The 72,089-nt window shown below is 40.8% G+C and overlaps 1 protein-coding gene across 1 annotated transcript; it reads right to left on the bottom strand.

The window, feature by feature from the left end:
- Positions 1–15,113: 15,113 nt before the first annotated feature.
- LOC136886493 (cuticle protein 10.9) lies at positions 15,114–65,264 on the bottom strand. Its single transcript, XM_068230998.1, has 3 exons — positions 65,134–65,264; positions 22,350–22,545; positions 15,114–16,368 (listed from the first exon to the last, which is right to left on the bottom strand). Exons 1-3 carry the CDS (start codon positions 65,146–65,148, stop codon positions 16,133–16,135), a joined length of 447 nt encoding a protein of 148 aa, XP_068087099.1. The 5' UTR covers positions 65,149–65,264; the 3' UTR covers positions 15,114–16,132.
- Positions 65,265–72,089: the final 6,825 nt, after the last annotated feature.

Here is a 72,089-nt window from a genome sequence, read left to right as displayed (position 1 = left end):
GAACAAGTACAGTCATTCAGATATTTGGGAAATTTGTTGACACGGAATGGAAGTTCTACAGATGAAATAAGAAGCAGAATATCTATGGAAAAAAAGCTTTCGGAAAGGTGAGAGGGCTTTTGACATCTAAGGCAATCCCTACTGATTTAAGGAAGAGGTTCGCAAAGTGTTTTGTGTGGAGTGGAGTGTCATATGGAGCTGAGACATGGACATTAAGAAAGAAAGAAACAAAATATTTGGAAAATTTTGAAATATGGTTGTGGAGAAGAATGGAAAAACTGAAGTGGACAGATAAAGTGAGAAACGATGAAGTGCTAAGAAAAGCAGGAGATAAGAGACACCTGATGAAAACGATGAGGAAGAGGAAAATGTCCTGGTTGGGTCACGTACTACGTAAGAATTGTCTTCAACAGTGGTCGATGGAGGGAAAGGCAGATGGAAGAAAAGGAAAACGAAGGTTTGGAATGTTATCAGATGTCAAACAAGGGAGAAACTATCAACAACTGAAGCAAGATGCTCAGGACAGAGAATCATGGAGGATGTCTAGTTAATACCTGTCTCGAGACAGATTCGCAGAAGAAGATGAAATTAGCATTGGCTGAGAGGAGACTACCAACGTAAGAAAATTCTGGATGTTCTGCAAGGTCTCGTGGTGGACTGTGATGAAAGGAGCAGTAACATTAGCTTTGGGTGCAGACTGATGTCTTTTGGATGTTGAGACTTAGACCGATGCTCTTGTATGCTTTTGTAAAAGCATTTAGGAAGGTCTGTAGATCTTCTTCTGAGTTGGTCAGAACAACATTGTCCTCTGTATAGTAACAACGCCGGAGATTCGAAACTGAGAAGAGAATTGCTCGGAAAGAGCGTGCGTGGACCTCAACGCTGACAATGTTTGCCACCGTTGTGGAAGAATTTATGGCTCAAGGATAGGCCTCCACAGTATTATAAGAACTCAAAGACTCACCAGTAACATCTGAGAAAGACAATCATACTCGTCAACGAATGACAGCCTATCATATCATCATCAGACTCCATCCACAGAGGAGATAAGGAATTTCGTTAAATCCAAAGAAAAATGAGTGATTCAACAAAAGAATGGTAAGACACATAAGTTGTGAGAAAAAGAAACACAGTTTGTTCCTCGTAAATAGTGTAATTCTTCTTCTTGTTGTTCATCGTCATCGTTAGGGCCACTAAGGACCGCGAGATTTCGTCTGTTTGTCTTCTTGCGGGCCCACCAGGTTTTCATCATTTCGGAGTGTGTTTTCTTCCATGAATCAGAATGGACATTATTCAGTCGAGTTGGAACTTCTCCTAAGATTGTATTTCAGTGGCGCTCGGAATTGACTGTCTGTATCTGAGATTCTATACTTTAAAAGATCCTTATCGATCTCATCAACCAAGCAGGAATCGTTTTGAGACTTCTGAAGTAGGATATCAAACGTTTACAGATTCCTTCAGCTGCAATCTAAAGAGATGAGCGTATAAAGTTATCCTTCTTTTCCGGATTTCGCTTGATATCTTTTCGGTGTAGGTGTATATTTATAAGTTGCTCCTAAATCGGTAAACATTATCTTTGTTGTTGTTTCTTGGTGATGTTACATTATCTTTGAGGTTGGGACCAAGAATTTTTCGGATAATCCTCTTATTCTCAATTAACAATTTTTCAAGCAGTGTTAAACAATCTCCATTATTATTCTTGATTTGTTATGCACAACTAAGGAGCACGTTTGAACTTATTAGCACAATTTTGGTTTTCCTTCTTCTCTTCCCAATATCTCTTCATCCTCTCGCTGTGTTCCTTTTTACGTTGTTCAGTCCATCCTGTATTTAGTCGGGTGGGTTTTACAGAAAATTTATGATTGTGAATTAAGGTTCTGAATTTTACTTTATGTTGAATGGTGTTTTCATTAACGCCAATTTCATTTAGGTCTTCACTGATTCTTTTTTTCCTATTATTGTGATTTTTCATTGATAAGGTTAGGTTTAAAATTTTCTTTGTGAGTCTGTTATTATCCATTCTATATAAGTGACCATAAAATAGTAATTGCTGTTTCCTGATTGTATCTGTGACCTTCTCTGTAACTTATTTAGATTTAATGTGATTTATTTTTCATCCAAATTCCATTTTCGCACTGTGGCCCTAAGATATTCTCCATTATAATAATATTATTATTTTCGGTTTGTTTTGGTCTGCTATGGACCGCGGGGCTGGTCTTGGCTCTTCGTTATATGATCTGTTTTTTCTTGGCGCAGTAAGCTTTCATTTTTTGGCTGTGTGCCTGCTTCCTTCTATCCGTCCACTTAGGTCTGGTGATCCCTGTACTCTTTTCGCTTTGAGGGACAGTGGAAAGACTCCCTGTAGGATGGCCTGTTGGTACTGAGATTGGATCTCTGTGGTCTGTAATGGGATCTGTAGTCCCTCGAGGTCTGGTTTTACTGAGGTGATCCACTTGTTCCCCTACTTGCCACTGTGAGGATTCTGTTGGTGAGCCTGCAGGGTTTCAGGCGCGTCATGTGCCATAGAAGGTCAATCACCTTCCCCTCATAAATGTGACTATGTCTTCCTGATGTTCATAGAGTTCGTTGTTGTACCTGATCTTGTAAGTGCGGTCCTCCTCTCTTATGGATCCTAGTATCCTCCTCAAGGTCATCCTCTCTATAAGTTATAGTTTCCTGAGTGGGCCCATTCTACTCATCACGAGGCACTCAGAGGTGTAGACTACAGAGGGTCTTACTACTGAGTTGTCGTGCTTCAGCTTAGAAGTACTTGGAGGTGTAGATGCTTTTACAGAAATGATACGCCCTCTCTAACTTGGTGCACCTGGTGTCTATGGCCGAAGTTTCGCTAATGCTTACTGAGATCCATTCTCCTAAGTACCTGACTGCAAGAACTTTACTTATGGTATTGTTTCCTTCTGGAATTGTATTATTACTATTATTTACCGCTTTGGTGTTTAGGTAGAGTGCCTGTGTCTTATTCCAAGGCCCTGGGTTCGTTTTCCTGCCAGATCAAGGATGTTATTTTACAGTCTGCATTAGGTCGTACCGACACAGGTAAGTCTTATGACGACGACGGGATACGAAAACCTAGAAGTGGAAAGAAATTGACTGTCGCCTTAATTAAGGAACAAACCCAGCATTGTGCTAGTGTGGAAATGGAAAAGCAGGGAAAACCATCTTCTGGGATGCCAACAGTGGGGTTCGAACCAACGATCTCCTAACACAAGCTGGCAGCTTCGTGACCCAAACCCGGCAGTCACTCGCTCGGTCAAGGAGTTTAACTAAGGACTGAGGAGTGGAACGAGGTTCATTTGATACGAGATGTTCTCAAGCTCTTAGTTACAGGAAGAAAGGGCACAGTGAGAAGATGGCACTACTGACCTAGTGTACATATACAATACTGGTAGCAGAACGTGTTTCACTTGATACGAGATGTTCTCAAGTTCTTAGTTACAGGAAGAAAGCGCACAGTGAGAAGATGACGCTACTGACCTAGTGTACATAGACAACACTGGTAGCAGAACGTAGTTCACTTCATACGAGATGTTCTCAAACTCTTAGTTACATGAAGAAAGCGCACAGTGAGAAGATGGCGCTACTGACCTAGTGTACATAGTCCAACACTGGTAGCAGAACGTGGTTCACTTGATACGAGATTTTCTCAAGCTTTTTGTTACATGAAGAAAGCGTACAGTGAGAAGATGACGCTACTGACCTAGTGTACATAGACAACACTGGTAGCAGAACGTGGTTCACTTGATACGAGATGTTCTCAATCTCTTAGTTACATGAAGAAAGCGCACGGGGAGAAGATGGCGTTATTGACCTAGTGTATATAGACGAACACTGTTGTCATGGTTACACTTACGTTGGGAAATTGATGAAAATAATTGCAGGTAGACCCCTGCATAGCTATGAGCTTAACTTAAAATTAAAAAATACCATGGAATAAAAGAAAATGTTGTACACAAGAGCCACTATAGTGGTGTTTCGAAGTTTGTAATGTAAGCGATCACTTTCCGCGTTTGTTGCGTAAATAACTGTTATGTTACAAGGTCCGAAAGCGATAATTTACGTAAGAGTAGAATTTCGAAAGGAATACGTGAAACACTTTCTCCATTCTAAGGTATAATATTCTATACTTTTTTCAATTTATTCAAATAAGATTAAGATGACATTGCGCTCAGGACATCATTCACACATTCAAAGCTATCCATAAATCGATATAATTCAAGTATCAATCGATCAATTGCCCACGTGACGAAGTGTAGCCTTCTGATAAGCAGTGTCATTGTACTCTTCGCGTTAGATTATAAAGTAAAAAGCATATATCGCCACCTTATTGTCTTTATGTAAGGGCTCATCACTGCTGTCAACTTGATTAGGTACAGATTGAAATCACATGACAAAACCCTCAACAAACTAACCTCAATGTAAGAATCAATAATGGAGGTTCCCATACCCAAGTAAATGATCAATCAAGGTATTAATAAATTAGTCGCTTTTCAAGCTCATTGAAGACACAAACATTCTCACTGAATTTAATCTTATATATTTCTGCCTTTATTTTGATATACGCATGACTGTTTGCCTGGTGTAAATAATTTAGCTCCCTTCTAGAAATTTGTATTACTTGTCGGACTGAAGAGAAACCAGGCTGTGATAATACACACATACGCCCTAATCCAATAATAATACACTAAGGTTAAGTCTGCAAATCGTACCGCAGTCGTGACAAGGTAAGGTTATGTTAGGTTGATAACAAAATTTCCTTCCATTTCAGAAAAGTGTTTCTGGATGCCATCTGTAGAGTGCAAGTGAAACTGTAAGGGAAGAAAAGTCTGACGTCGACAGCTTGCCCTGAGACCTTTGACAAGAACAAGGAAAATTCGATCATCTTTACAGTAAGCTGCTTCGAAAAATGAAACAAGCAAACACATCGGTGCCGCATATTTTCGGAATTTTTATATTTATACGAAAATGACCCCAACCTATTGTTAAGTCTACAAAAATTCTTGGTGGTAATACTCAACTAGAATATACAGTACATTACCGTATATTACTATTTATAAAATTGTTTCGGTGTGACTTTCCAACAGTTAAAAATTCATAACTTCTATAATACTTAGCCTAACTCAATGAATTCAGGTGAAATATATTTTATTAGATGTAAGAGCTCGGAAAGAAAATTACAAAGTTCTAGTGGCACAATTTTAGGCTCTAGATGACATTTCCTGATTTCTTTATGTGGTCCTAATCTTTGACCGGTACTATAATTTATTAGAAATGCCTGATAGCAACAAAGCCTACTACCGATCTTGATAGCTGCAGTCGCTTAAGTGCGGCCAGTATCCAGTATTCTGGAGATAGTGGGTTTGAACCCCACTGTCGGCAGCCCTGAAGATGGTTTTCCGTGGTTTCCCATTTTCAAACTAGGCAAATGCTGCGGCTGTACCTTAATTAAGGCCACGGTCGCTTCCTTCCTACTCCTTGCCCTCTCCTGTCCCATCGTCGCCATAAGACCTATCTGTGTCGGTGCGACGTAAAGCAACTAGCAAAAAAACAAAGCCTACTAAATTGTTCTTGGCAGACAGTCCTTTGAGATCGATACATCTGTCTATTGTTGATTCAATACCTTTCTTTTATCTGCGCGGGTTGGTAACGTTAAGTATTTCCGAGGGAACTGCCCGCTACACTATTCTCTGTGGCTATCGCTTGAAGCCAACGGCCACGCCCCCCTTGGTTAACAAAACATGGCAATTCTTATGTTGTGGATATACACAAACTAAGACGTTTTCCCGGAAGTAGGAAAACTTCGAATCGCTCAGTTAAGTACAATCGTTTTCAAATAACACGGCGATTAACTGTAACAAAATTTTCTGGCAAACAGACCTATTAATGCTATTTTACTAAGCTCTAAGAAAGCGTTTCTCATGACCCGCAGCCTTAAACCTACTCTCTCGCTAGTTGACTATCGGTACTAACAAACCGAGTATATTAAAAAGAGGAGATGCAAATCTTCACCAGATATCAGTAAAGATAAGGAGTAGGCTATTAATAATGGCATACAGCAATCTGGATGCTTCAGAGGAATGAGCAATAAATCACCAAACTGGGCTTAGCAACATTGCTTACTACATGTTTTTGAGTGATGCTGGTGGTCATTATTGTTTTGATAGGAAATAAAACCATCAAGTAAACCACCTCCTGAGACAAGTAGAAGCAATGCATGATTCAGCTAAGGGCCCCTTGGACGCTAACCCACACTCTGAAGTTAAGAGTCTCTTAGGTCCTTAATCGCCTTTTACGACATGTGGTGGTAATTATTGTTTTATGCGGGAGTACAACTAGGCAACCATCCTCTATTAACACTAATCAGACAGAAATGAAGATATCGACCAAAGAAACACAAGGGTCATGAAGGGCGAGAAAATAAAAGGCTCCCTAGCCCTCGAATCCTCTTATAGCCTCGGGGTCGGAAAGGACAAAGAGTTGATCATCAGAGGTCGGACATGATAGATTAAAATTAGCCTGGCACAAGTAAGTGGAAGCAATGCCAGGACTCAGCCAAGAGCCCCGTGGTTGCCAACCCATGCTCCCACATTGAGAGCTCCTGGGGCCCCTTTCAGTCGCCTCTTACGAAAAGCAGAGTATACCGTGAGTGTTCTTCTACTACCCCCAACTCCACAGGGACTTTTACGACAGGCAGGGAATACCGTGGGCCTTATTCTACCGTCCTCACCCATAGGGGGATGTATATTTGAGATGTGGTGGTGGTGATTATTGTTTTAAGAGGAAGTACAACTAGGTAACCATCCTCTATTAACACTAATTAGGAGGAAAAATGGAAAAATGGAAGGGATCCGACACTTCGAAAATGAAGGTATCGGCCAAAGGAAGACAAGGGCCACGAAGGGCGTGAAAATAAAAATCTCCCAAGGCCTCGAGTGCTCTAATTCTGTAGGTAGGAAGCGAATGCTTCAAAAATAGTAGGTACTGCATTCTCCTTCAAAACAAATTCCTTCATGGACCGATCAAATAATTCCTGTTTGAAATGTGCTGAAAATATTCTGGTGTAAGGAGAAGGTATCCATAGCCTTAATCCATTCTGCTCTCCTTTCTTCATGAACAGGAAGCCTCAGGAAAAATTGACGATAAACAACAAGTCTAACCTAAAAATTCTTACGAAAAGTGAACGGTGCTTCTGAGACTCCGAAATACTAGCACAATGACAATGGAGGTAATATACTGTACTACGTATTACAAGCCATACTTAGAATCTTACATGTGAAATGTTACATACATACATACATACATACATACATACATACATACATACATACATACACACATTATCATTATAGACTGTTATGCCTTTCAGCGTTCAGTCTGCAAGCCTCTGTGAATTTACTAAACGTCGCCACAATCCTCGATTTGCAACTAGTGTTGTGGCCTCATTTAGTTCTATACCTCTTATCTTTAAATCGTTAGAAACCGAGTCTAACCATCGTCGTCTTGGTCTATCTCTACTTCTCTTACCCTCCATAGCAGAGACAATTATTCTCCTAGGTAACCTATCCTCCTCCATTCGCCTCACATGACCCCACCACCGAAGCCGGTTTATGCGTACAGCTTCATCCATCGAGTTCATTCCTAAATTAGCCTTTATTTCCTCATTCCGAGTACCCTCCTGCCATTGTTCCCACGTGTTTGTACCAGCAATCATTCTTGCTTCTTTCATGTCTGTTACTTCTAACTTATGAATAAGATATCCTGAGTCCACCCAGCTTTCGCTCCCGTAAAGCAAAGTTGGTCTGAAAACAGACCGATGTAAAGATAGTTTCGTCTGGGAGCTGACTTCCTTCTTACAGAATACTGTCGATCGCAGCTGCGAGCTCACTGCATTAGCTTTACGGCACCTTGATTCAATCTCACTTACTATATTATCATCCTGGGAGAACACACAACCTAAATACTTGAAATTATCGACCTGTTCTAGCTTTGTATCACCAATCTGACATTCAATTCTGTTGAATTTCTTACCTACTGACATCAATTTCGTCTTCGAGAGGCTAATTTTCATACCATACTCATTGCACCTATTTTCAAGTTCCACTATATTAGACTGTAGGCTTTCGGCACAATTTGCCATTAAGACCAAGTCGTCAGCATAGGCCAGACTGCTTACTACATTTCCACCTAATTGAATCCCTAACGCCATTTTATACCTTTCAGTAGATGATCCATGTAAACTACAAACAGCAAAGGTGAAAGATTACAGCCTTGTCTAACCCCTGTAAGTACCCTCAACCAAGAACTCATTCTGATATCAATTCTCACTGAAGCCCAATTGTCAACATAAATGCCTTTGATTGATTTTAATAATCTGCCTTTAATTCCATAGTCCCCCAGTATGGCGAACATCTTTTCCCTCGGTACCCTGTCATATGCTTTCTCTAGATCTACGAAACATAAACACAACTGCCTATTCCTCCCGTAGCATTTTTCAATTACCTGGCGCATACTGAAAATCGGATCCTGACAGCCTCTCTGTGGTCTGAAACCACACTGGTTTTCATCCAACTTCCTCTCAACGACTGATCGCACCCTCCCTTCCAAGATGCCAGTGAATACTTTGCCTGGTATACTAATCAGTGAGATACCTCGATAGTTGTTGCAATCCTTCCTGTTCCCTTGCTTATAGATAGGGGAAATTACTGCTTTTGCCCAATCTGAAGGTACCTTACCAAGACTCCATGCTAATTTTTCTACTCTATGAAGCCATTTCATCACTGCCTTCCCACTATACTTCATCATTTCAGGTCTAATTTCATCTATTCCTGTTGCCTTATGACAATGGAGTTTATTTACCATCCTTTCCACTTCCTCAAGCATAATTTCACCAACATCATTTTCCTCCTCCCCTTGAGCTTCGCTGTTCACAACACCACCAGGATGATTTCCTTTTACATTGAGAAGATGTTCAAAATATTCCCTCCACCTCTCCAGTGATTCCCTGGGATCTATTATGAGTTCACCTGTATTACTCAAAACACTGTTCATTTCCTTTTTCCCTCCCTTCCTAAGATTCTTTATTACTGTCCAGAAAGGTTTCCCTGTTGCTTGACCTAGCCTTTCCAGGTTGTTACCAAAATCTTCCCATGACTTCTTTTTGGATTCAGCAATTATTTGTTTCGCTCTGTTTCTTTCATCTACATACAACTCCCTATCTGCCTCGGCCCTTGTTTGGAGCCATTTCTTATAAGCCTTCTTTTTACGTTTACAAGCTGCTCTCACTTCATCATTCCACCAAAATGTTCGCCTTTTCCCATCTTTACACACAGTTGTTCCAAGGCATTTCCTGGCTGTTTCTACTACAGCATCCCTGTATGCTGCCCATTCACTTTCTATATCCTGAACCTGCTGAATGTCTTCTGTTCGAAACTTCTCAATAATCATATCCATGTACTTCTGTCTAATTTCCTCGTCCTGGAGATTTTCTACCCTTATTCGTTTGCAGACAGATTTCACTTTCTCTACCTTAGGCCTAGATATACTTAGTTCACTACAGATCAGATAGTGGTCTGTATCATCGAAAAATCCGCGAAAAACTCGTACATTCCTAACAGATTTCCTGAATTCGAAGTCTGTTAAGATATAGTCTATTATGGATCTGGTACCCCTAGCCTCCCATGTGTAGCGGTGAATAGCCTTATGCTTGAAGAGTGTATTCGTAACAGCTAAACCCATACTAGCACAGAAGTCCAGCAAACGCTTCCCATTCCCATTAGCTTCCATATCTTCCCCACATTTACCAATCACCCTTTCGTATCCTTCAGTTCTATTCCCAACTCTCGCATTGAAATCGCCCATTAGCACTATTCTATCCTTGCTGTTTACCCTGACTACGATGTCACTCAATGCTTCATAAAACTTGTCAACTTCATCCTCATCTGCACCCTCACATGGTGAATACACGGACACAATTCTAGTCCTAATTCCTCCAACTGACAAATCTACCCACATCATTCGCTCATTTACGTGTCTAACAGAAACTATATTCCGTGCAATGGTATTCCTGATAAAGAGCCCTACCCCAGACTCTGCCCTTCCCTTTCTAACACCCGTCAAGTACACTTTATAATCTCCTATCTCTTCCTCGTTATCTCCCCTTACCCGAATATCACTTGCTCCTAGCACATCCAGATGCATCCTCTTTGCTGACTCAGCCAGTTCTACTTTCTTTCTTCCATAAGCCCCATTAATATTGATAGCTCCCCATCGAATTCCATTTCGTTCGCCAAGTTGTTTCCAAGGAGTCCCTCGCCTGTCAAATGGGAGTGGGACTCCGTTACTCCCATAGGTCCGAGGTTTGCTTAAAATGTTCTGAGCTGAAGCAGGATGCTGCCCTACTTGCACGTAGTCCAAGTGAGGATCTCTCCTCTAACGGGTTATGGACCACCGGTGGATTGTATAGTCCTAGCCGCCTGAGCACAAGGAGGGCCACGACTCAGAATATGTCCGAGATGCCCACTCCCATTCCATAGCAACTGGTATCCCGACTCTCAGGACCACTTACTAGGCCACTCAGCCGTTGCCCATGGTTCACGAACTAGGACGTGACTACAGTAACCCACAAACATGAACCATTGTTACTCCAGGAATATTTTTGGAATTCCGATTCGTGCAACCGTATGCACAACACGACATTGTATAAGCTACAACATCAACTGAATATTAGTATCTCCTTTACGTTTTAGCGTGTCGTACAGTGTTTGCATTTGAAAATTCCCGCAATTACAATTTGAGTTCAACGTATTCACTTCAGTGAGCTGTGCTGTATTTGACTATCAAAAAACAAAAAAAAAACAAAAAAAAACACAGCGTGCGTTTTCGTGCCTGATTACGACCACGCCACCTATGTAGACCAATGTCACTGGGTTATTCTTACTCCCTGGAATTTCCGATCACTCATGGACGTGAATTCATATCCGATTTTATTGTAGTCAATACCAATGCCAATAGCTAGTCCAGCGTCACTACTCTTCATTAGGTTATAAAAGTAAATTTGCAGTAGTTTTGGGTGCGGGCTGGTGTGTCCATGAACATGGAAATGAGCATATGTTTTATACTTATCTCCTTATAAATCTTGCGTGAACAGATCTGAAGTTTTACCATATACAGTGTATTTCTTGTCCGTTAATTTTAATTCCTTTGGTCTTTTGCTTAAATTTTGTTACGACCTCCTCAATGAACCTCTTGAACAAATAGTGCGCAACGTAAAAAGTAGAATTCGACATTATATGAAATAAAATTAATTTCACACTCATTACAGGAATGCAAATTTTGAGTGACAAATTTCTAGATGGAGACACCATCTTTTCACAGTTTCGCATAAAAATTTAATTTACATTTTTAAATTACTCAGTGTATTGCACTAACTAAATAATGCAAGCAGAACTCCAAGAAATTAGGTTCTCTACTCTTATTAATCGAAGAGAAGTTAATCAGCAAGTATTTCTGTTTAAAATAAGAAATGATACACTAAATGGTGTGATTTACTTGCTAGGGTGAACTTCAGTGTAAAGTTAATTAATTTCAAGGCATTACAACGACTGTACTGTGGACGCTCAATGTCCGTTAGTCAAAGAAATTCACCATTGGCTAGAATATGCGAATAACCTTACAATTTGTTTTACGTCGCACCGACACAGATAGGTTTTATGGCGACGATGGGATAGGAAGGGACTCGGAGTAGGAAAGAAGCGGCCGTGGCTTTAATTAGTGTATAGCCCCAGCATTTTCCTGGTTTGAAAATGGGAAAACACGGAAAACCATCTTCAGGGCTGCCGACAGTGGGGCTCGAGCCCACTATCTCCCGAATACTGTATAATGGTTGCACTTAAGCGAGCTTAAATGTTAATAATGTTGATTTTAAAATGCCAATTTGCGAAGTTATGTTTCACATTGGTTTACACATATCTAATGTGTAAAGTTTATTTATGATTAGTATTAGGCTGTGTTTACTAAATATTCCAATATATTGCGATATACATCACTTCATTATAAATTTTGTCTTATGAGTAGAGTATTTCCTATCACTGTAGTTTTTCACTGATAATGTTAATCAATGCACTTATTATAATTTTAATACAAATTATAGTTTTACATGAAGATGCTTTGGTTTATCTGCGAGAATGATTCATTTTGTTAATTTTTAAATCTGTCCTCTTTTTTTCAATATTTCTATGTACATTTAAAAATGTTCTATACATGAACTATGTAATTGGAGGCAACCTCTATAAAAGGCAGTGTTTAAATAAATATAACAGAAACATTAAGAAATTAGCTGCCTCTGTGGATCAGCGGTAGAGTGTCGTCCTCCGGATCCCAAGATAGCGGGTTCAAACCCGGCAGAGGTAGTCGGATTTTTGAAAGCGGAGAAAAGTCCATTGGACACTCCATGTCGCACGATGTCGGCATGTAAAAGATCTCTGATGATACATTTGGTGTTTACCCGACAAAATTCATTAAATCTCAGCCATAGACGCCCAAGAGAGTTTCGGTTTACTCTGTCTGCCATCTAGTGGGGGCCTAGAGTGAAACGGAACGTCGAAATTGACGAGCAGACAGCCAGATGGCGTCATATTGAAATGTCTGCATACGGTAGCTGAGGCCATACGATTATTATTATTATTATTATTAAGAAATTCTGCAGTTGATTAACTTTACCTCTCCCGGAGCCAACTATCCCCTTTCCTCTTTCAATACTTCAAAGACAGCTTTCCTACGTTTGATGCGTAGACATGTATTTATTGGCTTCTTCGGAGGTCAAACTTGAGTAATTTATAACTTATACCCAATGGAGTGGTATAAGAGAACATTTACTTTCATGACTGCTGCTAAGGATTAACAGCACGTTCACCTAAATCCCCTGCTACTTCCTCTTCATGTTGTCTTACATCTCAGATGCTTTCATTTCTTATGGTTAACATGTTACACAAAGAATAAATGAAAAGGCTGAAGGAAACACAATAGAAGAAGAGTGGACAGTCGGGAAGTATATTATCAGTAGGGATGCTGAAGAAAAGTTTTGAAGAAAGGTAAAACCAAGTAAGAATCAGTGGATAACTCGCGAGATATTAGACCTGACTGATGAACGGTGAAAATAAAGCATGTAAAAAACGAAGATGGCGGAAAAGAACACAGACGATTAAAGAATGAAGTAAATAGAAAGTGCAGGACAAGTAAGTAAGAATGGCTGAAAGAGAAGTGCAAGGATGATGAAGGTTGAATAATTGTAGAAAAGTTATATGTTAAGTACAGGAAAATAAAAATCAAGGAAGCCTTTGAAGGAAGGAAAATTAGGTGTATGTATATTAAGAGCTCAGATGGAAAACTACTTCTAGGGAGGGGATAAAAAGGCAGAAAGATGACAGGAACATACTGAACACTTGTTTCAAGGCAAAGAATTAGATGATCAGTTTCTGGAACAGGAAGAGGCTGTTGTGTTATTGAAATGGTAGTCCCAGTTTTGAGATCAGATTTCGATAGAGCTTTGAGAGACCTAAATAGGAGCAAGACATCTGGATTTGACTATATACCCTCAGAATTACCGACTGTTTTAGGATAAGCCTATATGGCGAGGTTATTCCATTAGTATGTAACAGGTATGATACAAGAGCAGCAGCATCTGATTTTAGACAGAATGTCGTTATACGTATTCCCAAAAAAGCAGATGCTGACAAGTGTGAAAACTACTGCACCATTAGTTTAATATCTAATGAATGCGAAACCTTAACTCGTATTATTTACAGAAAAAATGAAAGACAAGTTGAGACTGAGTTGGGAGATGATCAGTTTGGCTTCAGAAGAAATGTAGGAACACGTGAACTAATTCTGACTTTACATCTGATCTTCGACGATCTAATTAAGGAAAACAATCCCACTTTACATGACATTCGTAGATCTAGAAAATGCATTCTATAATGTTGATTTTCGTCGCCATAAGACCTATCTGTGTCGGTGCGACGTAAAGCCCCTAGCAAACAAAAAAATAGTGTTGATTTGAGATTCTGAAAGTGATTGGGATCAGGTAGGGAGAATAAAAATTATCTACAATCTAGAAAAAGGAGTGAGACAAGGGTGCAGTTTGAACCCTCTCCTTTTCATTGTTTCTATAGAACAGACGGTAAAGAAAATCAAAGAGGAATTTTGGAAAAGAATCACAATCAAATCAGAGGAAATCAAAACTCTGATACTTGCCGATGATATAACTGGGTCTGCAGAAGAACTGGATAAATTGCTGAATGGTACCCACAAAGTCTTGGGTAAGGAGTATAAAGTGAAAATAAACAAATTCGAAACAAAAGTAATGGAGCGCTGTCAAATGAAGGCAGGTGAGACAGGAAATATGAGATTATGAAATAAATTCTTAAATGAAGTACAGTAGATGAATATTGTTACTTGGGTAGTAGAATGATTAACGATGGCATAAGTAAAGAGGACATAAAATGTAGACTAGCACGTGCAACAAAGGCCTCACTTAATTTCCTCACTTCGAACATTGATATAGGAATTAGAAATATGTTTTTGATGACTTTCGTTTGGAGCGTGTCATTGTATGGAAGTGTAATATGGAGGATAACTAACTCAGCAAGAAAGAGAATAGAAGATTATTAAATGGCGTGTTGCAGAAGAATGCTGAAGATGAGATGGGTAGATCGATTCATGAATGAAGAGATATTAAATCGAACTGGTGGGATAAGAACGTTGTGGCTAAACAAGACTACAAGAAGATATAGAGTGACAGCACACATCTTAAGACACCCAAGGTGTGTTCAGTTAGTTATTGAGGGAAGTGTAGGCGGTAAGAACAGTAGGGGTAGACCAAGGTAAGAATATGGCAAATAGGTTAGAGTAGATGTAGGATGTATTTGTTACGTAGAAATGAAATGATTAGCACAGTATAGTGTGGCAAGGAGAGCTGCATCAAGCCAGTCTATGTACTGACGAGCGAAACAACAATATGCTTACTGCAACAGTCGGCACGTACACTCATGGTATCAACAAGGCTAAAATGCACTTTTGTTCAGAGTTAATAATCATCATTCTAGTCTTTGAAAGACTAACATTTTATTTGTTAACACGTAAAATAATACAGAAATTACATAATTTGATAAGCTTCAAGCTTTATAGCACGAAGTATTAATTCTCACTTTGTTGTAAACAGCTGGTGTTAATTAATCATTATTTACATATACACTATAATTCATCTTATTGTCTCTTATTGTTGAAACACCAAATGGGTGGCCGCAGCAAAACGGCCAATAAAAATGAAATTATTTAGAAGAAATTTTTAAATGCACTGAAATGTGGTGATTCACATGATCAAAATGTTGAATATCTTCTAATATGTCCTCAAGATTAGGGTCGTCTCTTTTGTCATGCAAAGTTTAATAAGGTAAAATGCTTATATCCCTTTGGCAAATAAAGTAATAAACGAAACCAACTCATTCCACAAAAAGTGCGAAACTGTGGTAAGCACAGAGTAAATTTATTTTAAGCCTTTCTAGGTGGAAAGTATAAGCCTTTCACGTCATGACATAAGTGTTTCCTAGCAACCACGCCGGCTGTGCTGTCAACTATGGATGAATGACCAGAGAACGTTACCTAGCAACCGCGCACGCTGTGTCTTATGGCTGTTAGTCATCTGAAAATAGCAGCCGTAACAAGCTGCATGGTTGCTAGGTAACACATACGTGAAGTTGTGAAAGACTTATTGTCGAAGCTTAAAATTCTCGTACATCTGTTTATAACATTGTATAACGGAAGAGTATTAAAACAGGACGTTTTTAATTTATCAGTTATATACTCAAAAGCTAGGATACAAAAGGAAAAATATACGCCCGTTTACTATTGCACGGCATTGTAAAAAAAGAATTGAGTTTAGAAACTTTAAGTCTTGAGGACATATTGTTGCAATCAGTGACGCTTAGATTTCAGCGAAAAATGTTCTTACTGAACCAAAACAGTAACCATCCTGTACAGATGGTACTAAATACCAGTGAAATATAGATGAGTCTAAACATGAATTAAGTCTTTAAAGGAGAGGAGAGTGTACTACTGTTCAGTAGTAGTCTGGCAGGTTATTCTGCTGCGCCTGTTTCTCAGCTGCCCGCTCGGCAGCTATCCTTGCGTGGTCCTGCGCAATGCGATCGAACAACTCGGCATGCTTTTGTTTGGCTGCTGCCACTGTCGGCGTGTCAGCGACGGGGTTGCTCAGCACTGGATGGAAGCCTTGCTGATCGGCGACGTACTCCACAGTTCGCACCTGGAAGCGTGGGTCGACGTATGAGAAGGTACCTGGAGCAGACGGTATCACTGATGAGTTTCGTATACCCGAATAAATACATACATGGAAGAGTACACTTTAAAAAAATCCACAGTTCTAGCCCTTCAGGCAAGCAGCTCAATGTTGGAAACATTCTAGGAATATGAGCTACAATCCTAAAAATTACAATCCTTTTCTTAATCATCCTTATCTGGTCGATTAGATTTGCCTCTTTCTACCACTACGAGCGCTAATGTGAGTTAACGCATTGTTTCAGTTAAGCAACACTACGAGTGCTAATGTGAGTCAATGCAGAGTTTCAGTTAAGTCCTTATAAGTGCATTCAGTGTGGACATTTAAAAAATAATAAAACGCCTGAGAGTATTGAACCGAGGAACACATTACAGAAATAATTATATAAATAAGTTAATTTGGCTAGGATTTGAATAAAAAAGGAAAACGCGTAAAGAAACAACGATTTTATGCTGTTTTTCCGGAACTGCATTTAGGCCGGAAGTGGGTTTTCGAAATTTGCTTTTTTAGTTTGATAGAGCTATCCAAGACTCACAATTTAAGACGTTTCCGGCCCATTCAGCCTTCAACTTTCAGCACAACTGAGGAAATTGTTTAATTTTACGTTTTTCGTGGTATGGAGGCCTCTACTTCGTATGTTAAGAAATGATTTCAACATTAATAATGGAGAGCAGTGGAACAATATAGCCTTCACGGTTGCTAGGTAACACTGCCTGGCCATCCATCCATACTGACATCACAGCCTACACGGTTGCGAGGTAACACTGTCTGGCCATCCATCCATACTGACATCACAGCCTACACGGTCTTAGCAGACCTCCATACTACGAAAAACTTAAAATTAACCAATTTCGTCAACTGTTCCGAAACTTGAGCGGTAAAGTGCCCTGAAAGGTTTCAAATTGTGAGTTTTGGATAGCTCTATCAAACTTAAAAAAACAAATCTAGAAAATCACTTCCGGCCTAAATGCAGTCTCGTTAAAATAGCCTAAAATCGTTTGTTTCTTTACTCATTTTCTTTTTTATTCAAATTCTAGCTAGATTAGTTTATTTACACAATTGTTTCTGTAATGCGTTCCTTGGTTCAATACCTTCAGGCGGTTTTTTTTAAAAAATCTCCACACCGTATGTAGTTATAAGGGCTTAAGTGAAACAATGCATTGACTCACATTAGCGCTCGTAGTCGTAGAAAAAGACAAACTGCTAATCTAATCGACTGGATAATGATGATTAAGGAAAGGATTGTAATTTTTAGGAATAAATAAAGAATAATATTCTCACTTAGGCACTACAATGTGGTAGTAAAACTATCTGTTCTCTAAGACTCCGATTGTCTCGTCATGACCAGGAAAGGTGCTCTCAGGAAACTAAAACTCAAGGAAAGGAAGGTCCTGAGGAGATTACTGTGGTCCGTAAGAGACGAGAGAGGCACCTGAAGAATTCAGCACAACGATGAGCTATACAAACATAAGAAAGACATCGTAACTTGTATAAGAAAAAGGCACCTGGCCTTTTATGAGCACTTAACCCGTATGAACCCCTGCAGACATACCAGCAGGGTCTTCGCTGTGGCAGGCAGAGAGAAGGCATCCAGGAACAAGTGGGTCTCTCCGGTCAAGTCGGATCTGGAACAACTGAGGATTCCGCACAAGTTCATACATGACCGCCAATACTTTCGGCAAGCCATCCAGCGGGGAATTTTTCCAACGTCACTTACGAGTAGGAAGAACACAGGAACCAGCAGACTAACGTGGATGGAGTAAAGAAATGAAGGAACACTGGAAGAGGAGAAAACGGAAGACCCAAGTGACGAGAAGATACGAGCCCCGTAGTCCTCATTACGCTAAAACGACAAATAAAAATAATAATACTGTAATCAAGCCTGGAGCACTGTACGCATCTGAAACACTGATCATTGGGGGCAGGTCATTGGTTAAAGATGTAGAAAAGGAAGAAGGAAAAATCTTAAGGACATTTTTGGACCAGTCTGTACAGGGAGAATCTGGATGATAAAGAAATCTCATGACCTGTACCAACGCTCAGAGAAAATCTCAAACACATTTAGGAAAAGACTTTTGAAATTTCATGGACATAATCTCAGAATGAGTAATCAGAGATCGATCAAAAGAATTCTGAACCTTGCCCTATAAATAAGATTAGAAAACAACTGGCTGCTCGACGTTGGAAAAGATCTTGAAGAAATAGGAATCACAGATGGTATTTTATTAGACATATCCAAGTTCAGAAAATTAGTCGACAATCGCCGCTCTGCAGACTATCCAAGCTGTACCACCAGCGAATCCTGGTCAGAAAATCGTAAGAAAAACCACAGCGAGAAGATGAAAAGATTTTGGGAGAAGAAAACGGCAACGAGATCAGCTAAATAAGTTTAATCGCCCTCCTTAGTTTGGTCTAACGAAGAAATAATAATAATAATAATAATAATAATAATAATAATAATAATAATAATAATAATGAGATTAGTATTGCATTAACAATGTCCAGAATGCTTTTCATTTTCTCACAATACACGAGGTTTACCATTCTCTTGTGGATACTCTCATTTTTCTTCGATTTAACGTAACTCTTTATCTGCCCTGTGGGTGACCTAGTGTACAGTAGATTGACGAACAGTGGTTGCCGTGATTACAATGGTCTCGGTAAATGGATGACGCTAAGTCTAGATTGACCCCATCCCAAAAAATATCCATATTAAAAAGCACATATCACAGAGGATTTCACGACACACTGCCTTACAGATTTTGTACATGTGGTTTCGTGCCAACGCCAAATCTTTCATCAACACTGCAGGAGGTCTCAAGGGAAAAGCTAGAGAAAAAGTTTTTTTTTTGCTAAGGGCTTTACGTCGCACCGACACAGATAGGTCTTATGGCGACGATGGGATAGGAAAGGCCTAGGAGTTGGAAGGAAGCGGCCGTGGCCTTAATTAAGGTACAGCCCAAGCATTTGCCTGGTGTGAAAATGGGAAACCACGGAAAACCATCTTCAGGGCTGCCGATAGTGGGATTCGAACCTACTATCTCCCGGATGCAAGCTCACAGCCGGGCGCCTCTACGCGCACGGCCAACTCGCCCGGTAGAGAAAAAGTAAAGCTCGGCCTGATGATGGAGAAAAATATTGGTCTGGTTAATCTTTCTTCAAAAAGTAGCCTGCTAGATGGTGGTCACGTTGAAAGATAATTTGATTCCATTTTTAAAATGTTATCCTGTAACCTGCTGTGATGTGGAGATATCTCTATCCAATTTAAGTAGTGAACGTGTTTTCAGACAGGAGGCGTTCAACAGATTGAAGCAATCTTGAAAATATGATGAGCTAAAATAACCAAGAAACAGTAGGTTGTACTCCCAGAATATTGAAACATTATCTAGTGAGTGTCATATTTATTTTGTTTGATGAAATAGAAGTATAATTGTTTCTAAGTGTAACTTTGTAAATGTTTCTTTTATAAACTATTGCAGTTTAAGTTAAATGGTATGTCTATAAGAAGTAAAATTGCGAGGTTAGGTTAGTACAAAAATAGCACCAAACAATTGAATGTTACACCAGAAATGTTCAGATTCTATTGCTTATTTAACATATTTCGACGTTTTAAAAGACATGCAGGGTCTCTCTCATATACCCGGACCGTACAGCGGTGTTTCTACTCTGCGAGGCGTAAGCAGCTGTACGGAAGGCACCCGCAAGGAGAGTGCACATGTTGGACCTAGCATCAATTGCCAGTCTGATCCCAGCTGTTAAGAAGGTGAGACAGTTATAATTGCAATACCGTATTTTTGTATGTAAACGCTATTTTAAATACGAGTCGGCTCGACGGGTACGCGATGCATTTGTTCAGAAATTTCCTTCAAGAACACAGATTCACGTAATTGTAAATAAATTTCAATCTACAGGCTCAGTGCTCAATAAAATTCATGCCTGCACACGAACAGTTTTAACAGAGGAAAAGCTATACGACATTGGTGAAAATCTTGAACGGTCACCGAATAAATCCCCCTGGTCTGTATGTTCCACCTATCTCCGTCGCTCACAAAATTAGCTTAAGTAGGTTTTTTTTACTTCTACACACAGAGCTACAAAGCTGTTGAACATCAAACTATACAGGTTTACACGTGTAATGGAGTTGAATAACTACTCGTCATGGTACTATGTTGTCTCTATTACATTCATGCCTTCACATCATTTGTCTGCATCTCCGAGTGTTGAATATCGTAACTGTATGGGCTTTTCATTAAATTGCTGATGGTGAGCCATCTAGTGGTGGATTTAGTACTTACCATTCGAAGTGAGTAGTTGTGCTGCTATCTGGGCGCCAAGAAGATAAGCTTGCTTGGCCATGAACCGTGCTCTAACAATCAGCGTGTGCAGTTGTTCTATTTCTTGCCTTTTAAACTGGAAGACGCGTTGAGCTAATCTCTGCTGGTTGTGCCTTAAAGATACAAATTATCTTACAAGAAGGGAAGATGGTGCGGATATTTGATCCCGGTTGATGGATTCTCCATCTGGCATAAGTGCCAAAAATGTGGTTTGTCTTTTTGAAACGATTTAATTTTTGAAAACACCGACCTCGTAAGTAGCTTCATTGGATGTTATGACTGTTTTAACTGAGGAACTAATTCTGTTATTTTATAGTGCTAAGTTGCTGAGCACTTAAGTCTACGATATGTGAGAATTTCTAAAGGTGATGTTCGGATTATTTGTGGGTTAAAAAAAAAAATTAGAGTCGAAAACAGGTCATTGTCGTTAACTTGTAATGTGAAAATATTTGAGGTTTCTATTTAATTTAAGAAGATAATTATATGTTAATTTTTGGGCTTCAGCATTCAGTTATATTAGCTTTCGTGCACGAAAGGAATGATTATGTCCAACACGGACCCACTATTTAAAACCTGCTGATCCAGCCACAAGGGTGAGATATTGTGAGAGGTATCTTGCATCATTGAATGTTCGTTTATTCGACCCACAGATTGTGTTCTTTTCGGCTGAGGCCTGGTTTCATTTTAATGGTCCTGTGAACAGTCATAACTCTCGCTACTGGTGTGAAGAAAATCCTAATAGTGTTTACGAAGTTCCTATAATAATAATAATAATAATAATAATAATAATAATAATAATACTAATAATAATAATAATAATAATAATAATAATAATAATAATTTTATTTATTTATTTACAGAGTTTACGCCCACATTCGAGCACTTAAATCAGACTACAACAAATTTGTCTTCCTTTTCTTCTCCCAAAAAGTCTTGAGTCTGGTTGACCTGGCTGCCCTCTCCGCATCCGTTATAACATATTGTTTCCTCTGTACAGTGGTCAGAGGAAGCCTGGCCTCAGCTACCGTGTGCAGACATTTCGATTTGACGCCATCTGGCTGTCTGCTCGTCAATTTCAACGTTCCGTTTTACTCTAGGTCCACTAGATGGCAGACCGAGTAAACCGGATCTCTCTTGGGCGTCTATGACTGAGATGTAATGAATTTTGTCGGGTAAATACCAAATGTATCACCAGAGGTCTTTAACATGCCGACATCGTACGAATGGACCCTTCAAAAATCCGACCCGCTATCTTGGGATCCGGAGGCCGACACTCTACCACGGATGCACAGAGGCAGTTATGAAGTCCCTCAATATGTAGGATGACACTTCCAGCATCTTTTATGGGGTAAGATTTTATATAAGCTTGTATACGCGCTGGAAGCAGGGCGGCCGCGCGTGTCGTGAGATGGGCTGAGGCAGCTGCCGTAACGCAGAGTACAGACACCTTGCGCTCGGTCTGGGTTTATAAGTGAGACTCTGTATTTGCATGTACACGAATGCTGTGACTAGCGTGATCAGTACGTGTGCACTCTCGCTTTCCTGAGGCAGAAACTAAGCTGTTTTGCTTGTTGCAGAGTAGCTTGGGGTAAGCAAGTGTGGAGTAGAATGTATGCACCTTTGGTCCACATGCCAGTTGTACTAACCTCTGACAACTCCAGAGCCATCACTAGTCTCGGAGTGAGTCCTGTCCACGTGGTTGGGGTAGCGTCCCGCTACGTATGTGAAACTGTAGGGCTGTGGTGGACCAACGTATTCTTCTTCCGCTGGGGTCGTCTGTGGAAGAACTCCGGCGAAACTCAACCCCACAACGGAGAACACCAACAACAGGCTCAGCGTACTCTGAAAAAAAAAGGAGAATATGTATATATATAAATTAAGTGTTTTGTCTGTACATTGCTCAGAATTTAAAAAGAATGGTATTTCTGTATCACTCGTGTCCACAGAAATAAGAAAATACACTTTTTAATTTACCGTCATATTTGTCTCTCTGTCTATCTGTCTGTACGGGTATTACGAAAAAAATGGCTGAAGAGAATTTGATGAAAATTGGTATGTAAATTCGGGGTATGGGTCAATAGCATCTAGGCTGTAAATAATTGTGCTGAGAGAAATGGTAGTTTAGGGGAAGGCGTAAAATGTAATTCTCGAAGATTTATGTTATTAGTGGTCATATCGATAAATACTACTGTACATTATTAAAGTTATATAGAATATAATTTCCGATCAAGCATGTCTTATACATTTTTACCGTACCGGCTATGATACAAAGAGATTAATGATTTTCGATTTTTTTCGCTAAGTCTGTATCAACACCGAGCCACGGGAAAAATGGGTGAACAGAATTTATTGAAGTTCAGTATATAAAGTTGAAAATAAGGGGGTACATTTGAGGGTATAAATAATTGTATTCACGCTGGATGAAATGGTAGTTTAGTGGGAGGCACCTAAACGTTAATTTTTTAATACGTATGCTATTGGTCCTGTGGAAAAGTATTACATAACAACAGTTATAGAGAATACAAGTTCCAATCATTTATGTTTTATACAGTCTTAGTGTACTGGATATGATAATAGAATTGATGAATTTAGACTGTGGTTACTTAGTCCATATCAACACCGAGCACAGCTAACATTAAAATATTTTTTAATCATGTTTACTGGCGATGGGTTTTGTCATGATTGCCTTATGATGTAAAACCGCGCGGTCTTCAGTCCATTTCAACAAGGAAAAATGTGAATATTATTATAAAATATGAGAAAATATCGTAAAGGTATGATCGCTTGAAGAATAAGAAAAGAGGGAGCCATGAAAGAAGGAACATGGAATGCTCATAAAACTGATCAACATTAACGTTACAGTGACCATTGTTGTGATTAGATATGTCTCTTCCGCTGCCACTCATCTCCGATAGATGGCAGTAGTGCAGCTAGTAGTGAAATAAGCTTGGAGATGACTACTGTGCAGTCGTCACTAAAGTAAATAGTATCAGCGTAACGTGTACTTAAAACCCATCTCCGTAAACCCAAAGAAGGCCCTTGCCGGAGTCCAATGTGCAGACTTCCACGTCTGAACTGTCTGGTAGTTATCCTTTGTTACTGTGGCAGACTTCACCCGAGGGAAGTTTTTATAGATACAAATATTATTTATTTATTTATTTATTTATTTATTTATTTATTTATTTATTTATTTATTTATTTATTTATTTATTTATTTATTTATTTATTTATTTTGAATCGATTTTGGCCAACTATGGACTCCTTATGCCTTCAGTTTTCCTTGTGTATTCCTTCATTCTGTTCCCTGCAGCTTGTTTCTTTATTTCGTTCTTTCTATCAGCGCACTGTTGTTTATCCTTGATCGCTCTTTCTGGCTCTTGAAACCCCTAGAAACATTTGTAACTTGTTTCTGAATGTGGTTCTGTTGCGGATGTCTTCTTCCATACTGTTAATTTCCTTCTGGTGTTTCTTAATATTACCTATGTGTCATATTTTAAAAATCCATAGTTCTGGCCCTTCAAGCAAACAACTCAGTGTTGAAAACATCCCAGGGATATGAGCTATGAATTTTAGGAAAATATAATGAAGCATGGAAATGTATTCTTTATTCAGTCTTAAAAATTGCAATCATTTTCTTAATCATCGTTATCCGGTCGATTAGATTAGCTAATGTGAGTCAATGCAGAGTTTCATTTACCCCCGCTCCCCAAAGAACCAAACCTCATAGCACTACAGCCCTTGAAGGGCCTTAGCCTACCAAGCGACCGCTGCTCAGACCGAAGGCCTTCAGGTTACGAGGTGTCGTGTGGTCAGCACGACGAAATCTCTCAGCCGTTATTCTTGGCTTTATAGACCGGCGCCGCTATCTCACCGTCAAACAGCTCCTCAATTCTAATCACGTAGGCTGAGTGGACCTCGAACCAGCCCTTAGGTCCAGGTAAAAAACCCTGACCTGGCCGGGAATGGAACCCGGGACCTCCAGGTATGAGGCAAGCACGCTACCACTACACCATTCATTTAAACCCTTATACAGTAACTAAATTCAGTGTGGACATTTTTTTAAAATAAAAAAAAATCCTCAAGGTACTGAACAAAGGAACACATCATAGAAAGAATTATGTAAATAGTTAATTTGGCTAGGATTTGAATAAAAAAGAAAGCGAGCAAAGAAATAAGCGATTTTAGGCTGTTTTCCCTGAACAGCATTCAGGCCGCAAGTGATTTTCACGATTCGTCCTTTTTTTTAAGTTTGATAGAGCTATTCAAAGATTCAAAATTTGAAATCTTTCTGGGCCATTTAGCCCTTCAACTTTCGGCACAGATGAGGAAAATGCTTAATTTTACGCTTTTCCTAGTATGAGAATCCATACCTTACTTGCTAAGAAATGTTTTCAACCTTAAAAAAATGCTAAAAACAGCTTTGTCCAGTCCGTCCTTCCGTTCTACTGGACCGATTTACTTCATTAATTTTTATTCTCTCCGGAATTATCTGGTAGTGAATCATCAGACATTGATAAGTATTTAAGTTCACTCAACTTTACGTAATCGCAAAATCAAATATCTAAATGATTGTACTTAGCAGGTTGTATACAGTTAAGATATCGGCGAGGTTTTTATAGGCAATTTCAGACAAACTTGCTACACATATGTATGTTCTGGATCATGGCGTCAGCATTTTTTCTGCTGAGTCAGCACCCGAGGTGGATTTTTTAAATTCCGCGCCCCCCTCGTTAAGATGGCAGCAGTGAGGTTAGCGACGTTCTCTTGTTCAAAAAAGTGAGGTTAGGGTCCGTCAAGGTGACAGCTGTCATCTTGACAGCTGTTAAAAGCACGTGGCTTTGTTTACAAACAATAACACGTGGCCGGTCACAGGGTCATGACGTCGTGGGTCAATGACCTTGGCCGGGGTCAATTACCTCGTGTGCTGACTCAGCAGAAAAAATGCTGACGGCATGGTGCAGAACATACATTGCGTATACTACTCATATGACTTAATACTATCTGGGGAGGAATACTGTGGGAGATAAGACACCTCTTGCACTCCTAGGGATGGAGTTGGGAGTGACGTGTAGAAATAACCGTAAACGACCTATATTAGTGCTGAATCCATAGTGTTTGTGGTCGCTGAGATGAATAGTGACACTCCGGGTGCCATTGACCTCTCCATCGACATTTGGGGTGAAAGGGGGTTTAAAAAGAAAACTTACAAGACGACCGAGATTATGGCTATAACATACGTGTGTATGCTGAAATGTCATATCTTTCCTTCAGCATTAGGACGTCGCGCAGTAGTACAGAAATTCATTCTGCGATATAACAAACTATAATAATACGTTTTTGTTTTGAATTATTTAGCATCTTTTGCCAATTTGGGGTAATTAATCATTATTTAAACTTTCCGGAAGGTTTTAGGGCATTTTGAAGAATGTTTAGATAATTTTTATTTTTTAAATTTATGCATTTTTATGACATCAAAAATGTTCACAATACTTAGTATTGATAGGTGGAAGTCCTTTCCTATTTATAATTGTGTAGTTCGTCAATACGGATATGAAGATCATAGATTACGATCATAGATATTAAAATTATTGTACAGAAAGGAAACATTTAGGAGTAGTATGTATGATTATTTAAAATTGTCAACGAATCTTTTAAAATGCCCACCATCAAATTTTAAACACACAAATGTATACTTGAAAAATCGGTTATTTTATCTCTTGCATATTCTTTGGTAACACTTGCCTTCAACTTTAAACAAAAATAAAACTCAAATTCATAAGTAATTCATCTATTCATGATTATCCAACACGGCAGTCTGGAAACTTACATGTCCCCAGAACGAATGCAGTGAAGTATGGAACTAATGGTTCATTATACAGGGATATAACAGCATTTAATTCCATTCCAGAATTATTATTATTATTATTATTATTATTATTATTATTATTATTATTATTATTATTATTATGAATATCCAATACAAATGAACCCTATTTTACAACGTATTTTACGGTTGTAGTTGAAACATACATACATACATACATACATACATACATACATACATACATACATAGATACATACTGTACTTGCATACTCACGTAACATAATGATGGTGATTTACAGAACCAGTTTACTAAAGATGCGATGAATTAAAATGAGGAAATGTTTGTAACAGCATTTCTGTATGAAAATATGAATAAAATATTAAATGATCAACTGTTTGATTACACCCACAAAAGCGAGAATAGTCCTCTGTCAAAATAATTTTAAAACGTTCAAAATATGACTTGAAATGTCCATGGCCTGAAATAAATTGTGTTAACTCGAAATTTGACACTAAAAGTTTGCACTGAACTTGGTTGTAAACTATGGGAAAATATAGTCTTCTAGTAACGAACACATTTGAAACAGAGGTCCAAAGGAGGTTCCACTGATTCAAAATATATCCTCTGATTTCTATTCTTGCATAAAATAAGGGTGAACTGTCGTATGTGACTTCCAGAATCGATAAAAGCTTGTCAGAATTTCAATAAATTCAAAAGAAATATTAAGAAACATTTATGGGCAAAATTTTATGTTTATGGATTTAACCATTTTAGATGAACTTATTATCAGGTTTCATCTCGAGTTGTATCGTTCTGTTTATGTACATACCTTTCAATATAAATCAGTTCACAAAGAGCGAATGACCACAAGGACCTTGAATGTTTGCAATTTAGGCGATGATAACCGAAAATATTGAAATTGTTGTACAGAAAGGAAACATTTAAGAGTAGTACATCTGATAATTTAAAATTGTCACCGAATATTTTAAAATGCCCACCATAAACTTTTAAACACACAATTGTATACTTGAAAAATGTTCTATATTATATTTAAATTATTATAAATGTTTGTCAGCTCTGTATTATCAATAATTTAATTTGTCTTTAAAATTTTCACTGTGCCAGCTCTTTAATGTACTCTCTCAATACGAGCATTATCTCATGGGATCTACGAAACAATCTTCTTCTTCTTCTTCGTCTTATACCGCTCTTTCCAAACTTGTGGGGTAGCGTGTGTGAATTGTGTCGCACATGTGGATTTGCCATGTTTTACGGCCGGATGCCCTTCCTGACGCCAACCTTATATGGAACTATGTAATCACTATTGCGTGTTTCTGTGGTGGTTGGTTGTGTAGTGTGTTGTCTGAATATGAAGAGGAAAGTGTTGGAACAAACGGAAACACCAGTCCCCGAGCCAGAAGGATTAATCAAACACGATTAAAATTCCCGCCCCGACCGGGAATCGAATCCGGGACCCTCTGAAACGTACGTTTCAACGCTGACCATTGAGTCAATGATTCGGACGGATCTTTGAAACAATAAAATAAATTTGGTACACATAGTATTTACTATCTGGAGAATGGTACTGTAGGGTGAGACACCCCCAGTACTCCCTATGATTGTGGGTTGGGAGGGAGTGACATGGAAAAGTAACCGAAAGCGACAAATATTAGTGCCGAATGCATGCAGTCCAGGGTCGCTGAGATGAATTGTGACAGTCTGGTTTCCGTTTAAGTTCAAGTTCAGCCTCCCATTGCCATGGGGATTAGAAAGGTTGAAGAATAAAATGTCCAAAATGACCGATATTGTAAAGCCCGGACGTTTATGCAGTAACGTGTTAGATTGCTAACTAATTTGTTTAGTAGGAGGTGTCGGCCACCCGCTCTTCCGTATTGTGGCAAGAGTAACATAAATTCTAGGGGTTCTGATGGGGCTGTACCCTTAATGTTTATGCAAACCTCATAGCAGAATCGTTGTGAAGGTAGACTATACTTGCTACTCGCTTCAGTAACTTTGCATTCTAACCTATTACTGCATAAAAACCCGGGCACTAATTCTAATGAATTCACAGTTTTCGGAATCACTAGAGTACTTGGTGACAGCCCCAATGACATTTGAATTTGTGTACATCATATTTATAGCGCGATACGTAAATACATACAATTATCACATATTTTTGTTATTTCTCTGAAAGGATAATCTGCTCCCCACACAGTATGGGATGCAACAAGGACAAACATTAACGCAAAACGAAATAATATGAAACTTTAGTTAAAGCACAGTGGTGTAGTGGTTAGTGTGATTAGCTGCCACCCCCGGAGGCCCGGGTTCGATTCCCCACTCTGCCACGAAATTTGAAAAGTGGTACGAGGGCTGGAACGGTGTGCTCTCAGCCTCGGGCGGTCAACTGAGTAGAGGTGGGTTCGATTCCCACCTCAGCCATCCTGGAATTGGTAAAAAATGAAATGGCGTATGGCTTTTAGTGCCAGGAGTATCCAAGGACATGTTCGGCTCGCCAGGTGCAGGTCTTCTGATTTGACACCCGTAGGCGACCTGCGCGTCATGATGAGGATGAATTATGATGGTGAAGACGACGCATACACCCAGCCCCCGTGCCAGCGAAATTGACCAATCATGGTTAAAATTCCCTACTCTGCCGTGAATCGAACCCGGGACCCCTGTGACCAAAGGCCAGCACGCTAACCATTTAGCCATGGAGCCGGACTCCTGGAAGTGGTTTTCCGTAGTTTCCCACTTCTCCTCCAGGTAAATGCCGGGATGGTACCTAACTTAAGGCCACGGTCGCTTCCTTCCCTCTTCCTTGTCTATCCCTTCCAATCTTCCATCCCCCGCCAAGGCCCCTATTCAGCATAGAAGGTGAGGCCGCCTGGGCGAGGTACCGGTCATCCTTCCCAGTTTTATCCCCCCCGATCCAATGTCTCACGCTCCAATACATTGCCCTTGAGGCCGTAGAGGTGGGATCCCTCGCTGAGTCTGAGGGAAAACCAACCCTGGAGGGTAAAACTGATTAACCCATTTGGGGCACTTTTGTTCCCTCTAGGAAATTTAATTATTAGAGGAATGTTTTAAATATGGCTGGGCATTCTCAGCAAGAAATAGACACAACAATGAGAATGTATGCGTGTGTGACTATCAACTATCACATTTGATCACTTATTGACAATTGTAAGGAAGGAAGGATGTTTGGAATGCCTTCACAAGCTCCAAAGAGGAGGTAATGTATGTTGCTCACGGTCAAATTCAAGCTTTATAAAACCTTTGATAAAATTTTTCATAAAATAGGACATGTTCTATTCCGTAAAATTAATTTTTGGAAACAAACCAATCAGCGAAGCTGACATCAAGATGATGCTGGCGCTACGTCGTGAGAAGATTGTGAAGCTCGACTGTAAACAAACACTTCTTTCTAAAATGGCAGGACCCGGGTGGACTAAGAAAGCTGTTAGTGTTTTACTGGACGAATACCAGAAATATCCTTGTTTGTACGAGGTTAAAACGCCACTTTGCCACAATAGAAATGCAAGAAAAGAGGCAGAAAACACATGCGCCGAATTCATATATGAAAGCTGGTCTTCTAACCTCAACTAATTTTTGACCAAGGACAGCAATCCTCTACTTTCTTCTCTTTTTTTTGGATCCAATCCAGAGTCCAGCATTTCGTGGCATTTCTTTTCTTCCTTTTTACCACTGTACAACATATAATTGCAGCTAAAGCAGCAAGTTTTGCTTTGTTTGTTGGAGCCATACTCTCAAAATTTATCAATAGATTGCAGCATATACACATCTGAATTCAGAAGTGAGTTCATAGATGGCCATCCTGATGCTTCCACGGATTTTATAAAATAATTTTACCGTGAGCAACACAACTTGTTTTCACCAAATTAAAAAAAAAATAATTTACAACAAATTTTACGGAACATTTTACCGTGAGCAATAGGCATAAGCTTCATACACACTATAATCTGTGTAATTGAATTGTTAGCTGATAAAGATCATACCAACATGTGCAATGATATAATTGTAACTAGATTGTGTTCATGTGTACTCAGTGCGATTCTATGATACGAAAAACTTAAGGTGGTCATGAAAGTGCCCATTGGACATGAGTCCTACTAACATGTTCGTAACCTATTAGGCATTTTTTTTTACCAAAGTAACTGCAATATTTCTGGTACATAATGTTTGAAGATATGGTTGTCCAACAATTATCTAAACTTTGATACAAAATATTTAAGGAAAAGATCCAAATATCAAAATTGGATTCAAAAAATATTTTTGATATCAGTATGTTTTTTATTTCCGTTGTATTTCAAAGGATAACTAGTCTGCTTATGAAGCACCTTTGGTCTTGTTTCTGTTATATTCCTGCACAGAATATTACCATTATATCTCAACACCCATCTTTGAGCACATGGCATTTACTGTGGCAAAGATAACTGAGAAGCTTCAGACTCTAGATTTGCCAGATGTTCTTGGTGCTGATGTTTGTATTGGACCTCATGAAGGTGTAGCTCAGATGAAGATTTGGGCAACACTTCTACAGAAAACAGCAGGGCCAATACGATATTCTTACAGGATAAGCAAACCTGCTCGTGAGACCCGTGAAAGTCATCTCATCACAAAAGTCAAGCTAAGATATGTGACCTTTGTCACAAGGTGAAGACGGTAATGGCTTATGAGGGACGCCAAGTCCCACTTTACAGATATTGCTTTGTTGAATATCACAAAGAGAAAACTTTTGTGTCATATACTCTAAACGAGGAGCCTCCGTGGCTCAGACGGCAGCGCGTCGGCCTCTCACCGCTGGATACCGTGGTTCTAATCCTGGTCACTCCACGTGAGATTTGTGCTGGACAAAGCGGAGGTGGGACAGGTTTTTCTCCGGGTACTCCGGTTTTCCCTGTCATCTTTCATTCCAGCAACACTCTCCATTCTTATTTCATAGCACCTATCAGTCATCAATAATTCACTTTGGGAGTGGTGACCTCGTCGTACTAATAGCCTATATCTGCTTCATTCATTACATCCCTGACCCGGTCAATGACTGGAAAACAGGTTGTAGGTCTTCATTTTCACTCTGAACGAATATGGTGAAAATATTCAGATTTGCTAACTTTGAGACTATACTCAAACGTTAGTTGAAATAGATTTGAAAAATAGTGTCTGTAATGAAATATAAAAGTTATTTAACAGTAAACAAATGTAATTTATCATCATCAACTACATTTATAATCAAAATGTCCTTCCGTGGTATTCTAATAGGACTTCTGATCAATGGGCACTTTCATACCCACTCCCGTATTGCGAGAAGAAAACTATATTTCAGAAAATTACTCTAAATTTTATAAATATATCTCATTTTGACTTAATAAAATGATTATCATTTAAAAAATAGAAATAAAAAGTTCCGGGCATAAAAGGGTTCTAGGAAAGAAAGAAAGAAAGAAAGAAAGAAAGAAAGAAAGAAAGAAAGAAAGAAAGAAAGAAAGAAAGAAAGACATTTAAAAACACATCAGTTGCTCTAAAAGTGCAAAGCAGTTCGCACAATATCAGTCAATGCCACAATAACAAAATCTACAAAGATTCTCTTCAGGTTATACAAATCCTAAAAGTAGACATTCAAAAAAATTACCCGGGCAACGCAGGAGCAATTTCGTATCAAGACATGTTATTTGACCTATTTATAACGAATGCTGCCGAGCAGCACGAGTCCTCTAGTTATTAATAATTAATAATTAATAATATTAATAATAATAAAGTAGGGCTCGAAAGTTGAGGAAAAGTCCTTTCTCTTCACAAGTGTCCGAGATTAGGCTCAGCAGAATATATGTTCATTCTGGGTCATTGTAGGACAAAAAAATGGTGGGTTTTATTTGTCCTTTTTAACTTTATCAGCGTTTTTTGTCTTGTAGGTATTTTTAGCCTTTTTATAAGTCTTAATAGCTTTTTTTAAACTGTATTAAGAGAGAAAATTAAATGAAAATTAAATAAAAAAGTGAAACTAATTTAAAAAATCAGAGGTATCAAATTATGTGCAAGACAAGTGAAATATTAAAAGGATAAAATTTTGATGTGAGTGCTTTTGAAGAGGAAGATATCACTTGATTCAAATATGAACCCTTAACATTCGTTGATGTGGAGGGAAGTTTCTTAATGTTTCACAACGTGCTGCATGAAAACTGGCGATGCTTTACGCCTAAGAACCTGGAGCGACTATTGTGATATAATGCAAAGCCAAATGAGGCAAGATTTCCGAATTCCAATTTCTTTGACCCTAGTGTGGTAAAGTCAAATATCAGTCCAGTTATACTCATTTAAATTTCTTTCTCCAATATTTCCATTTCGGGTTAACTGAATTCATTCTATGTGAAAAAGAAACACATTTCATTCTAAATTCTGCGAGTACTTTTTTCAACAAACACGGAATTCCTTTTTTTAAGTTATGTTAATCTAAAATATATATAATGTTCGAAAGAAGAAGTGTTTCACTCGTATAATTACGCATTAAAACTATATTCCTTCATTAAATATGCATTTAAAACTAAAATAAAGAACAAATTTCGGTCACACTTCTACGTCTTTTTTTGCCAGTTTTAGATCTTTTTTTGGAATATTTTATTATTTTATTATTATTATTATTATTATTATTATTATTATTATTATTATTATTATGAAAGTAGCGAGAATGATTGCTGGAACAAACAGGTGGGAACAATGGCAGGAGGGTACTCGGAATTAGGATATAAAGGCTAATTTAGGAATGAACTCGATGGATGAAGCTGTACGCATAAACCGGCTTCGGTGGTGGGGTCATGTGAGGCGAATGGAGGAGGATAGGTTACCTAGGAGAATAATGGACTCTGTTATGGAGGGTAAGAGAAGTAGAGGGAGGCCAAGACGATGATGGTTAGACTCGGTTTCTAACGATTTAAAGATAAGAGGTATAGAACTAAATGAGGCCACAACACTAGTTGCAAATCGAGGATTGTGGCGACGTTTAGTAAATTCTCAGAGGCTTGCAGACTGAACGCTGAAAGGCATAACAGTCTATAATGATAATGTATTGTTATTATTATTATTATTATTATTATTATTATTATTAATATTATTTAATGAAAACCTACAACCTGTTTACGAGTCATTGACCGGGTCAGGGATGGAATGAATGTAGCCCCATCTTGCGGCGAGGATAGGAATTATGCCGGCTGCCGAGGCCTGACGCAATCCTCTGGGGCAATGATTAATGACTGACAGATGAAAAATGAAATGATAGTGGAGAGTGTTGCTGGAATGAAAGATGACAGGGAAAACCGGAGTACCCGGAGAAAAAAATGTCCCGCCTCCGCTTTGTCCAGAACAAATCTCACATAGAGAGACCGTGATTTGAATCACGGAACCCAGCGGTGAGAGGCCCACGCGCTGCTGGCTGAGCCACGGAGGCTTGATTATTATTATTATTATTATTATTATTATTATTATTATTATTATTATTATTATTAAATGAGGAAAGCAACGGGAAACTACCTCACTCCTCATTTCCCTAGTACGCCTCTTCAGTGATGCCTAAGCTATTTATGACAGCTGTTGGTGGAGCTGCAGAGGATCAAACCAGCCTTCGGGCTGAATACCCAACATACATACATTATTGAATTATGATAATTTACTGATATAAATTTATATCATGCCTTTGCTGGCGGGACCTAGTGTTTACACTGCACTAAGTCTTCTGGTATGGGCTAGAGCAATTTTGTTACTTTCATTCATCTGTCTCTGTCTTATCCTTGGCTTTGACAAAATGAAAGTGACTGAGGTATGAGCGACGCTAGTAATGCCATTCCTTACGCAGCCAGTCCCTGCTATGAATAGTGTGAAACTGTTGCTCATAGGGTCGGTTGGTGCATGCATTTCAGTGGGCTTGGCAGGCTGATATGTAATAGCAACTTCTGGCTCGGTGAGGAAAGCAACGGGAAACTACCTCACTCCTCATTTCCCTAGTACGCCTCTTCAGTGATGCCTAGGCCATCTATGACAGCTCATGGCGGAACTGTTGAGGATCCAACCAGCCTTCAGACTGATGACTAAACATACATACATAAATTTATATAATTTGTCAATAATAATAATAATAATAATAATAATAATAATAATATCATATGGCATAGTATACCTGGCATATTGACACACAACAGAAAGTGCTCCCGACTCCAGCGCACGCAACACTTCTTCAATACAAGAACACAAAGGAATACGCACAGATGCTGAGCGGTGTCATCAGTGCATAGAGTACAACTGATTACTACAGCCCGGATTTTTATGCATTAATAGGTTAAAATGCAAACTTCCTGAAGCGAGTAGCAAGTATAGACTACCTTCACAACGACTATGCTACGGGGTTTACATAAACATCAGGGGTAGGCCCATCAGAACCCCTATAATTTATGTTACTCTTGCTACATTATGGAAGAGTGGGTAGCTGACACTTCCCAATAAGCAAATTAGTTTGCAATCTAACCTGTTACTGCATAAAAATCCGGGCCTTACTGATTACATACACCGGACGGTGTTTCATTGGGCTGAGACATTAATACACTCGTAAATACGCCGAATACACCGAGACGGCGCTGTTTTAAATTACAACATATCCTACATCTACCTTTATCAATAATACGTTAACTAGCCTGGAAGGAATCGTACTGAAACATATGATTTTACTAGGAAGAAATCTTAACTTTGCGCTGTGTTCAATAATAATAATAATAATAATAATAATAATAATAATAATAATAATAATACACTAGTGTCCAAAAGTTAAGCATAATCACTAAACGAGGCCATACCGCCTGATAGGAATGTCACACGGATTGGTGAGCAAACGGAAGCTGACTCACACACCATATGTCACACAACTTGTCCAAAAATACAGTGTCAGAATGGTACACCTTTGACAACAACTAACAAAACTTGGCAATGTCTTCCAGAACAAAATATGCTGTTAATAGGGTGTATGGTTACCCCTAACGGCCACACATGCTTCGCAGCGACGTGGCATGCTCTCTATCAGCTGGTCCAAGAGCTCTTGTGGCAGTCGATACCCATTCCTCTGAAAGGGCAATGCGAAGGTCTTGGAGGCTCCTTGGTGGAGTCTGACGGGATGGAATTCGCCTCCCCAATGCAAGCATCCCAGGCATGTTCTATAGGATTCAGATCCGCAGATCTCGCTGGCCAGTCCATGCGATGAATGTCTTCCCCAGCCAGAAATTAATCAACAGAGCAGCGCGGTGCGGTCGGGCATTGTCATCCATTAAGAGGAAGTCTGGACCAACCGCACCTCTGAAGAGTCGAACATGTGGTCTCAGTACCTCATCCCTGTATCTCCGAGCGTTAACAGTGTTTCTCGGACCACTCATGAAGATGTGCAGGTTCGTACGGCCATTCGGCATGATCCCGCTCTACGCCATGACTCCACCACCACCATACTGGTCTAGTTTCACGATGTTCCTGTGGTTGTATCGGCTACCCGGTTCTCTCCAGATTAATGTGCGACGGGAATCGTTCTGCAAACTGAAGCGCAATTCATCTGTGAAGAGCACATGTCTCCATTCATTCATGGTCTAGCTTCGATGTTGACGGATCCACAGTAAACGGGCCCATCTCTGTGCTGGAGTGAGCGGGACGCACACCGCCGGACGTCGGGAAAACAGCCCTGCTGTTCTGAGCCTCCGGCACACAGTTTGCCGGGAAACGGCAACCCCTGAGACGGCTGCAAGTTCCGCCGACAGTTGTCTTGCTGGTGCACTCCGATTTCGTCGGGCGGTTAAGGCCAGATATCGGTCCTGCTGTGGGGTGGTTACCCCTGGTCGACCTGGTACTGGGCTACGACTAACATCTCCTGTGTCTCGAAATCTTCTCCAAAGGCTGGAAATGATACTTTGTAGCACATTCAAATATACGGCGACTTCGGTCTGTGTCTGGCCGATTTCCAGGCGGCAGAGGATTCTACGCTGAAAAACGGGGTCCACGTGGCGTCGTTTTGCCATTATGTTGTCACGTTCACCACGAGGTTACACTCCGCACACTATAATAGGGCAAACACGACTGAGGGAATATGAGGAGCTGGCACTGGCTGTGTTTATCTTGCGGTTACGCCGCCAGTCAAAGGAGGGAACACTCCTTTCCTATACAGAGCGAACACGTAAGGTTGGTAGGTGAATATGTCGTGCCTTTTTCGGTCTATTTCCTGTTGCGCTGCTTACTCGTAACTTATGTTTAACTTTTGGACGCTAGCGTAATAATAATAATCATAATAAAAAACCAAGCGAGTTGGTCGTGCGGTTAGTGTCACGCAGCTATGAACTTGCATTAGGCAGATAGTAGGTTCGAATTCCACCGTCGGCAGTCCTGAAGATAGTTTTCTAGGCAAGTGCTGGGGCTATACCTTAATTAACGCAACGGCCACTTCCATCCCACTCATAGTCCTTTCATGTTCCATCGTCGCCATAACTCCTATCTGTGTCAGTGCGACGTAAAACAATTTGCAAAACAAATATGATAGATGGGCTGAATGACTGAGACGGTTCAGGAGCTGCCCTACTGACCCCAATTTGGCAGGTTGGATCCTGGCTCAGTCCGGTGGCATTTGAAGGTGCTCAAATACGCTAGCCTCGTGTCTGTAGCTTTACTGGTCCGTTAAAGAATTCCAGCAGGTCTAAATGATGATGATGCTAACGATTATTATTATTATTATTATTATTATTATTATTATTATTATTATTATTAATTAGTCATTGATTAGTAACATTCTGACTGAGACCATTGCAGGTAATCATGGGAAATACCATCAGTTATCAGAGGAATATTATAAATGGTCTCCCTCAAGGTTCAGCATTAGCCCTTCTACTATTCAACTTGTACACAGCTGATATGCCAAACACGGACTCCAGGAAGTTGGATATGCAGATGGTTGCGAGGTAGGAACACAGAATCAATTCAAGGAGGTCAAAGTTTTTTTTTTTTTTTTTGCTTGTTACTTTACGTCGCGCCGACACAGATAGGTTTTATGGCGACGATGGGACAGGGAAGGGCTAGGAGTGGGAAGGAAGCGGCCGTGGCCTTAATTAAGGTACAGCCCCAGCATTTGCCCGGTGTGAAAATGGGAAACTACGGAAAACCATCTTCAGGGCTGCCGGCAGTGGGGTTCGACCCTACTATCTCCCGAATACTGGATACTGGCCGCACTTAAGCGACTGCAGCTATCGAGTTCGGTAGGAGGTCAAAGAGAATGATTATTATTAGTAATAAAAATACTACTAATCATTGAATATTTTCAGGACTGTCTTGCTGACATGATTTAAAGACTTAAACAACATACTCGCAAAATTACATGAAAACATCTTCAATAATTTTTAATTACTATGAAAACTAAATCTAAAAGCTTAAATTTACCATTGCAGGTAATCATGGGAAATACCAACAGTTATCACAGGAATCTTATTACTGGTCTACCTCAAGGTTCAGTATTGGCCCTTTTACTCCTCAACTTGTACATAGCTGATATGCCAGGCACGTACTCTAGGATGTTTGGGTATGAAGATGGCTGGGAGGTAGAAACACAGCATAAATTCATGATAAACAGCCATCTTGACAGTCTGTGATGTAGTGAGTGTATTTACAAATATATCTTTTGAAATAGTGGAAACAATTACCTTTTTACAAGATAAAACTGGAGAGTATATTGATAAAGAAAAGTAATTTGATTTTTTCTTAAGGGGGTAGAATCTCTCCCATTTGAGACAAATTTTGCTGTTTTATCACCAAAGACAATAAGCAGTATTCCCTTTTTCTCTTACAATCGCATTTTGGCCAGGCGTGTCTATGAACCATTTGTGGGGAGTCATGAAGATTGCCCTGTATCAAATGATAAATGCCAGTCACGGATGTTATGCGCTGTATGTTAACATCAGATAAGTTGAGCAGAACCTTCAAGGTTTATTGAATAGGCGATAATGTTGCTGTTTGTCCAGGAAAATTAACTGTGACTTATGAGGCGTGAGGTGTTGAGAAATCTGCTTTTGTCTTACATAACGAGGTGCGGCAGGCATGGCCTGTTCCGTGTTCTCTGCACAACCAACATTAGCGAGCCTGCAACGATAGTGCGGTTCTTAGATTGTGAAGTCGACGGAAGAGACGGCAAATTAGCGAACTGTTCAGATGGAGTAACCTGTGGCAATATCGCGCCTCGACACTTGTGTATATGTGTGCATTGTGGCTGATTTATAAGCAACACATCCAGGTATTTCTTTCCTTCCCAACTTACTACATCTGGAATAGATTTACAGTTTCTTCCTAAGTCTACCTTCTCTTCTAGTTGTCCGCATAGTCATTCGTCTTCATGTCTGAGATATCAATAGCAAGTTATCGAAGAGAACAAGCTTAGGAAAACAGCCGGAACAACTTGGGCGGACGAAAGAAATCAACTTACTAAGTGGTTCATAGTTGCTATTAACAGTGTTCTGTAAGAAGGAAGTCGGCTCCCGGACGAAACTATCTATACATAGGTCTTTTTTCAGACAAACTTTGCTTCACGGGAGTGAAAGCTGGGTGGACTCAGTATATCTCACTCCTAAGTTAGAAGTAACAAACATGAAAGTAGCGAGAATGATTGCTATTACAAGCAGGTCCGCCTGTGGGTGGGGGTGGTAGAATAACACCCACGGTATCCCCTGAATGTCGTAAGAGGCGACTAAAAGAGACTCCAGGTGGTCATAATTTGGGAACGTTGGTTGGATACCACGGGGCCCTCAACTGAGTCCTGGTATTGTTTCCACTAACTTCTGTCAGGTTCCTCACTTTCACCTATCCTATCCGACCTCCCTTGGTCAACTCTTGTTCTTTTCCTACATCGACGGTATTATAGCACTCGAATCCCAAAGTGTCTTTCATTTTCACGCCCTTCCTGGCCCATGTCTTTCCTTGACCGATATCTTCATTTTTCGAAGAGTCGTATCCCTTTTAGTGTTTCTCTCTGATTAGTGTTAAATAGAGAACGGTTGCCCAGTTGTACTTCCTATTAAAACAATAATCATCACCACCACGTTATAAACAGGTGGGAACAATGGCAGGACGATAGTCTTTCTTCTGCTGGCGTTTATGGGTTTCTCAAGCTCTATAGATTCCAAAATTTTCCCCTAATGATAGGGTTACCGTATTATCGTTGTTATCGGGGACCAGCTGGTTTTCAGGCCCTTCCTCCAACTAAACAGGTGTAGAAGTATAATTATTCTGTTTTATAGAGAGCTGCGTCAAGTTTGCGTGAAAGGGAAGGAAACCATTCTGTTCCTTTGTTACTAAATGTAAGGTAGATAATTTAGTCACTGTATTTCAGGATACCACGTATGCTTTTTACACAGTTATTTATTATTGTCTGACTACTAGACTCCGTTTTTAATGATAAAGATAAGAGGTACAGAAGTAAACCAAGCCTCAGAACTAGTTACAAATAGAAGATTGTGGACGCGGTTTGTTAATTCACAGACACTTGCAGACTGAACACTTAAAGACGTAAGAGTCTATATAAAATGTATATATGATGAATTCGAGCTAATAACGGATTATGAGGCATAAATTTGAAGTGTACTTACAAAATTATCATTATATTTCATAGACTAGCATGTACGCGTGGTTTCGCCCGCGTTCATTACTTCAACCGTTAGAAGTCTTCAAATCATTTATTTAAAAGATACATAAACAATACATATGGTTTTTACATAAACTGCTTGAAATACATTACTTCATTTTAAATTACAGTAGACTCCCGTTAATCCGAAACCCGTTAGCCCGAAAGTCGTATTAATCTGAACTGAAATATTCAATTTTTTATTTTAAAATCCCCTTATTGAAATGAAAGAACATCACAGTGGGCGTAGCAGGGGAGTGTTGCTCGACGTAGGGTACGACAAGTTCTAAGGCGGCTGCGGCATCTGAATGTGATATGGTTGTTCATTGTGGTCTTCTTCGTCGTCACTCTGTTCCTCATCAACTCCACATTCTTTCTCCATCATAGCTACAATTTCTTGGTCTGTTTGTAATTGATGACAATCAGCTTCCATCCACTCGCTAATGTGATTTTCACTGTCGTTTTCTCCTCTTCGGGTTCTTAACTAACCTATTGTAATTTTATACGTACAGTTGAACCTCGGATTGCGAGTAACTTGGTTTACGAGTGTTTTGCAAGACGAGCAAATATTTTAAATAAATTGTAACTTGATAAGCGAGTGAGGTTTCGCAATGCGAGCGTCACGATTACGTACGTTTTCACCTCCCCTGTGCCTTTGTTTTCCCCTCCCCCTGCCCCTCTCTTTCCTGGGAAAGTGTGTGTAATCATTTCCCGCGCTGGACTTCAGTTGGCGTGCCTCGCTCGCATAGTCAACACCGTACGAGTGTACATGTTTTGTTTCTGTCATCTGTGATATAACTGTTCTGCAACGATGGGCCCTGTGAACGAAAAGAAGGCTAAAAAGGAATTCGGTCGGAAGAAGGAGATGATTACAGTAGATGAATCTGTTCAATGACAATGCAATGTCACATTTTCGTGAAATCCTCAAAATGAGGCAAAAGCAACACTCATTGGACAGGTTCCTCGTTAAAGTTGCACGAAAAGAAAACACTTCCAATGAGCCAACCGATAACAGTGATTCCGTTAGTGAAATTCGTGCTACACAGTAACTCTTCTCTTGTCATCTCTCGTCTGCCTCACACCAACAATGATTCTATTGTAAGGTAAAGTGCAGTGTAATTGTTTTACGTTATATTTTGTTTTAGAAATGTTATGCGAATAAATGTTTTTGTGTTGTGGACAAATCATCCGAGTTTCAATAGTTTCTTATGGGAAAATTTGCTTTGATATACGAGCGATTTGGATTACGAGCATGTTGCCGGAACGAATTGTGCTCGCAATCCAAGGTTCCACTGTACTTTATTAACGTAACTGCTAAAGAATGGACATTTCAAATTACAGTGCTGTAAAAACTATTTTCCTCAGACGGTTGAGGAGCTGGCCTTCTGACCCCCAACTTGGCAGGTTCGATGCCTGGCTTAGTCTGGTGGTATTTGAAGGTGCTAAAATAGGTCATCCTCGTGTAAGTAGATTTACTGGCACGTAAAATAACTCATGTAGGAGAAAATCTTGGCACCTAGGCATATCCGGAAACGGGGAAAGTAGTTAGCGGGACGTAAAAACAATAATATTATTAGAAAATATTTTCCGGTTAATCCGAAAATTTCGTAATCCGAACAGACTCCGGTCCCAATTAGTTCGGATAAACGAGACTCTATTGTATATTGTCACCTTCATTGCTTAAGATACCGGGTTGGTTGGCGGTAGAAATAATATTAAAACAATATAAAAGGCCTTATTTTTCCTCAAGCAGCTTCCGGATAACCTATATTATTAATGTTCTTCCATTTGGAACTAAGATGCCTTTCCACTTCTTGAACAGCCCACGTACACGTGACCACGGGAGAAGCACCCTTTCGGAGGATCGAGTCCTAAAACTTTAAGTGACTGTCCTTGTGCCTTGTTAATGCACAAAGCAAAACTCAAACTGCAGACGTATAAACTGAAACAGTATGTCCGAAGGAATGTTTTGAATCCGAGGAATATTTAGTCATGATAGTTGGTTCATATTTTAACTGAATGAAATAAATATAGGGTAAATATGAAGTAACTAATTAAATAATTAAAACTAATATAAATTATTAATGAAAGGAGAAGTTGACCTGTATAAAAATCCACGTAACAATACGGCCACGTTAAAAAATTCAGATCCCTGCTTGCCGTAGATTTGGCTTGGCATCGGACACATACACACAGGCAAACACTCCCGGATATTACGGACTGAATATGGCTCCGCGTGTTGGGGTCGAATGGCTCCCTACGCCATGGGCTTAAAATGGCTCCTTGACTTGTGTTATCCCCCTGTGGGTGGGGGCGGTAGAAAACACCCACGGTAACCCCTACCTGTCGTAAGAGGCTACTAAAAGGGTCCCCAGGGGCTCTGAAGTTGGGAGCGTGGGTTGGCGACAACGGGGCCTCTAACTGAGTCCTGGAATTGTTTCCACTTATTGGCGCTGTGTTCCTCACTTTCGTCCGACCTCCCTTGGCCAATTCTTGTTCTTTTCGTACTTTGACGGTATTAGGTTGCGCGGCCTAGGGAGTCTTTCATTTCCACACCCTCCGTGGCCCTTGTCTCCCTTTGGCCGATGCCTTCATTTTTCGAATTGCCGGATTCCTTCCATATTTTCTCTCTGATTATTGTTACATAAAGGGTGGTAGCCCATTTGTTCTTCCTCTTAAAACAATAATAATCACCACCACCTGACTTATATTGCCCACTTTACGTAGCCTAGCGACAGTGAATCTATGCATTTAATAGTGGCGACAGCACGTTGGATTGTCATATCCCAGCACAGGTTTTCCGATCCTTTTTCGTTCATAACTCACCAACAAAAGCGAAAATTAATATAATTCGACTTCGACATGCATTTGGACCGCCCTTTCATATACCTGTATTAAAAAATTTTGATCTCTGCGTGCTGTAGATTTGGCTGAGGATGGCACGCAGACAGACAGACAGACAGACAGACACAGATATCCTTTTGTAATTATACATTATACCAGATCAGGAGAACAATTTGTTTTTATTTTATTTTTTAACAGAGTTCTCCTCCATAGCCAACGGCCGTAGCCGTGTTGAAACACCGGATCCCGTGAGATCTCCGAAGTTAAGCAACATTGGGCGTGGTCAGGAGTTGGATGGGTTGCCACGCGCTGTTGGTGGGGGTAAGGGAATGGAGGAGCGGAAAGGAACTGGCCACCCTACCGCACGTAAACTCCGGCTCAGGAACACCTCTGCGGAGGTTCGGACCTGCCTTCGGGCAGAATAACCCTTACCTTACCTCCTCCATATTCAACAGACATTATGCATATGGCTACATGAAGGCATGAATGAATTCATGAATGATTCCATGAATGTATAATATAACTATTTATAATAGTTTATTTAAATCCGCCTTGATCAATACACTCATTAAATGAAAGAAACATTATTTATTAAACCATACATGTTTCGGGAAATCTCAACCATTCAGACCAGTCAATACGGACCAAACACAATATTAACCTATCATGGTTAAGTTTATTAACAGTGATTCCATGAATGAATTGTCATGCATGCATGAATGAGTAAACACTTCTCTCCCAGTCACGGATAACAACCAACTGAGGAGAGAGCATCCCATGAGTCGATGGATAAATGCACGGGTGGATTAATGAATGAATGCATGAATAGCTCTATAATCTACCTTAATTTGTGACTTCTTGCACGGGCGGGAAACCATTCCACACGCAAGGGCCACGCCTATAACTACTGCCCGGTCGTTTTATCCACTCCTGGTGAGAAAAGGAGCCACCTTCCCAGGGATAACACGCCTGGTCCTTTCTCCTGAGACCCAAAAGGAAGACCCCCACCTACTATAGCAACTGTCAAACACTAATTTCTCACGATTCCATATTTCAGCAGAGCACATGTAAGCGGAAATCCTGCTCCCCATGTGCCCCCCTCCCTTTCTTCTATCTCGACATTTTCCCTGGTGCATTTGCTGACACTCTATCTCATTCGTTTGGGATAGCCCCGTCCTCCCTCGGTTATGTCCTTAGATTTTATATGGCTACATGAGTGCATGAATGAGTTAATTAATGAATGATTCCATGACTAAATTGTGGATAAAAGTATAGATGGATTTATGGATGAATGCATGCATGAATAGATGGATTAAATGCACTCAGCTTGTAGCTACAGACCGCCAGCAGCTACGGAGAGATTACACCCTTCGGAGTGGATGAATGGCATTCACGCATGCATGAAAAACAAAGGAAACTCCCAGTAACTGCGGAGAGAGGCCTCATTACTGAATAAATGAATGACTGAATGAATATGAATGGCTAAATGAATAATGAATGAGTAAATGAATTTTCTCATCCTACAGCTACGGAACGCCAGCAGTTGAGGAAGAAACATTCCATCTATTGGACCAGATCAGGAGAATAATAAATACTCTTACGGGTCATTGACACAGGGAAATTGAGAGTGAACAAGCCGGGGAAGGCTGATGTTCACACAACAGCTGTAAAGGTAAGAAGACTTGCATAAACAATGAGCAACTGTAGGGTACGTAATAGAGTAAAACCGTAGGACAGCACATTACGCTCACTTAGACAGGCAGCCGAGGATGTGGGCCTTAGCGGTGAGAAGAGAAATTCAATCTTGTTTGAGGAAGATGAGCTTCACATATTCTCTCACTGTGGGTGAAAATCAGAAGCAATCTGATAAACGAGGAGGCTGAGCAGATAGAAAGAGAAATTTAATTAACTGTTCGAAAGTGGTCTTAATTAGAAATTTAAGAGAAAACTGAATCTAGAAATGAATACGTGCTCCTGGTACGAGAAGTGACGGAACATACAGAAACGAGATCTGTTTTAAAGAAATGTTCCAGATGATGTTCTAACGCGAACAACGTAAAATTATTTTGGGCAAAACAACCAGGTTATCAGCCTCATTTATCTCTAGCCACAGGAGACAGAGGGTAGAGGCAGTGTGTATTCCTCTTATCTGAAGGCGCGGGTTCGATTTCTGCCTAATCCAAGTATTTAATTTCTGGATTCAGGGCTGGACCTCAGCCTCATGAGATCCATTTCTCTCGTTCACCACGCAACGCTCCAAATACAGAATCAACAAATTTGTACCATTTTTGTTCAAGGTCGCATAAGTACTATGGGTAATAGTTGGGTTTGCTCTGTCAATATATTCTCAAATTCGTAAGTTTAAACATTCATAATCTCATGTGGCCTCCAAAGAGGTCAGGAGCAGGTCTTCCGAGGTGGGGTCGTGTAGGGACCTGCGAGTCTATGAGGATGGGGTCCTACCCAGCCCCCGAGCCATCGCAATTAACTAATGAAGGTTAAAATCTCCGACCCGGTCGGAATCAATCCCGGGAACCTCTGGACTAAAGGGAAGCACGCTAACCATTTAGATATGCAGCCGGTCAGTTTATACATTGAGGACCAAAGTTGTTAAAGTATGAAAGTGCCAATAACAGAGTTTCCGAGCACAATGGCACCTTCACCCTTCTCTACCAAAGGAGACGTGCGGCCTTTGAAGTCCAATATACTAATATACTTTATATAATTACATAACAATAGTCTATTTAGCTTCTATAAATTTCATTTCTGCAGTTAAGTGGCTCAGAAATTATAAAATACATGAGTGATAACTCGAGCCCGGATATCGATGCAAATGCATGTTCCTAAATAAGCTGATTACACTTTTGGAACTTTGCAAATATTCCTTTTATGTCTAATCAGTTCCAAACAACCGTATTTTTCCCGTGCATGTTTGCATGTTTTGGTCTTTTTGCGAGAAAACTCATGCATAATGCGTATTTTGAAAATTTTGGATTTAAAGCGAATAATTGGACATTTATATTGCATTACAGTAAACCCCGCTTAACCGAAATGCTCTGGCAAAATTGTAATAATTTTGTCCCCACCATCCCGCCTTTTTAGCCGTCGATATTAGTAATCCTCATGCTATATGTGCTGAGAGCTACTAGGCAAACTCTATTTTGACAATAACAGTTCTGAGAATCGAGTTACAGCAGATGATGGATTGGAGGTATGATTGATTTCGAATTTCTATTAAAATACCGTACCCCACGCTTTAATTACAGTGCTGTAATAAAATTACTGAGTACAGTATTCAGTTCAGTAGTAAGAAAATGAATTGTTTAATTATTTCAGATCGCTTTGCGCTTTGTTGAACAAAGCAGTGAATCTACACCAGCTGATGCATTGTTGATGAAGTGGTGGTGCGACATAGCTGCACGACAGCGCTGCACCAACAAAATCCAGAAGAAAATCACTGGTTTTATACAATGAGTGACATTATGTAAACATTTTAATGTTAATATACAGTATGCACCTTTGATTAACTATTTTTTTGCTAGGGGCTTTACGTCGCACCAACACAGATAGGTCTTATGGCGACGATGGGATAGGAAAGGCCTAGGAGTTGGAAGGAAACGACCGTGGCCTTAATTAAGGTACAGCCCCAGCATTTGCCTGGTGTGAAAATGGGAAACCGATAGTGGGATTCGAACCTACTACCTCCCGGATGCAAGCTCACAGCTGCGCGCCTCTACGCGCACGGCCAACTCGCCCGGTCCTTTGCTTAACAGAGTTTATGCAATTGTATTTCGACATTTAACTTCCAAAAATATTTACCATGTGCCATCCGAAAAGATGCATCAACCGAAATGGTTCCGCCCACTTTATTTCGGATAAACGGGTTTCTACTTATATGACTATTCTTCAGACGATGACGCGTATTAACTTGCATGATGGTGCCTTTTTGGAACATGGGTTTGAATAATTTGGGACCGTACGTCCACGTTATTTGTGTATTATTGAGAGAGAAAGGAAATGTATTCCTGGCATAGGCCTACTACTTGACAAGCAAAGTTAGATGTATAGAGTTTCCATAACACAGTTAGCCAAGCACTTTCTTATCTGGTGCTTGAGTAACATTGGCATAAGCAGGAAGACCCCATGACGACAACTCTAATCCTTAGAAATAAGTTGTCCCAGTAAAAACGGAACCCTAAATTTTGCATTATTAAATGCTATTTCTTTTTTTTCCCGTCTATGTTAGACGAAGAAATCAAAACTTGAATCACACAACTATGACGCCGCGTTACTGAGGTAGCAGTTTACAAACCCTGTTTTGCATTGAATCCTGATTTGTTTTCCTGGAATTTCCTACCCCGAACTCCGAACTCTCACTGGTCACACGTCTGAGGCCAAAATATTTGAGAAAAGAAGGGAGTTGAAAAGCAGCACGCTAACACTCTTCAAATTGTAATTTAGTGCTCGACTGTGCTGTGAAATGTTGGTGTCATGCCACCTGTTAAAAGTCTATGACCGGGCGAGTTGGCCGTGCGGTCAGGGGCGGCACGCGGCTATGAGCTTGCATCCGGGAGATAGTAGGCTCGAATCCCACTGTCGGCAGCCCTGAAGATGGTTTTCCGTGGTTTCCCATTTTCACACCAGGCAAATGCTAGGGCTGTACCTCAATTAAGGCCACGACCGCTTCCTTCCAACTCCTAGGCCTTTCCTATCCCAACGTCGCCATAAGACCTATCTATGTCGGTGCGACGTAAAGCCACTAGCAAAAAAAAAGTCTTGAAGTCACCTCGGGTCTAAATGGATTGAGGTAAGGAAGTTCTAAATCAATTTTCGAAAAGAGATAACTTCAGATATAGGCCTACTTCGTCCTAAATGTCTTCATTTAATTATGAATCTGCCACTTCTTCTGACGTAGAAAGAACGTTGTCTGTGTTCAGGAATGTTCTGGAGAAATTGTTGGACAATGTTTCAAAGGGAAGTGACAATATAACAATGTTGAACTGAATTTTGATAGTGCATATTTTCCAGATTTTTGTACATGTTCCATCATTTGATAGAGCATGGATGCAAGCATATTTTGAGATTTGATAGTCCATGGAAATCCGGGCTCTAGTGATAACACACTGACACAATGGACAGCACAGAAGACGCTGGTACATCCATCCTTCTCCATCAAACTCAGCTCGAAACGTTGGACTGTGGCTCTACCTGTTGAACTTCCTCCCAACTAAACTAATGATCTCACGCACATGCACAAGTTACCACCTTATGCGGCATGGCTAATACATCCCCTTATCACACACAAAAAAAGTCATATTTTGGCACTTTCACCCTTATCCATCTTTGTTCCTCAATTATTTTAATTCGCACATGTTTCGAGAGACACCATTCCCTTCATCAACGACTTCTACATCACAAAACAGAACTTCCCATGTTCTAGGATCTAAGAATCTTCACTTATTCAGAAAACATATTTAAATTCGTATAATTATTTTAACACACACAATAAAACGTTTCTTGATACTGTTCGTGAGTTTTTTCCTTAGTGTAGTAATTTATAGAACACTTTTAAAACTTATTAAAAAGTCATCTGGTTTTTCCTGGATAAACTCAGAAAAAGTTAAGATCTTGGTCTTGTTGCTGTTAAAAAAATCTTTCTAAAATGATGTTATCCTCCATTCAAAAATTACTCTTCATAAGATCTATTAGAGGCCGGATTTCCATGCACTACCATACGACAAAATATACACAATAAACTGGAAAATATGCACTATCAAAATTCAGTTCTTCCTGAAATATTGCATAACAAACAATTTCTTCAATTTTTTTTATGTAACTTCATCCGCTTACCAGTCAGCACATTCTTAAGCACAGAAAATGACCTTTCTACATCACAAGAAGTGACGGGTGCACATACAGTAGCGGCGATTGGGAATTAGATGTGGAAAGACAAAAAAAAAAAAAAAAAAAAATGTGCAGACACAAAATGTTCCCGGAGTTAACGGATATAGCAGCGGGGGGGGGGGGTATATATAAATCAAAACTGGAAAACGGTAATGGTAAGTTTTTGGATGCTCTCTGCATCTACAGTGAGGTAAAGGTTGACAGTTTACCAACTTAATTGCAGTAATAATAGCTTTTTGAGATTTTGATTCAATACTATACAATAAAACATTCACCAAAGGAACAATATTACACATGTATTACAATTAAGTAGAAGTATGGCCTGATTATACAATTAAAATCATTTAGTATTTGACTACAGACTAAGAAACTAACAGGTACTAAAGAGACTGCGAGACTGATGAATGCGCGCGGCAAACGAGTGAATCATACCTCAGTGTCCATACCTTGGTTAAAAAAAGTACTCCTGCTACCCTTCCACTACTTGCTGTGGCGGTATAAAAATCGGTTAGCCGCGACCAACGACGTTTTTTGTGTATTTCCGCTGAAAATTTTGTTAATAATATCAAATAAGGGAAATAATTAGAACAGGGCTTGTTTTAATAAATCCATGATTTCTAGATTCAGGCGGGTAAAATGCGATGAAAATCTAATATTTTCTGCACAAAGTGGTGGCGGGACAACTACCCCCCTCGCACTCCCTCCCCCCTAATCATCTAACTAGGTGCATACTTAAACAAAGGCGTTTGGGACAAAGGGATGCCAAACTGTACGTCTTTGCATTACCAACACAATACGTCTTTTATAAGCTTGGCGAATTCAAAACGAGGATTTGAACAAATCACTTTGTTCTCTAATAACAAAGACGTTCGATGAGTGAGAGTTCGGGGTAGGAAATTCCAGGATAACGGAAGAGGGTTTGTAAGCTGCTATCTCAGTAACGCAGCGTTACACAAGTGTGATACAAGTTTTGTTTTGTTCGTCTAACATAGATGAAAACATGAGCCGTCACTTAGTAATGCACAATTTACGGTTCAATTTATAGTATTTTATTAGTGGGACACCTTAAGGGGCCCATAGACGTGCAATATTATTGCACAATATCGGGGTTTGTGCAATATAATTGATAGTGTGTATTTAATATTGAAGGGTTGTGCAATATATTGTACGAAATCAAAAGAGTTTGAAATATATTGCGCAAATCACAAAATACTGTGCCGTGTGTTGGCAATATTGTGCAATATCGCGTCCTCTCGCCAGTTGGTATCAACAAGTGAGGGAGAACGTATCAAGATGGCAGACAAACAGGTTGTGAAAAAATTTATTTTGGAGCTTATCGAAGCCTTCCAGCTCTACGGGACGTTAAGAGCAAAGATTACAGTAATCGCGTTAAAAAAAGGCGAACAGAACGAAGTGCTTATTAAGAAATATCGCGAAAAATACCCGAACGCGGACAAGCAAGAAGTTATTTTTTTTTTAAGTCACTTCTCTACGTACAAACTTCCGGAAGGAAGTGAAGCGGCTTCGTGATACAGAAAAGAGTGTTCACCAAACAAAATACCGGGATGGACTCACTACATATTGCCACGCATATTGTACGTCTACGACCGCTTTTGCACAACTAGCAATATTATATCCACACGATTCTATTTATTGCACAAACCCGATGGTTGTGCAATAATATTGTATGTCTGTGGGCAGCTAACAATATATTGTAAAATCCATTTTGGGCAATAGTATTGCACGTCTATGGGCCCCTTTAATTCCTAAGAATTACACAGTTCGACGTGAGGCCTTCCAAATTACGTCAACGTTTAGTCAAGGAACTGATAAGAAAGTGCTTGGTTAATTGGTTTATAGGACCTCTACCGTATGTGCTAATTTTGGTTGTTAGATACGATGTCTATTATTGAGAGACGGAGAGTGTGCATTCCTGGATTCACGGACATTTCGTACCACCGGTTACGTCTCAAAACTCAGGTGTTTCAAAACTCACGGGCTAAAATTAGTGACAAATAGTATCAAAACATGCTATAATAATAGCCGGGTGCAGCCCTTGTAAGGCAGACCCTCCGATGGAGGTGGGCGGCATCTACCATATGTAGATAACTGCGTGTTATTGTGGTGGAGGATAGCGTTATGTGTGGTGTGTGAGTTGCAGGGATGTTGGGGACAGCACAAACACCCAGCCCCGAGCCACTGGAATTAACTAATGAAGGTTAAAATCCCCAACCCGGCCTGGAATCGAACCCGGGACCCTCTGAACCGAAGGCCAGTACACTGACCATTCAGCCAACGAGTCGGACAATAAACACGCTAACGAGTCTCAAAATTCACAACTCCGGACAGCAGGTGCTTGCGATGATCGCAGGAGGGATGAGGTGCGCGGTGACTCACACTTCCATTTTTAGTCGCCCCTTACGACAGGCAGGGGATACTGTGGACGTTATTCTGCTACCCCAACCCACAGGGGAAAAGTAATGGCTGGTGAATGAAAGAGACCGAGGTATATTATTATTATTGTTTAAATATTTTGCCGTTCTTAAAGCTAATAGGCCTATAATGCATGTTTTACCTTTCACGTACATTTATAATAATGATGTGTGAGGTCTGGTGCAGGTCTTTAGAGTTGAAGCCGTATAGGTGTCGTGCACGTCTGTGAGGATGAGGCACTACCTAAGATGAAGTCTAATGCTGAAGACGGCACGAGCACCCAGTCCCCGAGCCGTAGGAATTAACTAATGAAAGTTAAAATTTCCGACTCGACCGGAAATCGAACCCGTGCCCCCTGGACTCCTTGGACCAAAGGCCAGCATGCAGCCGGACGACATAAAATTAAAGTAGGTATAGACCTATTGCCCGCTGCTAATTAAAAGAAGCTGTCAGTTGGTAGTACTGGGACTTAGTTCCATTATGCGGTCAGAAGGCGGCATTTACTTGAATAAGGAATTTTATTAATTTTTTTGCTAGTAGCTCTACGTCGCACCGACACAGATAGGTCTTACGGCGATGGTGGGACAGGAAAGGCCTAGGAGTTTAAAGGAAGCGGCCGTGGCCTTAATTAAGGTACAGCCGCAGCATTTGCCTGGTGTGAAAATGCGAATCCACGGAAAACATCTTTAGGGCTGCCGACAGTGGGATTCGAACCCCTTATCTCCCGGATGCAAGCTCTCAGCCGCGTGCCCCTAACCACACGGCCAACTTGCCCGGCGAATTTTATTTAGAGATATTAAACATCATGTCAGTTAATTTTCTCATTTAGTTCCAACATGTGGAGATTCATTTTTTAAAAAAGACGCGTATTTCTATTTTTCTTAAGGGTTCATCTATTCACTTATTTCAATAGATTGTCTACCCGATACACTTAAACCGTAAAAAAATATTCATGACGCATCCGATTATTATGTGCGGTAGGCTATAACTGAATGATATTTGAAACTCATTCTATTATTTAAATAATAGGATGGACGTTATTCGATTATTAAAAGTATTCCAATATCCCATCACTAAAAGGGTGGACATTAATCCATTCAAAGAAGAACTGGCCCTGGTCGTGAGTTTTGAGACTGGCCCAGGTAAAGAAACCTGTTCTTACTAATCCTTGGTGCAGTCGTTCGCTGCGCGCGGTATTAATGCTCCACTCCGAAACACAAGTGAACTCGGATGTCAGCTTCGCAAATCCTTTAAAGCTAAAGTCGGGTATTTCTTACAGAATTTATGAAACACATTCAATGCAATTGCCTTCTCGTCACTTTTCAAAGGTTTCCCTTTGCGATGCTTAACGAACTCAACTCGGTGATCCACATTGCACAAGAACAAGTAATGTCTCGCTCACTCACTCACTCACGCACTGTACTGCTTGCTTCCCAAGCTCACAGCTTAACAAAATGGCGGGTCAAGCATGAGCGAATGCGTCCCTTGTGCTCTTCAATTTGAAATGCTTGTTTATATTAAATAACATTGAATACAAATAGTTTTTTTTTGTATATTTCTCTGACTTAAATTATTTGAGGAATTATATTTCGGGCATTTGATCTAGGAACGCACTAGCCATGATGTGGCTAACGAACTAGTTTCATGTCTCCGCGTAGGTGTGCCGCGGCAACACTAACCAATAAACGTTAACCCAAACACGTGCTTATGTTTACATCACGCCTGGTTCTCTGGGTGAAATCTGTATAACATCAGTAGTGATCACATCGTGCGGAGGCTTCTGCGCCACTAGTGGACAGTGGATATACAAATTAATACATTCATTAGGATATAGTTTTTACTTCGCAGTACTTCCCACGCTTTCAAGTTGTACGGAATGTCCTCTCCTAAATATTTTAAAGTCATCAGCTGACACTTCGCAGGTAATCAGCCGGTCAAGTAGTACGAAATGTCCGGTGGCACGAAATGTCCTAGAATCGACTTTAAAATATTTAGGAGAGAACATTCCGTACCACTTGAAAGAATGGGAAGTATTGCGAAGTAAAAATGATATCCTAATTGTTGTATACAAGGAACTTGGTATACAAGGCACAACATAAAAGTTTATTGCTTCAACACATTTATACAATATGTACATGAAATAGAATGAAACTTTTCTTGAAGCTTGTTGAGTTGCACACGTTTACTGTTAATATAAGGTAGTAGGCTGAGGGCCTGAATAATATTTACATACGTAAGAATTGAGATTCCTATATACATTCAATCTTGTCTTGATGAGACAGTCTGTTCAAATGAGAGAATGTTCTTGATAGTTGAAAACATCGGTCGTATAATAACAAGTGGAACTTGCAGAGAGAGTTCGTATTAGCAGAATGCTAACAGGAGGCGTATAACTTGCAAGGAACTTGCGTCTAGTGTTCATATATAGCAGAATGCTATGATTGGAGTCGGAGCACTGTAGGGACTTGTATAAGTAGCAGAATGCTTGGATGGGTGCTCGACGTGGCTACGGGATGCAGGATGAATGAGGCAATGTCGAGAGGTGAAACCTCACGGCCAGGAATCAGTCCACCTATTCAGAACACATTTTTAAGAGGGTGCCTCCGTGTCTGATTTGCGGTGTAGTCTGGTCGTTGGACACTGCAGGAGTCCTGGAGAGAGAGACCACCATACTCAAAGGTCTCGAGGGACCAGTGAGGGATTATAGCCCATCGACCGTTATTTCAGGCCTTGAGTGCTATTTCTGAATCTAATATGTGGAACATAACGGATATGGTAGAAGGTGGATTCTTTTGTGGGATCTAACTGGCCAGGATGTGGCCTGGGGAGGGTGCCCTAGTAGGGCAAGAGGTGGGGGGAGGACGTTGGTTCTCTACAAGTAGAGGCCAACGGAGAGGGGGAGCAACATCAGGTGGATGGTCACCCATCCAATAGATGACCATGCCCAATGTTGCTGTCATAACTGATTGTGGAATGTGAGCATAATTGTCGGAGGAAAGTTAGGGAAGTCAAAGAAGGGCAGGCGAAGCAGGGCGTTACTGATGAGGAGTTAGACGTCTTGGAACAGGGGGGAGGGGATTAGCTAATAATTAGCTGACGGCTTGGCATGAGCTGGTTAAGGGACGAAAGTAACTGGATGCCTGGAGAGGTGAGAAACGTTGCTCCTTATATAGCGCTGGCTGACGTCACCGACGATCACGTCAGCGCACTGCAGTCTGCCTTGTGGTCTCTGGAAACATCCATGTGTCGGGCGGGCTGCGGAGATTGTAGGCGCGGAGGACACACACAACACTAATGAATGTATTCATTCGTATATCCATTGTCCATTCATTACTACCGTAGGAGACTCCGCACGGTGTGACCACTACTGATGTTAATCTTCCGTCGGGCACAACTGATCTGACTGGCACAAGTGTTCATTCTTATCTCGTATTCTTCATTCACGGGGACCTAGGTACTTACACCTTTCAGTAGTTTCTTGTTTTCGCGTGACCTTCAAGCCCACATCCGCCAGTTCATCAGAATCTTTAATTTCACTCACTTGATAATGAAATCATGTAGTTGTTTATAAATATTCACAATAATAGTAATATTATCTATCCTTATGCTCCTCAAACACATTGCACGCGAACACGATGTATATTTCTACTATTATTTTGTTTCAGGATTTATACTTTAAAAAACGACTTTCTTATGAAAATATATAATGATAATTATATTTTAAACGACAATTACTTTTGTTTCTGATTTCTAAAGTGTGTCTGTCAGGCTCATTGCACCCGCTGGCGTGCAAATGGAATTCCAATTTGACATCAAGTGGCACGGATTGCCCTGGTGTAAATATTTGGGGATTACGGGAGAACCGTTCACGGGTAGATAACCTAGGTGGTACGAAATGTCCTAAAAAATCAAGTGGTACGGAATGTCCGGACACCACTGTATAACGTGGAAAAACGGTCCCAAATCCCGCAAAACAACATTCATACAAGGCATGCAAGTTAATAAATGATATAATTCAATATCTGGAAACCTGCTTTTTCCTGAAGGTATCTGTACATATCCTTCCGTTGTTCCAAAAATTTTCTTATGGCTGCCAATTATCTTTGCTATGTTATTTTCAGCTCATTTTTTTTGCTAATTTCAATTTCCTAGTACGTTCCCTCAGCTTCTCCTTAATTTCCACAACCATTCCTAACTCTATAAAATAGAACTCAGAAAATTAAAGTACGTGACGCGTTATCTCATCCTGTAATAATTAAAATGGGGCTCCCCAGGGCTCTAATATTGGACCTTTATATTTTCTTATATATAAATGATATGAGTAAAGATCTGGAATCACAGCTAAGGATACTTGTGGATGATGATATTCTGTACAGAGTAGTAACTGAGTTACAGGATTGTGGGCGACTGCAGGGGGACTTAAACAATGTAGTGGATAGCAGACAATGGTATGAATATAAATGGGATGAAAAGTCAAGTTATAAGTTTCACCAAGAGGAAAAGTCCTCTCAGTTTTAAATATTGCGTTGACAGGATGATAGCACCTCATGGGGAACAATGCAAGTGCCTAGGTTTTATATAAAGAATGGTCATCATTGGGGTAATCATATTAAGGAGAAAGGTTTACAGATCTCTTCACATGGTTATGAGAGTATTTAGGGGTTGTAGTAAGGATGTAAAGGAGAGGGCATATAAGTCTCTGGTAAGACGGCAGTTGGAGCATGGCTCCAGTGTATTGGACCCTCACCAGCACTACTTGTTACGAGAACTGGGAAAGATCCAAAGGAAAGCAGCACGATTTGTTCGGGGTGATTTCCGACAAAGGAGTAGTGTTGCGAAAATGCTGTAAACTTTGAGCTGGGAAGAGTTTAGAGTAAGGACACGAGATGCTCGATTACGTGGTATGTTTCGAGTTGTCAGTGGAGATATGGCGTAGAATGACAGTAGTAGACGTATAAGCTTGAGCGGATAATTTAAAAGTAGGAAAGATCCTAATGTGAAGGTAAAGTTGGAATTCAAGAAGACAGATTGGGGCAAATATTCATTTATAGGACGAAGAATAAGTGATTTTAATAATTTATCAACGGAAAATATTCGATTAAGTTCCAATTTGTTTGAAATCGTTTAAGGAAAGGGTAGGTAAACAACTTGGGGACTATCCTAAATGAAGATCATTTATTGACTGAAAATAAAGCCTACCCTAGAATGACCCTAAATGGTACAAAATTACCGTACATTAAGGTAATTACCTTAAAATTGGCAACACTGGATATCGGTTCACTTTTATGCGTCATATAATCAGGCTGGCCACCCGAAGGATCGCTAAGAATTCATGCAAGGAACTCTTACAAGGTGGAAGAAAAGCCAGGGAGTGAAGAAGTCTGTACTGTCTGAAAGAAATAAAGCTGTTGGTGTTCATCAGAGGTAGAAATATTAGGGTATTTCTGTACAGGTTTAAAATGTGATGAAATACAGGACAATTGCGGTTCTGAAGACGGACCGCCCGGGGCGTGGGACATTTAGCATGGATATGGTACTATGTCACCGAGCTCGAGAGCTGCAGTGACTGAAGTGCGGCCAGTATCCAGTATTCGGGAGATAGTGGGTTCGAACCCCACTGTCGGCATCCCTGAAGATTGTTTTCCGTGGTTTCCCATTTTCACGCCAGGCAAATGCTGGGGCTGTACCTTAATGAAAGCCACGGCCGCTTCCTTCCCACTCCTACCCCTTTCTTGTCTCATCGTCGCCGTAAGACCTATCTGCGTCGGTGCGACGTAAAGCAACTTGTAAAGCAAAATATTGGTACTGTGTCATAACGTCTGGGGCGTTTGGTAAGCGTTTAACATTCCCATTGACACATGCGTTATCTCAAAAATGAGTCTCAAACAACACAGCATTAGATCTAAATTAAAGTTTACCTCAGGCAGAGACTCGAATATGATATGAGATTTCTTTCGGAGAAAATTAAGAGGATTTTCAGTCAATTACAGTTGTTAGTCTTACTTTAAACCTATCAAATAACTTCCGACTGTGCAGTTGTTACACAATACAGGTGAAAGCTACTAAATATTATTTCTGAGTTAATTAATTCCTGATCTTCCCTGATGACAGAATCCAGGTTTTAAAATGAATAAGGTTAGCACAGAATTAATTTTATTTGTAGGACAATCACATCATCATCTCCCCTTCCAACTAACAAGACTGTATGTTGGGTTTTCAGCCCGAAGGCTGGTTTGATCCTCCACAGCTCCGCCAACAGCTGTCATAGATAGCCTAGGCTTCACTGAAGAGGCATACTAGGGAAATTAGGAGTGAGGTAGTTTCCCGTTGCTTTCCTCGCCGATCCAGAAGTCGCTATTACATATAGTCTGCGAAGCCCACTGAAATGCATGTACCAACCGACCTACGAGTGATATTTTTATGTCGTTCATAACAGGGACTATCGACTACAAAGTTAATAAGTAAAAATTAACCAAAAGAGTATGAAGATTATATTACGCTCATGTTCATAAAAACAGTACACCTTAAAAGACAAGAGATAGGAAGTTCATATTAACAGGGCATGTCCATTAGTATGTTCTGCAGAAACGATTAGCATTTCAGTCACCTAGGTTCAGCATTAGTCCTGTTGCCTAGTAAGCACTGGGTCCTCCATGGGCACTGATAACTTGTTTCATGCGTGATGGCATCGACGCGTATAAGGCGCGAATGGCGTCCTGGCGTATGGCCATAAATGCTGCATTCACCATGGCTCCACAGTTCATCTTTGATGGTTGGCATTGGGTCACAGCGCTGCACCCGTCATCATATCCCACACATTTCCCATTGGCGACAAGTCCGGTGATGGGACGGGGCAGGGAAACAGTCTGACATCCTGTGACAACAAGAAGGCACGTGTTCGTTCAGCAACATGTGGTCGCGCATTGTCCAGCTGGAATATGGCGTCTGGGGTGTCGTGCAGAAAGGGTATGTCTACGGGTCGCAGGATGTCATTCACGAAGGTAAAACTGGTCACAGTTCCCTGGACACGCACCAACTGTGATTTGTGGCTGTATCCAATAGAACCGCACAACAAGAGGCCTTGAGTTGGCGCTGTATGTCTTGTGCGAATGCAGTCAGTGTGATGCCTCTCCCCTGTCTGTGCGACGAATCAAAATGCGGCCATAATTTTCAAACAAACAGAATCTGGATTCTTTAGAAAACACTATCTGCTGCCATTCCTATCCCCAGTGACGTCGTTCCATACACCACTGCAGTCTGGCATGTTTATCCACATTAGTCAAAGATAGGCGGAGAAGTGGACGACGCGCCGGTAAACCAGACCGTAATAACCGGCGACGGACTGACACTCCTGATAGTGTACGATGTGTTACACTGTTCCACTGTTGCGCCAGAGCCGAGGAGGACGCATATCTGTCCTGCAATGCCATTCGGATGGTCCGGGTAGTGCGACCAGACCCATCTGGTCGTGTTCTACGGCCTTCTGTGAACCATTCTGTACACACCCGTTGCACTGCCGACACACTTCGTCCCACACGAGCACCAATTTCCCGGATGGATGCATCACGTTCTCTCATGCCAATAATGCACCCTCTTTCAAACTCACTCATTTGACGGTACGGTTCTCGTATACGTCTGCGAGGCATGCTCCACGTCTGCTCAAGTCACACTGATCCATTACCTTCGGTTTATAGCGACAACGAGAGCCGCAGGCACATTTTACCAGTCGGTGGTGGTGTGCCGAGATATCGATGTGAATCTTGAACCTGGGGGCCGACATAGTTCAAATGCTAATCATTTCTTCAGAACATACTAATGCACATGTCCTGCGAATATGAACTTCCTATCTCTAGTCTTTCAAGGTGTTTTGGTTTTGCAAAAATGTTCATGATTTGACTTATTATTTACTGCTGTTAAATCTTAATTTCTAAAGCAAGGTGAGAGCAATTAAGAAGAAAACTGTCGTGTGCCGGTCTTTTTCCGGCCTTCACGGAGTATTGTGTGGGCTGAGAGTAGGTCACTGATGATCTACGCACTCTTATCTACTAAAGAGGGAAAAACCCCAATGTGTTCTTGTGGTGCCGACTTCACCGTGGCCCACATCCTCACAGAGTGTGCCGATCTCTCTGGCCTAAGACGGAGCCTCGGCTTGCAGGAAACACTCGAACGCAAATTAGCCGATGACATGACTACTGCTGATCTCGTCATCCGCTGTATGTGTGAGAGTGAAGTGGTGGTGGTGGTTTTAAGACGAGGTACAACTAGACAACCATCCTCTATTAGCATCTATTATTCAGAGAGTATTCGGCACTTCAGAAAATGAAGGTATCGGCCAATTAAAGACAACGGCAACAAAGGGCGTGGAAATTAAAGATTCCCTAGGTCCCGCAACCTAATACCGTCTGGTCGGAAAAGAACAAGAGTTGACCGAGGGAAGTCGGATAGTATAGATGAAAGTGAGGAGCCTGGCACGGAAAAGTGGAAGCAATGCCAGGACTCAGTTAAGGGCCCAGTGGTCATTAATACAGCTCTCAAGTTAAGAGTCCCTGGGGCGTCTTTTATTGCCTTTTACGACTGTAAGGAGATACCCACAGGGGGATGAGAGTGGATTAAAAAAAGGGCATATAAATTCCAAGTGTTCTGTTACTCAGGGGACTTTCATTCCCTCTGGATGAGTTTGTGCTCTCTTGGGCTTAATAAAATATTTTTTTGTTTTATTTTTAAATTCAATCGGAAATTCTTCCGTTGATTTAACTTGTTTAGAGTGGATGATTACCTAGTTGTACTTCCTCTTAAAATAAAGAAAACACCATGATTACAAAAGCGTGAGACAAGAGAGAGTTTGCACATGAAGCACTATATCGTAAGTGGCTTTTCGTGTCGTATGATAACAAGATTTAACAAAACTGGAAACGGGTTAACGTAGCGTCTTTCTGCTCAGGGGGTTGTGGTTTCGATTGCCGGCCTAATCAGGGATTTTATCCGTATATAGTTATTTCTTCTGGCTGGGACGGAAGGATGAGTGTTTGTGTTATTCTTAATAAATATCTCCCCGTGCACACGCGATACATCCCACTACATCAGTTTGTCGTCAGGAAGGACATGTGGACGAAACACTGGGCTAAATGCGTACATAGTTCCGACCCAAGGTAACTGAGAAAAGGCGGAGAAGAAGAAGAGTATGAACCACTGTATTCTAGACTTAGTATACTTTTATCAGTAACATTTTAGAAATGCACCAGGTTTCTCTTGAAGATTGAACAACTGTCAAGCCGTCTTACACCGCTGTAAGTCTTTTAACAATTTTGTCATGCGCTACTTGTTGTTGTACGTACTCAGTTTGAAAGTTACGAACTATTCATCCTTTCACTAACAACTTTATTAGGTTACTTTCTAACAAATGTAATGAGAATACACTTAAAATTAGTAATAATGCTTTCTGAGTTATTCAATCTATATTCTGTCTGTCTGTATGTATGGGCATCAAAAGAAAATGGAATAAGAAGAAGAATTTAATGAGTCCGCCTCTGTGGTGTCGTGGTTAGTGTGATTAGCTGCCACTCCCGGAGGCCTGGGTTCGATTCCCGGCTCTGCCATCAAATTGGAAAAGTGGTACAAGGGTTGGAACGGGGTCCACTCAGCCTCGGGAGGTCAACTGAGTAGAGGTGGGTTCGATTCCTTCCTCAGCTATACTGGAAGTGGTTTTCCGTGGTTTCCCACTTCTCCTCCAGGCAAATGCCGGGATGGTACCTAACTTAAGGCCACGGCCGCTTCCTTCCCTCTTCCTTGCCCATCCCTTCCATTCTTCCTATCCCCGCACAAGGGTCCTGTTCAGAATAGCAGGTGAGGCCACCTGGGCGAGGTACTGGTCATCGTCCCCAGTTGTATCCCCCGACCCAGAGTCTAAAGCTTCAGAACACTGCCCTTGAGGCGGTAGATGTGGGATCCCTCGCTGATTCCAAGGGAAAAACCAATCCTGGAGGGTAAACAGAAGAAGAAGAAGAAGAAGAATGGAATGAAAATGGGTATGTAAAGTCGGGGAATAAGGCACTACAATCTAGGCTAAAAGTAATTTTATTCGCACTGAGTGAAATGGTAGTTTAAGGGAAGGCCTAACATTTAATTCTCAAATATTTATGTTATTAGTGGTCCTATCGATAAATAATACACCGGGCGAGTTGGCCGTGCGGTTAGAGGCGCGCAGCTATGAGCTCGCATCCGGGAGATAGAGATGGAAGGAAGTGGCTGTGGCCTTAATTAAGGTATAGCCCCAGCCTTTGCCTGGTGTGAAAATGGGAAACCACGGAAAACCATCTTCAGGACTGTCGACAGTGGGATTCGAACCCACTATCTCCCGGATGCAAGCTCGCAGCCGCGCGCTCCTAACCGCACGGCCAACTCGCCCGGTAAAAGCAATTACTAAATGGTTAAAAGAAACAAGAAAAGAAGTAGAGGAAGTTGGCATAAATCCAAAAGAAATCTTTAATAGAGATATGTTTCAAGCTAAAATTGATAAATTCAAGGGGTTCCACGAAAAACAAAATGAAAAGTCCAAGAACATGTGATCAAAAGAGAGGAAGATGAACCACAGCGAAATGATAAAGAAGTTCTGGGAGAAGAAAAAAGGACTAACCAGCAAGTCAGTTGTTTAGCGTTCTCCAAAGTAGGCCAAGAAATAATAATAATAATAATAATAATAATAATAATAATAATAATAATAATAATAATAATAATAATAATAATAATAATGTTATTGTATTTAAGTTCCACTAACTACTTTTTGGTTTTCGCAGACGTCGGGGTGCCGGAATTTAATCCCACACGAGTTATTTTAAGTGCCATTAAATCTACCGACACGAGACTGACGTATTGTATGTGAGCACCTTCAAATACCACCGGACTGAGCCAGGATTGAGCCCGCCAAGTTGGGGTCAGAAGGCCAGCGCCTCAACCGTCTGAGCTACTCAGACCGCTACATGAGATAATAAAATTGTTGCTTTAGATAATTTATATATCCTACCGCTTTCTAATTTTGACAGAATTAAAGACATAATGAAAATTCTTCAAATATTTCAAAGAAAGTTATGTATTGTAAATCGCGGAGGATATTGCAAAATGTATTTTTGTAGCTGATATTCTGTTGCCCTCCTGCGCTGAAAATGAAACAAAGTAACACAAAGTGTACGGTAACCTTCTTTTATCGTGATGCGCAGTGTGTCAGCGAGTAGTTCTCAATGTTTTCCATTGTGATGTGTGTTTTGGCGTTGATTCGGAAAGAAATCTCTTGTAGGCTGAGAAAAAGTGAAATGGCGTATGGCTTTTAGTGCCGGGAGTGTCCGAGGACATGTTGGGCTCGCCAGGTGCAGGTCTTTTGATTTGACACCCGTAGCCGACCTGCGCGTCGTGATGAAGATGAAATGATGATGAAGATGACACATACACCCAGCCCTCGTGGCAGCGAAATTAACCAATGATGGTTAAAATTCCCTTCCAATCTTCCCATCGCCCACAGGCCCCTGTTCAGCATAGCAGGTGAGGCCGCCTGGGCGAGGTACTGGTTCTTCTGTCCAATTATATCCCCGTCCAAATGCCTCACACTTCAGGACACTGCCCTAAGTGCTAACCATTTAGCCATGGAGCCGGACGTAGGCTGAGAAGGACCGTTCAACATCGCAGGTGCATATTTCAAATGATAAAACTAGCCCGGTTAAATACTTTCCGGAGCTCATCTTGTTCGCCACTAATGAGCTTGCAAACTTGAATAACTTAGATTTCGTTTCAAGACAGCATGAAGTTTATTCAAAATTCTGACCAATGAAAGGCAAGAAACTCACACCTACTGTATTTCACACACAAAGAGTTAGAAATCCTAAGTTTAAAGGAATTTCAAAGCAAAATTTAGCAATTGAAATATGTACTATATGAGATGTAATTCGCCATTTATTGTACTATAGTCTGAAAATCAAACGAGCTGACACACATTTTTTGTATAATTACCTTCTTATGTCCGCAGTAATAAGAATCGAGAGCTTTGAAAATGAAGCAGCAATCCAGAAAGGAGTGAGGCAAGGCTGCAGTTTGTCCCCCCCCCCTCCTTTTTAATGTTTATATAGAACAGGCAGTAAAGAAAATCAAAGAGGAATTTGGAAAGGGAATCACAATCTAAGGAGAGAAAATCAGTATATTGAGATTTGCCGATGATATTGTTATTTTATCTGAGACTGCAGAAAATCTGGAGAAATTGTTGAATGGATAAGAAGTAAACGATGAAAATAAATAAGTTCAAAACAAAAGTAATGGGGTGCAGTCGAATGAAGTTAGGTGATGCAGGAACTATTAGATTACGAGTAGGGAATGAAGTCCTAAAGGAAGTAGATGAATATTGTTAACTGAGTAGTAAAATAACTATGACAGAAGTAAGTAGGATATAAAACGCAGACTAGCACAAGCAAGGGAGAGCTTTCCTAAGAAATTAAATTTGCTCACTTCGAGAATTGATATAGGAATTAGAAAGATGTTTTTGAAAACTTTCGTCTGGAGCGTGGCATTCTATGAAAGTAAAACATAGGACAATAACTAGTTCAGAGAGAAACAGAATAGAAGCTTTTGAAATGTGGTGTTTCAGAAGAATGCTGAAAGTGAGATAGATAGATTGAATCACGAGTGAAGAGGTACTGAATCGAATTAGTGAGAGAAGATAGATTTGGCTAAATTTGACGAGAAGAAGAGATAGAATGATAGGACATATCTTAAGACACCCAGGACTTGTTCATTTGGTTTCTGAGGGAAGTGTAGGGGAGTAAGAATGGTAGGGTTAGACCAAGGTATGAATGTGACAAGCAGATTAGAGGAGATGTAAGATGCAGCAGTTATGTTGAAATGAAAAAGAGTAGCACGGGATAGGGTGGCATGGAGTGCTGCATAAAACCAGTTTATGGACCGATGACTCAAACAACACATATTGTCTTTTGAAAGACTAATTCAAAGAAATATCGGAAATAACATTTTTCTTATGAATGCTAATTCCAGGTGATAACTTGACGTCATATGCACTGATATCGCAATCTTGAATGAGTAGATTATAAATTCTACCCGCTTTGGGGCTAAGTCAGCTGGGAATTGTACTGGAAAATCGTCCATCACTGATATCTCCCCTATTAATTGTCCTATTGAAATGATGCACAGGAGAAAAAAACGTTTTAGAAGTGGATCTCCATTAAGGCAGGTAAATTTCTATTAAGTTTACTTGTGTAAATTTTGTGAGAGTGCAAAATCTCGGATTCGGCTTCGTATAAACCTCCAGTCAATTCAGGGATACAGAAATAATATTGGCCCTAAAATTAACCCAAGGATATTTGAATTCTAAATATCAAGTTTGGTAGAAATATATCCATTAGTTTTCAAGTTATAAGAAGTCAGACTAACAAACAAACAGATACCAAAGCAAAAAAATTATGCAGATGGTCATTATTATACCTGAAACGGATAACTGTACGAAAATTTCGCCAACATAGTCAATGCAAAGACACACGGTCGTTACGGTTTTATGTATATAGATTACTAAGAATATACATAAAGAATGTAAAATGGAACACAGGTATAATCATATCAGAACCACAATTCGTCGACATTATTCTTTTCACTTGTCTACAAGTAAAGGAATGGAATATTTAATTACGTAAGAATCCCGGCCCTACTTATGACACTAGGTGTAAGAAAGAAATCCTTACCTTCATGGCAGACATGTTATGGGACCCTCAGTTCGTGTGTGCACCTCAGGAGAAAGGAGATTGTTAACTGACTGTACAGCTGCTGCCTGTTGCGTTAAAGGCGAGAGAAAGTGAGGCTTGTATCATGGTCCCCTCTCCTAACAGCCTCAAGCGGTAGGATGCACCTTTCAAGGTGGCCTTGGCGAAAACATCGGAGATACCCAAGACATTTACATATTATTAAACCGACCTTTCAGAACGTACTTCTTCTTTGTATTGCCGGAACGTATTCAAGGAGATCACTGATAATTTGCGAAGCGTGGCCTGCAATCCGTGTCTCTAATTGACGTCAAGAATACAGTTTGGTGGATAGAATGTTGATCTTATTTTATTATTATCAATTACACCGCAATTGGGAAATATCCCCGTGGCAATGGTCACTTACAGTAGTGTGATAAAAAGTAAAGTCGAAATCTAACTACCCAACAACACCAACTACAACAACAAGGGTGCAACAAGCAATTCCAAGGAAAGAAAATATTTTTACAAGAAATACTACTAGTTTAACATTGTAAGGCCAGCATCATCATATACAAATTCACATACAACTTAAGTGCTTAACACTACGGCTTACAATACTATAGGTTGAGCTTACTATTAGCTTAACATTACAAGTGATAATAAAGTAAAAACATAATTACCCAACAACAACAACTACAACAGGAGTACAACAAGCAATTCTATGGAAAGAAACTATTACAAGAAATACTACTAGTCTAACATACAAGCTTTTCTGTAAGATGTCTATAAACTGCTCAGTGGTACCTCGATCTAGTTAGGAAGAGGAAGAGGGGGAGGAGGAGAAGGGAAAGAAGCCATAGAGATGGTCCAAATGGGACACACAGTGCTGCAAGGTGGATGCCCACAATGTTGGACTACCGAGAACGTTTGTTTATTCAGCTAAGTTGTCCACCTCAAACAACTCGTGAACGGTCAAAGATTTTGACATTTTGTTTTCACTTTTAGTAATTGTACCAACGGATTCATAATCGAACAGTACATTTTCATTAGAAGTCCGCCTCTGTGGTGTAGTGGTTAGCGTGATTAGCTGCCACCCCCGGAGGCCCGGGTTCGATTCCCGGCTCTGCCACGAAATTTGAAAAGCGATACGAGGGCTGGAACGGGGTCCACTCAGCCTCGGGAGGTCAACTGAGTAGATGTGGGTTCGATTCTCACCTCAGCCATCCTGGAAGTGGTTTTCCGTGGTTTCCGACTTCTCCAGGCAAATGCCAGGATGGTACCTAACTTAAGGCCACGAGCGCTTCCTTCCCTCTTCCTTGCCTGTCCCATCCATTCTTCCCATCCCTCGACAAGTCCCCTGTTCAGCATAGCAGGTGAGGCCGCCTGGACGAGGTACTGGCCATTCTCCCCAGTTTCATATCTGACCCAAAGTCTGAATCTCCAGGACACTGCCCTTGAGGCGGTAGAGGTGGGATCCCTCGCTGAGTCCGGGGGGAAAATGGACCCTGGAGTGTAAACAGATTACAAACGAACGAACATTTTCATGACATCAATATCTTGTGAGATAAGGGTACTAACTTTGTTTTCTTAAATGGAGCTACACCGTTTGCTACACATAGCCTTAAATCTAAGAACATCACAAATTCATCACCATTGATATCCGATAAGTACTTCTCGAGAAAATGTAATGTCATTCTTCGAAGTGTCAGACCTTCTGATTAAGAGGTGATTTTTTAAAATAATAATGTCTGAATCAGTAGTATTCCTCATTTATAGCTGATATACTTAAATGTCATCTGCCACGTGGAAGTGTCGTTTCTAAATTTTCGACGTCATGAAAGAGAAGCGAACACACTTTATCCAGGTGAACACAGGTCGTCTTCACAGCTTCATCATGGCAGACCTCCAATTTTTCTTCTTGAATAAAACTCTTAAGTTGGCAGCGTGGGCTCGTGACCTGGCATTTCTTCTACTTACTTGTACCAGACTCCTCACTGTCATCTATCCCACAGGTATTCACGCTCCGCGGGTGCCCAGCACTAAGTATAGACATTTTTCAAAAAGTTTAAAAACGATGCGGGTATTGAACCAAGGAACACATTACAGAAATAATTATGTAAACAAGTTAATCTGTCCACCTCTGTGGTGTAGTGGTTAGTGTGATTAGCTGCCACCCCCGGAGGCCCGGGTTCGATTCCCGGCTATGCCACGAAATTTGAAAAGTGGTACGAGGGCTGGAACGGGGTCTACTCAGCCTCGGGAGGTCAACTGAGTGGAGGTGAATTCGATTCCCATCTCAGCCACCCTGGACGTGGTTTTCCGTGGTTTCCCACTTCTCCTCCAGGCAAATGTCGGGATGGTACCTAATTTAAAGCCACGACCGCTTCATTCCCTCTTCCTTGTCTATCCCTTCCCATCTTCCCGTCCCCCGCAAGGACCCTGTTGAGCATAGCAGGTTAGGCCGCCTGGGCGAGGTACTGGTCATCCTCCCCATTTGTATCCCACGACCCAAGGTCTGAAGCTCCAGGACACTGCGCTTGAGGCGGTAGAGGTGGGATCCCTCGCTCAGTCCGAGGGTAAAACCGACCCTGGAGGGTAAACAGGTTAAGAAAGAAAATAAGTTAATCTGGCTAGGATTTGTGTCAAAGGGAATACGAGGAGAGAAACAAGTGATCTGAGGCTGTTTTTCCGGAACTCCAAACAGGCTGGAAGTGATTTTCGAAATTTGCTTTTTTTAAATTTTGATTGAGCTATCCATGACTCACAATGTGAAACCTTTTCGAATCCTTTAGCCCTTCAACTTTCGACACAATTGAGAACATTCCTTATTTTTACGTTTTTTGTAGTACGGGGACCACTACTTTGTGTGCTAAGAAATGTTTTCAATAAAAGATAATAGGGCGGCGGTATTCACTTTTTCCTGTACAGCCTTAGGTGACGTGTGCTATACATAATGGAAGACTGGTACTGGTTGTCATGAATACAATAGTGTCGCTAATTCCAGATAGATGTCCATCCCAAAACTAAACTACGAATGATGTGCGACGACAGCAGAAAAGCGAGGGCGATCCAGACATTGGTGTCCAGGATGCCATGTGGAAGTCCACGAAACATGCTGGGATCAGAGCAATTCTTCAGAGTACCGTGCGGTTAGGAGCGCGCAGTTGTGAGCACGCATCCGCGAGATAGTGGGTTCGAGCCCCTGAGCCCTGAGGATGGTTTTCCGCGGTTTCCCCATTTTCACACCAGGAAAATGCTGGGGCTGTACCTTAATTAAGGCCACGGCCGCTTACTTCCCATTCCTAGGCCTTTCCTATCCCGTCGTCGCCATAAGACCTATCTGTGTCCGTGCGACGTAAAGCAAAATAGCTTATATTATAGCTTCTTGAGAGCAAGGGGACACAAAAGGAAGAAAGCCCGGGAAGAGGATGTAGAACCAGAATAAGCTGCAAGAAAAGTATATGTTTTCTCTTTTTCCAGAAAAAAACCCCTGCAACCTGTTTTCCAGTCATTTGACCGGGTCAGGGATGTAATGAATAGAGCCCGGATTTTTAGGCATTAATAGGTTAGAATGCAAACTTGCTGAAGCGAGTAGCAAGTATAGTCTACCTTCACAACGACTATGCTATGGGGTTTGCATAAAAATTAGGGGTACGGCCCATCAGAACCCCTATGTTTTATGTTACTCTTGCTACATTATGGAGGAGCGAGTGGCCGACACTTCCTGCTAACCAAATTCGTTTGCAGTCTAACCTCTTACTGCATAAAAATCCGGGCTTTAGTAATGAATGAAGACCCCATCTTGCGGCGAGGATAGGAATCGTGCCGGCTGCCGAGGCCTACCGCATTCCTCTGGGGCAATGATTAATGACTGAGTGATGAAATGAAATTATAGTGGAGGGTGTTGCTGGAATGAAAGATGATAGGGAAAACCGGAGTACCCGGAGAAAAACCTGTCCCGCCTCCACTTTGTCCAGCACAAATCTCACGTGGAGTGACCGGGATTTGAACCACAGAACCCAGTGGGAAGAGGCCGACGCGCTGCCGCCTGAGCCACGGAGGCTTGTATTTTTTCCCTATTGTGACATGAAGTGTTTCAGCAGTGGTAATTAAGTACAGATTTTATTGAAACTTTCTGGGTTATTTAAGAATTGTATGAGGAACGTTTTGAATATTACAATTTAGCACACGAGGGCGAAACGAAGGCAACCAAGAATGAGTTAGCTGGAAAATTTATAATGTCCAATAACGGACTATTATATTGGTATTATAAACATTTGCTTTCCATAAAGGATATTTAGTCCTACCATTTTCATTTTTGCATGTCTTTTTATCTTGAAATAACTCTTTATGATAAAAATGATGCATATATTGTGGGTTTCTGATATTTACCAATTCTATAAAATATTTCGTAAACCACTACAGATTCAGCACTAACGCCTGGCACTATATAATGTGGGATTGGCACTTGTAGGATTAAACTACGAATGAATTCTGTTCGTATTGCAGTAGATTTAATCAAATGGTTTTGATGTTATCCATAATTGAAGGGACTGTGTTTCCATTCCTTTTCTTCTTCAAACCATGTTGAGAGATTCACAATTCGTCGGAATATCAACAGTTAAACTTCTGGCCAGTATGTGGTCACAGCGGACGTGTTCAGAATCGCTGCTCATTACAAATATTTGAATGTTTAAATACCAGAAACATGTAGCGTGTGTGTCTGTCTGCCTTTGGAATTACTGACGTCACCCGCTTGTGGGGAGATGAGAGAGAGGGCCTTGACTGGTCGCTCCAGGCAATGATCTAGGAGGCCGCGGCACTGAGATGCCGGGAATAAGGAAGAAGAGCAGGTGACTGGAGTATATGAAAGGTTAGGTTGAGCGGATTGTGACAGGCGTTGGCTTAAACTGCCGTTCCTGGAACACGATGAGGTAACTCCACAAGGTGTGGTGGGAACACTTTGAAAATATGCCTGCAGTTTTCCCAACATCCGTGACAGGTATGCGTGACATAATATCAGTCTAAACTCACGACATCGCAGCAGATCGATCAGAGAAAGTCGATACTAAATACCCGTAATATTTTCATACAGTGGAAGCCAATTCCTTTCAGTTTCGACTCAGGTTATAGTAGCAATCCAGAAAGGAGTGAGGCAAGGCTGCAGTCTGGAAAGGGAATCACAATCCAAGGAGAGAATATCAAATATCTGAGACTGCCGAAAATCTGGAGAAATTGCTGAATGACTTTACTAGACAAAAATATTCTTCTTCTTCTTCTTCTTCTTATCGTAATCTGTTTACCCTCCAGGGTCGGTTTTTCCCTCGGACTGAGCGAGGGATCCCATCTCTACCGCCTCAAGGGCAGTGTCCTGGAGCGTGAGACATTAGGTCGGGGAATACAACTGGGGAGAATGACCAGTACCACACCCAGGCGGCCTCACCTGCTATGCTGAACAGGGGCCTTGGTGGGGGATGGGAAGATTGGAAGGGATAGACAAGGAAGAGGGAAGGAAGCGGCCGTGCCCTTAAGTTAGGTACCATCCCGGCATTTGCCTGGAGGAGAAGTGGGAAACTACAGAAAACCACTTCCAGGATGGCTGAGGTGGGAATCGAACCCACCTCTACTCAGTTGACCTCGCGAGGCTGAGTGGACCCCGTTCCAACCCTCGTACCACTTTTCAAATTTCGTGGCAGAGCCGGGAATCGAACCCGGCCTCCGGGGTTGGCAGCTAATCACACTAACCACTACCCCACAGAGTTGAAACTCTGCATTGACTCACATTAACGCTCGTAGAGGTGCAAAAAGGCAAACTCTTAATCTAATCGACCTGATAACGATAATTAAGGTAAGGATTGTAATTTTTAGGAATAAATAAAGAATATTTCTCATACCGGTACTTTATTATATTTCCTTGTATACAATTCATAGCTCATATCCCTATTGAGTTGCTTGCCTGAAGGGCTAGAACTGTGGATTTTTCGTCTCCGTATCTTCCTCCAGGACTTCATTTCTTTGCCTTCTAAACGTCTGTCGAAACAAGTGATCATATCAAAGTGATGGTGACACATCGCTGCTGGTTGACTAAGCAGTCCTACGCCTCCTCCGTTTTATAATCAAAAACTGGAACGATCAGTTGGCTTTGCTCCACTGCCTGCTGGAGAGTTGTTACGAAACAAGGCGGGTGGAGAGGGGGCCATATTTGTAACAAGTAGACCAGTCAGTAGGTGAATGAGGCCACAGCCACCTCGACTTTCAACTGTCTGCAGGTAGCGAACTCAGTGGAAGGAGGACTTGTTCAGATGAAAATAGGTGGAAGGCTGTCACCATTGAAACGGCCCCAGGGTTTTCAGGGTTTCGTAGACTTACTTACTAGAAATGAAAGACAAATATTATGTGGATACAATTGACAACGATGTATTCACAACGACAGCTGACCACTAACTAAGCGCGCGAATCAACACAGCGCCATCTTATGACATTGTATGCATGTGACGTGACGTATTTTTTTGCTAGTCGTTTTACGTCGCACCGACACAGATATGGCTTATGGCGACGATGGGATAGGAAAGGCCTAGGAGTTGGAAGGAAGCGGCCGTGGCCTTAATTAAGGAACAGCCCCCAGCATTTGCCTGGTGTGAAATTGGGAAACCACGGAAAACCATCTTCAGGGCTGCCGACAGTGGGATTCGAGCCCACTATGTCCCGGATGCAAACTCACAGCCGCGCGCCCCTAACCGCAAAGCCAACTCGCCCGGTTGTCACATATTTAGCAGAAACTTCGCATTTCTTTGAAGCGCTATTTTATGAGAGCTGTTTTTCAGTTTTTTTTTTATTTCTTTTGCAACAGATAACCTCCTGTTTTTATCTGTCAATTGAGACATTGAACATTAGACATTACTCTCGGTGATATAGACGTTCTACCCAAACACTTCTGTGTACCCGTTGTCGAGGAT

The sequence above is a fragment of the Anabrus simplex genome, chromosome X, assembly GCF_040414725.1.
Source record: "Anabrus simplex isolate iqAnaSimp1 chromosome X, ASM4041472v1, whole genome shotgun sequence".
NCBI classification, from domain to species: Eukaryota; Metazoa; Arthropoda; class Insecta; order Orthoptera; family Tettigoniidae; genus Anabrus; species Anabrus simplex.
This window is presented reverse-complemented; position numbering and strand designations above follow the sequence as displayed.

Bases quoted from the DNA above. Each gene is read 5' to 3' on its own strand.
- LOC136886493 (XM_068230998.1), bottom strand. The intron at 16,369-22,349 runs GTTAGTACAACT...CGTCTGCTCCAG, and splicing joins TGGCTCTGGAGTTGTCAGAG to GTACCTTCTCATACGTCGAC.